Source organism: Beta vulgaris, chromosome 6, assembly GCF_026745355.1.
Source record: "Beta vulgaris subsp. vulgaris cultivar EL10 chromosome 6, EL10.2, whole genome shotgun sequence".
In the NCBI taxonomy this organism is placed as follows: Eukaryota; Viridiplantae; Streptophyta; class Magnoliopsida; order Caryophyllales; family Amaranthaceae; genus Beta; species Beta vulgaris.
The window spans coordinates 50295342-50367430 of NC_079207.1; the positions used below are offsets into that span (position 1 = coordinate 50295342).

Sequence of the window (72089 nt, forward strand, 5' to 3'; positions counted from 1 at the left end):
GATTAGAGCTATCAGGAGATTGGAAGAAGTCCTTCAGCAGCTCATTCTCGCAGCTAAATCTATTGGAGAAACCGAGCTTGAATCTAAGTTTGAAGACGCTGTCTCCACGATTAAGAGGGATATTGTCTTTGCTGCATCGCTATACTTATAATTGCTCTCTGGATCACATTTCTTGTCTTCTTTTCCTTGTTGATGCAAGATTTTTGAAAGTTCTTGCTCAAGGCAAATAACTGCAACAATTGACCTGAGTTCTGATACCAGAGACACAGAAAAGCAGCCCTTGTTTATTACGGAATGTGGCCTATTTGTGCGGCAAACTGCAGTCTCAGAGCTTAGGGCGGAATTCATCTGGGAACAAGCAACCGTGACATTCTTTTGAGTTAAACACAGCTCCAAGTGATGCAGTTATTTTGTGTGTATGCTCTTTAACCCATTGTTGATTTGAGAAGTGGTTAATGCTTTTGTATGCTTAAAAATAGTGTTTTGCTTATTTATTAGAGGAAATTGTAGCGTACGCGATATTTAATAAAATCAATTTTGTTCACCTAGTATACTTTACATTATACGATTTCTGTGATACCTAGATATACACTCCCCTTGATATACGTATATTCTAATCACAAAATTTGATTAAAAAACTTTGTATAATTGTATCCTGTCCTGTTTCTTGTTTCCCTTTTTCGTTTTCTTGATTGATCATGCACACCGTAGCTTATACCTATCTCTCTCATTTTCTCCTTGTTCTTTGTGCTTATATCTATCTTTCAGCAACTTAAATGGGAAGAAATTTAGTTTAACAAGTGCTCGAGACGTAGGAATAGGATCCAATACGAAGGAGAATTTGTGATAACAAACATTGTATATATGGGTTTTGAAATTGGAATCACTTCTACTTGTTTTTATTAGTTGCGATATTTGTCGTTTGGAAGTCAAAATATATATAGTTATAGTAGCATACAATTAAAGATATTTAAAGGAGAACGTGACAAAAGATATACTTGCAACTAATACATAATGGAGAAAGCATGATTATGTGAATGTTGGTAAGGTTGTTTGATTCAGGTAACTAGATTTAAGAGCAAACACTAAATTCTAATTTGTAAACACTTAGTCAAAAGATACTAATATCTTTGTTCATTAATGGGAGACAATATTTGATTGGTGTTCAACAATTGAGTAAAAAGTTAAACCGTTGTTATTTGAAAGTCTGTTGAAAGGCATCTAATATCATGAGGTAATATGGCAAATTTCAAAGTTCAACTTACTAAATCAATTAAATGACCTATTATCATGGGACGACTTAAATAGTGTGGTGACCTATTCGTTTGTTTGAAGGAATAAGGAGTGGGATAGAGGTAGAGTATCCCTTATTATGTTGTATCTTTTGTTTTGTTTGAGGGAAAATAAATTATCCCACATAATAGGAATGTGGATAAAAGTGTAAAATGTTACTTTATCCTTTAAATCATATACCTAAGGCGTGGGGGGGGGGGAGATATAAGAATGAGAAATGAGTAATTTGTAGAAAAGGACACAATTTTCGTTTCTTTTTAATCTACACACTTTTTTTTGTCTAGTTTTTTTTAATCTACACACTATTAGAGCATCTTCAATGGTTTCATATAAGGACATGCTTGCATTTTTTGCTAAATATGTAGCTATAGCTTAACCATTAGAGAGAAGAAAATAAACCTGCTTGCAAGCAAGTGTAGCCCAAACAAGTAGAGTAGTTTGAAAAAATAAGAGGGTACACGTCCAATTATGATATGCCATGTGGAAACTTTTATTTGTTTCTATGTTTTAAAAAAACGATAAGCGAAAAAGTGACGTAGCTTACCATTGGGAGACATTGTAGCTAGCAAACTAGACCTGTCAAATTTGGTCTTGATCCGAAAATCCGATTCGTGGTTCGATCTGGGTCCGAACCTCGGTCCGAAACCGAAATGATCCGGTGCGGTCCGAATCCAATCTGAAATAATCTTGATTCGAAACTTATTCGAAATCCGAATGATCCGATATGATCTTACCCGATCCAAAATCAATCCGATCCAAAGGTAACCAGGTCTCAAAGCAATAAGAAATTATTGGCTTTCATTAGGCTTTGGTTCGAAGTACCCGAAATTGACCTGTTTTTTTTAAAAAAAAAAAAAATTATCGCAAGTACTCTTTGGCACAAGTTCTAACTATGCAAATTAGCTATGTACCTTTAGACCCGAAGAAATGTTGGGGGTAAGAATCGAACCCCTGACCCCAAGGGCCAAAGGAGAGCGCTCTACCCACTTTAGCTAACTTCTATCCTTGGTTTAATACACTTCTATGAGTAATAATAACAAATAGTGCAGGAAAGTATGATAAATCATAAAAATTATTAACATCAATATGTGGAAAACGTTTAACAACATCGAAGAATACTTCTAGAAACCTTAATAATTGGTCTCACAAACGCTCTATAAGGAGTAAATTGTAAAACAAGAATGTTCTTCTCCCCTGTTGTTTCAGACCTAGACAGCCATATCATACAACTCCTTGCATAATAAACTACCCAATCCAAAATGATAGTTTACATCACCTAGCTAAACTACAAGAAAAGGGGAAAAAAGCAGAGAAGAATTTATATACCGTATATAGTATTCCTTATTCATAGTCACGGACAGACTTCTTATGATGATTCATGTTACAAGAAGGCTTTATTGTTGTTGTTGTTGATGTAGTTGTTTGTACTATTCCTTATTCCTACTATTCCCATAGATCATCTGAACTTCAAAGCACCCAGATAAAAGCAGTGAGATAATTTACATACTCTCAACAACTCTTCTTTTCCATGATTTGATGAGCAAGAGCCTTGTGATCAGAGACACTAGAGTCATTACGAAACGCGACATGCTCAGATATATTTAAGCAGGGAAAGAAGCAGCGAAAAAGTAAACCACCTACATCAAAGACACATCCAAACAATCCTCTTGCAGAAGCACCTTTTTCTCTTCTTGGCGACTGCGAGTACTGCTGCAATGCTGAGCTAGTCAGCGATTGCGAGTACTGCAATGTTGAGCTAGTTGGCGAGTATTGCTGCAATGCTGAGCTACTCGGCGACAGTAGCGAGTACTGCTGCAATTCAGAGCTACTCGGCGACAGTAGCGAGTACTGCTGCAATGCTGAGCTACTCGGCGATTGCGAGTACTGCTGCAATGCTGAGCTACTCGGCGATGGCGAATGCTGCTGCGATGCTGAGCTACAGCTAGTAGTATCAGCGGCAGTACTGAAAACTAATTCCTGGGATATATGGATACAGTGATCACCCAATTGCTGTTCATTATTATTGATGCAGGGACTTGAAAATGGGTTGATCCAGTTGGAGTCATCTGAAATGTCATCCAGCTGTGGTTCAAGCCAGGGAGGTAATGGCGGGGCGGAGGGCTCTGCTGGTTGGCAAAAGTGGCATTGACAGCCTTCTTCTTGTAGTGGCGTTGGTGGTCGAGGAGGCGCTGGGCGAGCGGGGGGAGGAGGAGGATAATATGAAGATTGGAAATCATATTCAGAAGTTAGTTTGTAATAATGATAATTATCCTTCATCTTCCTCTTTTTTGTTGACCAGAACTTGAGCTTCTTCATTGCTTTCACCAGCTTCATTTTTTTTTTTACATAAACTTGTTGAAGATTGTTCTGAAAAATTTGTCTATATTTTTGGTGTTGATTTTGGATTATGAAGAATTTCTGTTTTCCACAATTGATTTTGTTATTTGTGATTTTTTTAGTTGGAAAAAGGTTGCAAGGGGCATTCGTTTGAATTTTGAGAATGAGGGAAGCAAACTTTTTCAAGCTTCCTGACCGTTGAGGTTTTTCAACTTTCGGGTGGCTCATGGCCCCACCCCCGAGCGTGTTATGGCCCAACCACTATGGGTCTTGAACGGTTTATTTACTTAGGCGACATTTAGACCTTTTTGCCAAAGGAAAAAATGGAAAAGAATAATTTAAATTATTTGCGATCTTCTTAAATTAGTCCCAAATGATTTATTTCAATATAATCTCAACTGTAAGGGATATCTTCTCAAAATGGTTCATAACCTTATTTAACCGGTTGGGAAAGTCATATGGTCTAAGTGTTCTTCACTGATAGGTCTAAATTTTTTTATTTAGTTGAATTTTAAGCAAAATAAAAGAAGAAAAAAAATATCCAACTACCTCCGCAGCGACCAAAAATCCAACCACCCACGAAGCTTACCAGCCCGCCACCAGAAAAACCCAACGGCGAAGAATCAAACGGCTAGCCTGAAACCTTGAAAACCTGATGACCAAGCTGCAAAGCTAAGTTGCACAACTGCAAAGTCGAGTTGGAAAGATCTGAATCTTCTTTTATTCCGAGAAAAGGATAAGGATGCTCCTAGTGATAGTGAAGAAAATTTAAATGTTTCCTTTGTGCATGAATTGTTTCAACTCAAATGACCCCCCCCCCCCCCCAATTTTGTTGCTTTTGAGAGTAAGGCAAACACTCTAAATAGATCAAATTACTGCATGCTTTTAATCTTTTGGCTGATGATGTAGAAGAACTGCATAGAAAGTTTGTTACACTTTAGACTGCCCAGCTAATTGTTTCCCTGTAGGTCCTTGTGCTGAAGTTAGTAAAATGATTGATGAATATGAAGGAAAAATTTGTGAATTGTGCACTGAAATTGATGAATTGAATAAAGGAAAGCCTAAAATGGTTGTCAACATGCCAAATGACTCCATGGTTTCAAAGCTTAAATTTGAATAAAGGGAAGCATAAAATTTTTGTCAACATGTCACATGACTCCATGGTTTCAAAACTTAAGTTTGATCTTGAGAAAATAACAAAAGATTTCAAAGCTATAAATGAGAAAAATGCTTTTCTAGTAAAAATCTTGAAACCAAGGACAAGAGCTTCAAAAATTGTCAAAGGCATGTAGACAATATTTTGTCTGCAAGGGATACTTAGAAATCATCTTAACTCCATGGAAGGTAACAGTGGTACGGCTAGTCTTGGTTATTCCAGAATGAGAACCAGGACCAACTAGCACCTTAGGTGAACCACATAGATCGAGAAATTCAAAAGAGGTAAGCATGTTGTTGCAAAGAACATGCATGTGTGTTATCATTAAATTGTGGTATAAATAGACATAAAATTTTCAATTGTCCAGCTAGGACAAAGAGTGTAGAGAGATATAAAAAGCATGATAAGCAGGTATTGGTGAGGAAGGACTAGTAAGAGTTTGGGTTTCTAAATCTAATGTCTGATTGTTTCTTGCAGGCTAAAGTGTGAGGTAGTAACATTTGGTATTTGGACAGTGAATGCTCAAGACACATGTTCGGAGATAAGAAGCAATTTGTCTCACTCACAGCCTATAATGGTGGTAGTATTACATTTGGAGACAACAATGAAGGTTCTATTGTTGCATTGGCACAGGTAAAGTTGGTAAGTTACTTTCAAAAGCTATTGAGGATTTGTATTATGTTGATGGCTTGAAACATATTATATTGAGCATTTTCCAACTATGTGATAAAGGCAATCGATTTGAGTTTCAAGTTGACCTTTGTCACATAGTTAATTCACAAATATGTGAACTTGTCTGTGAGGAGACTAGGAAATATGATATTTATATCACCTTATTGGATAAAATTTTGGTGAACAATTCCATTTGTTTGAGAGTTGTTTCTTGAATAAAATCAATGGGTTTGGCATAAGAGGTTTTGCCATGCTAGCTTGACACTTTTGAATAAGCTTAGATCCTGTGACTTAATGATTGGACTTCCAAATATTAAATATGATATTGACATAGTTTGTTTAGAATATGCCAAAGGAAAACATGTAAAATCCTCTTGTAAGCCAAAAAGAGTCGTGAGTACTAGCAGACCTTTCGAACTTGTACTTATTGATTCATGTGGTCCTTTGCGGGTGCAAAGTCGAAATGGTCACATGTTTTTATGTGTTATAGTTGATGATTTTTCTAGGTTTACTTGGGTCATCTTTTTGCATTGAAAATATGAGACATTGAACGAGTTTGTTGCACTAGTGAATCATCAGATGGTTCCGGTAAGATCTGTTCATGGCATTGTGTTTGATAATCCGAGTTTTATTGATTTTTGTAGAGAGCATGGAGTGAGTCATAACTTCTTGGCCCCTAGGACACCACAACAAAATGGTATCATGGAAAGAAATCATAGAACATGAGAGGAGATGGAGAGGATGATGCTTATTGAAAGTGGTCTCCCTAAGAGTTTTTTGGGAGAAGATGTGAACATTGCATGCTATATTTTAATCGTTCTCTCATTAGACCTAAATTGAATAAGACCTTATATGAACTCCTAAAGGGTAGAGAGCAATATCACACATTTTTGTATCTTTAGAAGTGATAAGTTCGACCCTAGGAGTGATGAAGCAATCTTTCTCTAATGCTCTCCTCAAAGTAAAGCATACAAGGTGTTCAATAACAAGACCTTTGTGATTTTTGATGAGTTTAACATGTCTTCTAAGATTGCGTATATGGAGAAAGTAGATATCATTAGAATGCTCGAGTTTACTGAAGTACGACTAGCTAATTCTTCTCAGGATCCAGATGAGGAAATAAGTCCACTTGTTGATCCACCAAATGCTGATGGTATAGGATCTGATTTAGAACGAGAAGAAATCAATGAGCATTTTTCTGAGGGGGAACCAGATGTTGTTGGTTCCACAAAGTGCAATAGGTAAACACCTCAGCGGAACCATTGTGCAAGTTTGTGGTAAGCCTTATGAGGGATTGGTAAGTAATGAGCAAGGATCCATTTTGGAACCCAACACATCTGTAAGATCTAACTTACATGTTACTAGAGCGCAAGCTGGTTCCAGTTATGTAGAATTAAGAGCACAAAATGACCCAGTTTCAAAAAGTTTTAGATAGCAATCTTTTCGTCCCTCTGATCAAATCATTAGTGATATCAATAAGGGAATTCAAACAAAAAGAGTTGTTTATGAAAAGTTTTGTGCTTTCTTTTCTTTCTTGTCTAGCATTGAACCAACGGACTATAAGATGGCTTTGAACAATCTAGATCGGGCTTTTGGCTATGCAAGATGAACTGAATCAATTTAAAAGGAACTAGGTATGGCATCTTGAGTCAAGACCACTATATAGGTCAACTACTAGATGTGTATTCAAAAATATATTGGACGATCTTGGTACAATAATAGTCAAAATGAAGCAAGGCTTGTGGTGCAAGGTTAAAATCAACAAGAAAGCATTGACCATGATGAGACTTTTGCACCTGTTGCTATATTACCGGCTATTAGGATACTTATTGCTCACATAAATATGAAATTATTATAGATGGACGTGAAAACAACATTTGTGAATGGCTATTTCAAGGAGGAGGTATATATTGACAACCACCTAGTTTTGCTGATACTGTTTTCCTACTATGTCTCCAAACTTGATAAAGCTTTTTATGGTGTCAAACAAACTCCAAGAGCTTGGTATGAGAGATTGTCAAAGATTTTAACGGAAAATTATTACAAGAGGAGAACATTTGACAAAACATTGTTTATAAAAACCAGGGGGGAACACTTGCTAGTAGTTTAAATTTTTGTTGATGACATCATATTTAGAGCGGCTAATAAGTTGTATGTGATGAGTTCACTAATCTTATGCAGAGTGAGTTTGAAATGAGCATGATGGGAGAACTAGGATTCTTTCTTGGTCTACAGATTAGCTAAACAATTAATGGAATCATGATTCACCACCAACAGTATCTCAAAAACTTATAAAGAAGTATGGATTGGAGAATAGCAAAGCTTATAACACTCTTGTTTCCACTTCTGCGAAATTAGATGCTGATCTAAAAGGGAAGAATGTAGAAGCTTAATTTTATAGAGGGATGATCAATTCCTTCTTGTACCTAACAACAAGTAGACTAAGTATTGTATTCTGTGTAGGATTGTGTGCAAGATTTCAAAGCAATCCTAAGGAATCTCATCTAAAGGCTGTTAAAAGAATTCTTAGGTATTTGGTGGGAACATGACTTGTGCTTGTGGTACCCTAAAGGCACTACTATTGAGCTGGAAGGATACACAAATACAGATTATGCTAGTTTCCTTGTTGACAGGAAAAGCACATCATATATGGCTCACTTCTTAGGCTCATGCTTGATCTCATGGGGATCTAGAAAGAAAAATTTAGTGGCCTTATCTGATAGCACCTAACAAAAATAAATAACCTAACTAACCTCCTAATTATGTAGTAGGGTAAGTCAGGGTCGATCCCACAAAGAGAAAGTTGTTCTATGATTAGTCCTTAAATAATGGTAAGACTAAAGGAGATTAATATCAATGATCGCCGAATCAACTATACTAATCAATATATAAATAAAAGACTCTATAGTTAAGTATCCCCACTAGCACGAAGTAATACAAAATAATTCCTACCCCAGACCAATCAATTAAATGTTCACATGGAAAAGTCCACCCTATAAAGTACCATAACCTCTCCCAAGTATCTATGGCTTCTCTAATATGCATTCAAGCCTACTCCCGTGGAATCATGCAAATTAAAGACATAAAACGCAGCACTTTAACTTCCTAACAATTCATTCTACCTACTCTCGTGGAGAACTTCATGTCCTTAATTAAAATACTCAAATCCGTCAAAACCCAACTCCCGTTGTGATCAAGACAATGGAATTAGAACAATACTAGTTATCCCTAATCTAGTATTGGAATATGCACAATCAATTAAGCAAGAGCAATTAACAATTAATATGAGAATTTAAAGAAACAATCATGAATTAAATCATACTAGGGTTCAACTCAACCATAGATAAAAGGAACTACTCAAGCATAATTGAAATAAATAAACAAACTAGAGAACAATAGTTAAAGTTCATAATAGAAAACAAAGAGAAAAGAAGAAGAAAATGAGTACTTGAATTAATGGAAGAAAGGTAGAGTCTTGGAGAACAATAAAGATCTACAAGTTTCTCTCTCTAACTTCTCTCTAGAAACCCTAAAAAAGTGTTTACAATCGACTCTCTCCCGTCATTAAACAAAAAAAAAAATTATAACTTCCTAAAATAATATAACCGACTTCGCAAAAGCGCGTCATGAAGCAGAACAACACGGACGTGTCAATAATGACACAGACGTGTTGACTTGTAACCATAAAATGTAATATACGGAAATAAGCTGCTGCCTTGAAGAAATCAGAGTGACACGGACGTGTCAAATATGACACGGACGTGTCAAATATGACACGGACGTGTTGCCCTGTAATCGTCAGATTTCTCAACTCAACTTCGAACAGCTATAACTTTTGATACTTAGCTCCCTTTAGCGCATGTAATATATCGTTGGAAAGATATTCAAGTCTAGTTTCCAACCCAATTGGAATCATCTTATTACCATTTTTCTATCAAAAGTTATGAGTATAATGGTGCAAAGGTGTCATATTTCACACAAGTACATGAAGTCCTTTGTATCTTCTTCATTTTGAGCATGTGATATATTGTTTTGATGGTAATAAAAGTGCCTTAATAATCATGTCCTTAAAAAGGAGTCTAAAGTATCTAAAATTACATCAAAAATACCAAACAACCCGTAAAAGCATTGTAGCTTATAAAAGTGGACCTAAATATGCATAAATGCGATGTAAATGCTCTAATGCTATATGAAAATGCACCCTAATATGCAACTAAATGATGTTAGAATATGCACTTATCATTATCCATAGCAGAATCGAAAGACATTGCAACAACAACTTAGGTTTCTAGCTGTTGTGGATACTGAACTAGCTGAAAGATTTTGGTGTTGTCTATGAGAGTGCCCCTATAATGTGTGACAACAATAGTGCTATCAATATTTCAAAATTCCTATTCAGCATTCTAAAACCAAGCACATTGAGATCAGACATCATTTTCCTAAAGATAATGTTGAAAAAGGCTTGGTTGAATTATTGTTTTGCAAAAGTGAAGATCAAATTGCTGATATCTTCACAAAACCTTTGTGTAGAGAGTCTTTTTGCAAGTTAAAACTCGTATTAGGGTTAATTAAGTTTATGTCAAGGTCATCTTAGGAGTAATTAGGTTTAGGTATTTTGGCTTTAGTTGTTTCCGCCAAATGGTTAGATTAGTACTCTTTGATGTGAAATTGCTTACATATATCTTTGCTTAATCCTTTAGATTTTCATGCCAATACACTATACATCTCCCTAGATTAGAAAGAATCGTGGTTGAATGAAGGTGAAATCATGCTAATTTGCCTGAACTAGGTGTAGGTGTTTCTTGTATGAATTCAGCGAATGTACATATACGTTTTTGAGAAGTTGACTATTTCCAAAAATTAAGCGAGTATCATAATGTATGCAAGTTAAGATATTATTGAAGACAAATAATCGTGTCTCCTCATGTAAGGATCCAATGATGACACATACCACGATCTTAATTGGTCCTATCCAAGGGCAGAGCAGTATGAAAAGTCATTCCAAAACTATTTCGAAAAGTTTTAAAGTCCTATTTTAAATTCTAATTAGTCATTCCTAATAGTTAATTGCATTTTGATCCCAATCATATGAAAAGCCCAATTAATTATTTAATAATAATTATTACATTATTTTAGTAAATGAATATTTTCAAAGATAGTTCCATGATTAAAATCGGATTTTATCTCGTAAAATCAGTTTTACGGAGTTAAAAGATAAAAGAAATAATCTTTAAAACGCGTTTTTAGAAAAGCTGACAGAGCTGGTAAAGGTGTGTCAAAAGTCAGCCTGGTTGGCTTGGCGCACCATTGTCCGCTTATGACTCATAAGTAGCACAAACAATATAATCAACCAAAAATCATACACTTTCATTTTTATCTTAGGATCAGATAAGGTGATCAATAACTTAACAACTCAAGATTAATTTCAACTTTAATTCATAACCTTCCTTTATTTGTTGAACCTAGCCAACAACCAACCAACCTTTCAAAGGTATATATATATAGGGCAAGATCACATGATGCTTCTTACATGTCAAATGAGAATGAATTTCAACCACACGATTGGATTAGAGTTACAACACTTGTTCATTAGAGTTATACCCCCTAAAAAAATTTGAGCCCAAAATTTTTATTTTTTTTATTTTTTTTTGTTTTCTCTAATATTTTTTTTTGGAGTTACATCACTTTTTGGTTAGAGTTACATCACTTATTCTCATATGTAAGTATACATATGTATATATATACATATGTATATATATACATATGTACATATGTATATATATATATATGTATATATATATATAGATGTATATATATATATATAATATAAATAAATATATTATATATATATATAATATATAATATATATAATTAATATATATATATATATATATATATATATATATGTATGTATATTAATCCCTCATATAAATTAATACAATAAAGTTACCAAATTCCATATGCTTACATCAATCTTCCATACAAACATAATATAAAGATCATAATCAACAAGTTTCATACAGCGGCATAAAACATGCAAATCCAACTTAATAGTAATCACACATGAACTCAAAATAGTTCCCTATACATGATATTACATAATTCTCATACTTAGAATCATGATATATAGTAATCCAATCAACACATAGGTATGTACGTACCTTGTGTAGACAAATAGAAATCCCATCTTCACAATCTTAAAAGTCGCCTAAAACAACCAATATAAATCTACAATCAAACCTTTATGAATTTACAACAATAATAAAATACTTTAAACCATTCTTAAAAGTGTATAAGAACCTTTCCCATCATTAAAAATTAAATATTAAAGCCTCATAGTATAGTACGACTATATACTAGTTGTCAAACACTCTCAAAACTCATGTTTTAAAATCATAATTCTCCATCAACAATAACCTTTTCAAATTTCCAGCAACATATTATATATTAAAACTCTTTTTAAACATGCTTAAACATATTTAGAATCAGAAGAATAATCAATCTCGTAAACTCACTAGGGGAAAAATAAGGAAGGGCTGCGCTGGAAGGGCTGCGTTTTTAAAGAAAATCGCAGCCCTTTTAGTGAAGGGTTGTGGTTTTTAAAAAAACGCAGACCTACAAGCCATAAAGGGCTGCGTTTTTTAAAAAACGCAGTCCTTTATGGGCTTTTTTTAAAAACAATTTTTAAAAAAGCAGGTTCATTCTCCTCTCCCTCATTCTCTCTCCTCTCTCACGTCCTTCCTTCTCCCTTCTCTCTCACCCTCCTTTACTCTTCAAATGTTGGCCCATTTTTTCTCTCTCTCTCTCCTCTTCTCTTCAAATTCTAACCTAAAAATACTGGCTCTTCGGTGGCCCATTTTTTCTCTCTCTTCTCGTCTTCTCCTCTTCTCTCTCTCCGTTCGTCTCAATCTTCACGGCTCAATCTTCTATTCTTCTTTTCAATCTTCACGGCTCTTCCGTGGAGATTTTAGTTCTTTTCAATTCGTCTTTTATCTCTCTCTTAAACAAACAAAAACATTCGTTCGTTGTTCGTTCCTTCTCCGTTCGTTGTTCGTTCCTTCTCCGTTCGTCGTTCTCAAAGTTTCACGTCCTCGTCCGTCTCTGTTGTTCCTCGTCGTTCTAAAAATACCGGCTCTTCGTTGCTCGTCCGTCGTTCCTTCTCTATTGGTCGAACTCCGCTTAAGCAACACAACAACAACAAGCACGATAGCAACAACTTTAGATCTATAATTTTAGGGTTTTTTTTTTATTTTCGTTTATTTTTCATTTTTTGTTCATTTTTAGATTAGTTTATTTTTGTAGGGTTTTTTTTTTCATTTTCATTAATGTTCAGATTTGTTCATTTTGAGATTAGTTCATTTTCAAATCTATAATTTTAGGGTTATTTTTTTCATTTTTTGTTCATTTTTGTTTATTTTTTTCATTTTTTGTTCATTTTTAGATTAGTTTTTTTAGGGTTATTTTTTTTCATTTTCGTTAATGTTCAGACCTGTTCATTTTCAGATCTATAATTTTAAGGTTATTTTTTTCATTTTTTGTTCATTTTAGTTTAATTTTTTTGTTCATTTTTTGTCAACCATCCCAAGTATATATGAGCTTGGATTCAGTTTAGTTTTCATTATTCTTCTAGCTATAATCTTTGTTTGTGCAAGATTAGCAGATATTATTGTATCATGAAACTATAAAACTCATAATTTTTAGCAGGCAAAAAAAAAATTATTTTTTAATTTATTTGGGTCAAAAGGGCTGCAGTTATGGTCAAAACCGCAACCCTTTGTACAAAGAAGGGCTGTGTTTGAGGCCCAAAATCGCAGCCCTTCCATATTGGAAGGGCTGCGTTTTTGGGCCTCAACTGCAGCCTTTTGTTGTGAAGGGCTGCGGTTTAAAAACGCTGCCCTTCACTTTTAGTGAAGAGCTGCTACGGAAAGGGCTGCTAGCAAAAAACACATCCCTTAGGGCTGTTTTAACCGCAACCCTTCCGTCTTTTTCCACTAGTGACTATAATATACTACTATGACTTTCCAACTCATAACCCTAAAAATCCATACTTTAATATTTGAAATTGTTAGGGCTGGTGGTAATACCAGTGGCTATGTTTTGTGGTACTAAGATTTTTCTATTAGTTGTTCTTTTTGTGGAAGTGATGACCATAGTATTGAGAAGTGCTCACTATTATATCCTCCTCAAAAAGAGGTTACATTTAGGTTACTTAAGAATTCTAAAAAGAAATGGTTGGCAGAATCCTTTGAAAATGCTTCAAGGCAAGCTAAGTATCTCACCACAGCTTAGCAAGCTAATGTAGTAGAGGCAAAGCCTGAGCATGTTCCTCGAAATTCTTATATTCCTGGTATTGGGTTTGGTGTTGTTTAGAATTCTTCTCGAAAGAAGTTTCATCCTAAAGTGTTTTATGGTGTGAGAACTAATCCTATTCAGAAAGGTATTGTGATCAATGATGGTGATCAAGTTGGTGTTGGGAAAGTTGCTACTTTGAGTCTGCCTAAGAATAATGAGAAAATTAAAGCTTTATTGATGTATGATGATGTTGGAGTGGAGTCCTTTGATGATGAGCCTAATTGCAAGGCTTTAACTCCCTCCTCTGATCCCTCCTTTGACCCTCGTGTCAAGTATGGGGTTGCTGAGAAGTGCAATGTTTCTGAAACTGAGTCTGGACTATTGCCTCTCCCTCCTCCCCCTGCCAATGATGAATTTATATCTCCTGTCCCCCTGAGAGTAGTGTATCCAGCAGATCTGTTTGGTGGGAATTATAAGGATGATGCTCCCAAAGAGGATGACCTACTTGCAATTGATGACACCTTTTCTGGTGTTAAAGAAGGTACATATATAATTGATGAGTTGCAGGATGATCATGATGCTATGCTAGAAGGTTATTTGTCTCAACCTGAAGGCATCAATGATTAAGCAAATTAAGGGAATGGATGTTGAAGAGGCTAGCCTTGTGAAACAAGTTTATTCTTCTAGTTCAGCCAAGAGGAGAAAGGGATGCAGGGAGGATGATTCTGCCTCATCTGGCCTTAAGAGGGACAGGGTCTTGTCATGCCTTGTCTACCATTTGCAAGTTTTTTTGTGAATGAATGTAAGTTTTTGGATCATTAGGGGTTACAAGAAGTTTCTTACAATGGAAGAAATTAAAGATTTTTTTTAAATGTAATAATATGCATATCATGGTTGTGTGTGAAACCAAAGTACAATCCTCTCCCTTTGAAGGGAGTGTAAGGCATTGTGGTTTCACTTCTTTTGATTATGTCCCTACTATTGGTATGGCATATGGTTTATGGTGTTTATGGAAGGATAGCCCTTCTAATCCTTTTATTTTGAAGGTTGTTCATGAATCTAGTAGGTTTATGGCCTGCTCTGTTGAAGTGTTATCTATGAATTGTTCCTTTATTGCTATTTTTGTATATGCACCTAATTATGGTTTAAAAACAAGATTTTTGGGAGGAACTGATTATTTATTTAAGTTCTCTAAATTTGCATTTCTTGATTATGGGAGATTTTAATGAGTTGAGTACGAGTAACGATAAATTAGGAGGATGTCAATTTAGTTTTTCTCGTCTTAACAATATGAATCGTCTGTTTGTATTAGTTGAATGCATAGAATTGCCTTTTGAAGGAAACTCTTTTACTTGTCATAAAAAACCGCATGGACCTAATAATTAATATTCTTGAAAGATTAGATAGAGGTGTAGTTAGTTTGGATTGGTTAAATTTGTTTCCCTCTTTGAAAGTTAAGCATCATAATTTTACTTCTTCAAATCATTGTCCAATCTCATTATCTTTAAAGCTAAGCCAAGCTAGGAAGGCCGCTCGCTCCATTTCGTTTTAATAAATTATGGACCAGAAGAAATGTTTTTGATTACTTAGTTAAAAAGACTTGGAGTACTCATATCCAAGGATCTCATATGCTTTGCTTCACTCATAAATGTAAACTCTTAAAAGAAAAAGCTAAAGTTTGGTCTACTACAAGGTTTGAGAATATTTTTCGACAACTCAGAGTAGTTGAGGAAAAATTAAAATAAATTCAAGAGCATTTTATTGTAGAAGGTGATTCCTAATATCTTATTGATTCGCAAAAAAAATTTCTATCTAAGCAAAATAAGCTTTTACTCTTTCAAGACATGCACTGGAAAATAAAAGCAAAATCTAATCATTTAATACTTAGCAATGCAAATACAAGTTAGTATTATGTATGTGTTAGAAAGAATCATAATCTGATTAACTCAATTTCAGGATGAGCAAAGTAATGTTATTAAGCACCTTTCGAGAATTGAGGAGTGTATTACTAATGCATTTCGACAGCGTTTCTTGCAGAGTACATCTTGTTCTATTAGCCATCAGGAAGATTTTGATCTTTTAGAAAGGATAATTTCAGAGGAAGATAATGATTTTCTTCATAAACAGGTCACTTTTGAGGAAGTTAAGGCAACCACTTTTGATTTAGCACTTGACAAATCCCCTGGACTGGATGGTTTTCCTCCTTTCTTTTTTCAAAAGTATTGGTCTCTAGTAAGAAGATCGCTATTTAGAGCTATAAGGGCCTTTCTCCACTCAAGAAATCTCCTAATTGTAACTCTTATTCTAAAGATTGATAACCCCTCAAATCCTAACCATTTTAGGCCCATTATTAGTCTTTATTCTACTATTTATAAGATTATCTCTAAGATGATGGCGACTAGACTAAATGAGGTGTTGGGTAAAATTATCCACCCTCTCCAAGGGGCTTTTGTCCCCGAAAGATTAATCCAGGACAATATTTTAATAGCTCATGAAGTTTTCACTCTTTTAAAAATAAAAAAGGAAGGGAGGGATGGATTGCTATTAAATTAGATATGAAAAAAGCATATGATAGATTAGAATGAAACTATACTTTTAAGGTTTTTGAAATGTTTGGTTTTAGCGATAAATGGATTAATTGGCTAAGGCAATGTATTACTACTGTCTCGTTTTCAGTACTTATAAATGGGATCCTTGGAAAAACTTTTACCCCATCCCGGGTAATTAGACAAGGGGATCCTTTATCTCCCTATATGTTCATTTTTTGTGCAAAAATTTTAACTCGTAAATTCTACCAAGCAAGCCTTTATAGTTCAAGAGATATAGGGGTTAAACTAGGCCATTCTAGAGTTAAGGTTCCCTTTCTTATCTTTGCAGATGACACTATAGAGCCACGGAAGATAGTTGCCATACCATAAAGGATATTCTGGATAAATATTGTTCTATGTCTGGTCAGTTAGTCAATTTCCATAAATCCGCATTTCAATGTACGCAGAATGTGGATGGATTTGTTTCTAAGGGTTTTGCTAGTATCCTCCAGATGGAAGAGACTCTTGTGTTAGGTAAATATTTAGGTTGTCCTATTATATGCACTAAAGTTACTAATCACACTTTTGTGGATATTCAAGAAAAAGTAACTTCCCAATTGTCTAAATGAAAGGCTAATTCTCTTTCTCAAGCAGGACGAACTATTCTCATACAGTCGAATTTAGCAACAAAAGCCAATTTTCAAATGCATACTTTCTCTTTGCCGCCTTTAATATTATCTTCATTAGATAAGAGTTATAGAAATGTTTTTTGGAATAAACCTTCGGATGCTAAAACCCCCAATTTGATATGTTGGGATAAGATTTGTCAACCAAAGAAATTTGGGGGTATGGGGCTCGAAAAGCTAAGATTAATAAAGTAGCCCTCCAATTCAAACTTCTTTGGAAAATCCTTTCTTCCCCTGATAATCTTTGGGTTAGTTTTGTTAAAAAAAATCTCTAAAAGGGGACAATTTGTTCAATTACAAGCTAAAAACTAATGTTTCTTGGCAATGGCGTAAACTTATGAATTTACGAAATAGTTTCGAAAAAGGAGTACAATGGAATTTAGGGGATGGCCAATATGTTTCTTTCTGGTTTGATCATTGGGTTTATGAATTTCCTTTAGCAGACAGATGTCAGGTGGTGGAGGGGTCTGAAGGAGTTTTAGTTAACAATTTTATCTCTCAGGATCGTCAATGGAATTTAAATTCATTATCCAGTTGGTGCCGCAGGATATTTTAAATGATATTAAACCTCCCAAGTAATTTTATGAAGGATAATTTGTTCTGGGGTCCTTCTCCTGATGGAAACTATATGGTGAAATCAGGGGTTAATCTGCTTCAGGGGTTGCGCTTTCAAGCTCATGGCCATCCGATCTTTACTTGGCTCTGGAAACTTAAAGTCCCCCCAAAGATTAAATTTTTCATGTGGAGACTTTGTCACAATGGTCTCCCAACTAAGAAACATTTAGAACTTAGTCATGTCTTTCTGCCCCTAGACCGTGTCTTTTGTAATGCCCAATCAGAGGATGCTGCTCACATTTTTTCTCGTTGTCCCTTGGTCAGAGATGTGTTTGCAGACCTTTCCAAAAGGATAAATCTGCCAAGCCCGGACATTATTAGTGAAAATGTGTCGTCTATCGAGTTCTTAGAGGCTCTTAAAAAGAAGTTCTCTATGGTAGAAATAGAAATGTTTGTCATCTCTTGGTGGTTTATTTGGTACAACAGAAATGGAGTGATATTTCGAGAAGAGGCATGTTCTACAGTTAAGATCAGTAGTATGATTTGTGCATATTTGGATAACATTAGCAAAATAGGTCTGCCTAGTTTATAGTTGGAGGAGAGGTGTCTTTTTCCGGTAAAAGGAAGGCTGCCTTTTCTATATCAAAGAAAATAAGTAGAGAGTTGATTGTTTGGACTCCTCCAGAGCTTAGGGACTGTGAAGATTAATTTTGATGGGTCTAAACTCTCTAATGGCCAGGCAATAACGTTTGGATTTATCATTAGAGATGAGACTGGTTCTCTGAAGTTATGTGGTGCCGGTGCTCTTAGTAGGTCTGAGTCGATTTTAGTTGCTGAAACCAGAGGTCTTCGGGAAGGGATTAGGGGGGCGCTCTTGTTAGGTGTTAAGAAAGTTATTCTTGAAGGGGATAACTTGGCCGCCATCCAAGCTATTAAAATATTTGGAAAATCCCACGAACAATTAATGCTTCCGTTTAAGAAGCAGGTGAAGATCTTAAAAGGTTTGAAGAAGCTAAGTTAAGATCCATCATATTTATTGGGAAGCTAATGCTGCTGCCGACTGGTTGGCTCACAGGGGCCACTCTACGACTAATCTCACCTATTGGTTTGAAATTCCTGATTTCCCCTTCTCTGTAATCATCCGCAAGGATGCTTTAGGGTGGCCAACTAGGTGGAAACCTCGCTAGTTTCTCTTTCCCTTTTTTTTTTTAAAAAAAAATGAAGCATTTGCTTATCCTGATTGGCACACTCGTAATGAAATTGTATTTTTCCAAAAGTTTTCGATCTCCCTTCATGGGAGCACAACCCCCTTCCCTCGCCCCTCTTCCATACATGTAATCCCCCACAATTTTAAAGAAATTTTATAAATATATTTAAGTATTTATATAGCTGTATTTAAATCCAAATGAGTTTGGGAAAATGATTTGACTTTTAAAGGGGGTTAACTATTTTAAAAGTCAAATGAAATTATTTTTCATAGCTTAATAAAATTAGAAACATTTTAATTAAGCATGTTTTAATAAAGGTTTTGAATATTAAAGTATATTGAAAAGGAAGTTTAATGGAATCGAAAATTCAAAAAGGGATAAAAAGGGAAAGAGTCATTTGATGACTAAAGTCTTAAAGTGTCCATCTTATTAGTCATCAAGCTTATAAACATAATCTCTTTTCCTAAGCCCATAAAGAGAAGTCTTTATATAAATATCCTAAAAACCCAAATTATTTCACCCTACACATTATTTCTCTCTCAATCTCACGTCATTCTCTCTCCTCACTCCTTCGACCTTTCTCTCTCCTCCTTGTTCGTGCGTAATTCTTGAATTCTCTCCCAAGGTTCGTTTCTTCTTCTTCAAGTTCGTTTCTTGTTCAACAAGAAACGTCACAAATCCTTCACAAATACCGAAAGCCGCTGCTGCTGTGTGCTGACGCGTGTGGACTGACCGGCGCTGCCACTTTCCTCCATTGTTGTCGGTTGTTTTCTTTCTTCCTTCCTAAGATTCCATTAAAAGACTAGTTTTTATGTTATTTTATTATTATTTATCATGTTTGCTAATTAAATTACTGTTTTATATACACATATATTTTCGGTCATCATGATTTTTTTATAATAAATTTCAGATTTATTATGTTGAGTTAATTTTTTTACTTTTAATCATGGAAATAAGAGTTTTTAGGGTTTTTAATTTCTAAAAACTAAAGTTATATATTATAAAGTATGAGATTTATTTAGTACGTAATTTCAAATACGTTATATATGTTTTGAGGATGGTTATTAAATTTTATAGGTGCTGTAATTTCATAAAAGAATGATTTATGGAGTTTTTAAAGATTTTTAATTGCTAGAATAGTAGTACTATACTAGGAATTAAAAATAACGTAAGTTTGATACCTGAAAACGATTTTTAAACGTGTTTTAAGGGGGTTTTGATCGTTTTAAAGCTGCTGTAATTTTTGGTTCAAGTTATTAATTTTCGTTACTTTATTTTCTAGGCGGAGATTACGTTGTAGGAGACTTTTAACGATTTAAAAGTGGCCTACAGGCTAGTATATACAAGGTACGTAGATTATTTGCGTGTTATGTGGTTTAGAAGCATGTTCTAAGAGTATTTTAATATTAGTATCATGTATAGGAACCTATTTGTTTATATATGTGAATGCTGGAATTTATTTTACATGTTATATGCCTGTGTGCAACATGTGATCGAAAAGTGATTATGTTATCAGATTATAAATGTTTGTATGGAATGATTGATGCAAGCATGTTAAATTAGTTTATTTATTAATTCGTGTACGAATTAATATAAGTTAAAGTGAATCATGTATTACATGTATTCTTTGAGTATTATTTATTATCTTAGGAGGACTGTGGATCTTGTTTGGTAAGTTACAAGTTATACCTATATAAAGGTAAAGTTTATTGTTGGTTAGGTTCAACAAGTAAGTAAAGAATAAAAAGGAATTAAGTAGTCTTGGATTGTAAGTTGTGATCACTTGTTAATCCAAAGATAAAAGAAGTTCTATTATGAATGTTTGATTATAAATTATGTGTTACTGTCTGTAAGTGTCAACACAAGTAATAACATGTAAATAACGTAAAGTGTAACGAGAATAAGTTATAGACTTTAGACTGGTGCACGTCTAGAGTTGGACACTAAGGGTTGGAGTACATGGTTGTAGCCCATGGCTTTTCTAGGAATGGATTGATCACCATCCCTCTTTCAGTTCAAAGGTTCCTCGATATCGCAGTCATTTATGGAATACGTGTAGCTCCGTATTTCCTATTATAGTTAAGTCAACTCGTCCAATAACTATTCCATTTAAAGGAAGAAATAATGTTTAGAGTCTAGTTCAGTAGAAGTTGTCTGCAAACTATTATATGCTTATATTATTATTTATCCCTGCAAGTTATTTATGTAGTATCATTTTTAGGATTATTTATGTCTGATATGTAGTACTCAGCTTTGCTGATTACGTGCTTGTTTGTGTGTGATCATGGCTTTGCCTATTGATCCTGTGATGATCCTTCTGGTGAGCAGAGTCAATATTGCATTGACATTACAGGTTCGCAGATGCATCTCATTGGGAATCTGGAATGGAGAGACTATTTATATATCTAGCGTAGTTAAGTTGTTTTCGTAGGAACATGTTATTTCAGATATTTGTTTATTTAAGTTGGTGTGTTTTATTTTCAGACATTTGTCATTTATTTAATAAGTTTTAATAAAGTTGGTTTTTAGTAAATTGTTTTCCACTGCAAAATTCTGAGTAAGCCGATACGTTATCACACGGGCGATAATTGGGTAATTCTCTAAGGTTTTTTTATAAAAGTATTTTCTAGAAAAGAGAGAATTATCGGGGTGTTACAATACATCATTCTAGTTGCTTGGGAGCCACCTCCCATCAACTCCTTCAAACTTAATTTTGATGGTTCCATCAGAAATTCCTTAGCTTCAACATGTAATACCACTCGCAATCACTTCGAAGACCTCATCCATGATCACGCCTTCAACCTTGAGCATTATCATTGAAGCTTTTGCTTTACATTTTAAGGGTTACTCCTTATTACGCATCATGACATTAAAAACATTGTCATTCAAGGAGATAACCATATGGTCATAAGGTAGTCAAAGATATTTGGACTCCTCCATAACAGATAGCTAATATCACGAAGCTTCTACCAAACAAGTTCGATAGTTAGCAACTCACACACATCTTCACAGAAGCAAATTGAGTGGTCGATCAGATAGCTAATGTTGCTCATTTAGTTAACTCTTCCTTCATAGTTGCACCTTGTACTATCTATTTACTTTCCTATATTCTCGTAAACGCAGATGAAGAGTTCTTATCAAGTGGAGCATCTCCGAATATTATTATTTTAAAAAAATTCAAACCAATTACACATGAGTCGAGATTGGCTTAGTTTATTTGGCGGATATTCCACTTAATAACCTCAAGATTAGGGGGTTTGGAATTCGAATATCATCAAATGAGGGACATCTAGAAAAGAATTTCTTTATCATTCCCCGTCCTTCTCAGTACTTGGGCCACTAAGTCGTGCCAGTTGCTATGACAGCATAGAGTTATTCTTCTTAATAAATATAAAAAAAAATATACAGATTGAATCGTAAAAGACGAGGCAAGAGCTACACTACTGTATTCAATCATACATTCATCCACCGTTAAATTCACAAAAAATCGAATTTCAAAAAAAAAAAAAAAAAAAAAAATTCAGAAGAAATCGAATCAAAGTGGAGCAGCAAACTTGGCGCCTTTCAAAGTTTCAATTAAAATAGCTGGTGAGCCAAAGAAGAAGAACAACTCTCTCCAATTTTGCAATTTGCAATTTGCAATCTGCAAAAATACTCTGAGTTTAAACCCTAAAATCAGTACAATATCACAGCAACAACAAAAGTAAGAGAAGAGAAAGAGAGAAAATGATGCTGAGAACACCACCTCCGAAGAAACCAAGACCCGATTCCCCCGGCCGCCTTGTTATCTACGAGGATCCTCCGTCGTCGTCGTCGTTGCCACAATCTTCTCCTCACCCCTCCGATCATCTTCTTTGCACTTACCAATGTCGTCAAATGGTACATTTTTCCTCTTTCTTTTCTTATACTACTTCCTCCGTGATTTTCATATACTAACACTTGTCATTCTATATATACATGGACAAAAAGGAAGTTGATAATAGTTTGAATTAGAAACATGCTTTTTGTTTTCCAAGTTTTGGTGTATGTAAATTCTAGATAATATTGTTTCCTAAGTTTTTCATGGCAGTATGAGAAATGCGTGTTTAATAAAGGGATATTTTTCTTTTTGATTGTAACTGTTGAATATGGGCTTATACTTTTGATACTGTAATAATCATATCAATATCATTGTGTCATCTTGCAGGTGAAAGCAGACCTTTTGGACAATTATGCTAGTATGGAGAACTCAGTTACTGAATATCAGTCCAAATTAGAGACATTGAACGAGAACCTTCTGAAAGCAGGTAGTTCATCTAAACAAATGACTAACGTTGTTTAAGTTTGTAGCAGACAGCAGTGCCGTGTTTCCCCTTTCCCACGCTTAATATGTGTGAGTCCATGTATTGGTCACTTTATATAAGAGGAGCTTCACTTCACATTAAAATTGGTGTTTTCCCTCTAAATTCCTTTTTATTATTAATCCAGGGAGATCTTTTTCAGCTGTTTGTATGCTTGCTTATGAAATTGATGTTAGCAGCTAACAGTGGAGACGAAGTTGATAAAAGGGCCTTTCATTGTATTTCAGAATCTGACGGGAAGAGATACCGAGATCAATTTCTTTATGCTGAGCAGGAGCTTGCTGCTGCCAGAGGACGTGAGGAGGCACTGCAGGGAAAGATCTTGAAGGAGGTCAAGGAATATCAAGAGCAACTGAAGAAACAAATGCAACTATGCAATGAACTTGAGGTGACTAATGGTTTGGTTTTTGGGTTTGAGTTCTAATTCTAATGTGTGTATTCTTTAAATTTACTTTCTTAAGATGATTTAATCTATACGCTACAAAAACTTTTTGCGTTGTAGTCTTATTTGGTTTTGGGGTTCGTGCATCAGGGTAAGCTCAAAAAGGAAGAAAGCCTGCGCAAGAGTTCAGAATCATCTGCGGCTGCTGCTGAAGAGAAAGCGAATCTTCTAGAGCAGAAACTAAAGCAGCTTTCAGACAGCACAGAGAGGGAAAAGAAGAATCTAAAAGATGAACTCAAGCATTTGAAAGGAGATTCAAAGCTTTCAATTTCTAGGTTAAGGGCTGATGTGCGTAGAAGTAGTTAATTAATTTTATTCCTACAAAATTCATATTGTATATTTGTCCGTTTCTTCCTAATTTATTTTGTTTATTTAATTGCAGCTTGAAAGAGCACAATGCCAAGCTTGTAATGCTGAAAAGGAGTCTGAACTATTAAAGGAGAAGGTTGAAGACATAAGCAAACAGCTCGATAAGGTTGTAGCTTTTCTTTATATATCTAATTCTCCATGTCATGCCATAAATGTCATTCTAGCTCTGAAAGGGCACAAATTTTATTGCCGGGTTGCTTTTTTTTTTTGTTATTATGGTGGTGCTTTGATCGGAGAGGAGGGATAGGCTTTTTTGTGATCTAGAATTTCCAGTGGCTTCTACACAAATCAGGTAGTGTTCTCAGTTAGGCACGTTCTCAAGGGTTATACTGCATCATGTCCTTTCTAAATCTGAAGCGTTGAAAGGGCACAAATTTTATTGCCGGGTTGCTTTTTTTTTGTTATTATGGTGGTGCTTTGATCGGAGAGGAGTGATAGGCTTTTTTGTGATCTAGAATTTCCAGTGGCTTCTACACAAATCAGGTAGTGTTCTCAGTTAGGCACGTTCTCAAGGGTTATACTGCATCATGTCCTTTCTAAATCTGAAGCGTTGAAAGGGCACACATTTTATTGCCGGGTTGCTTTTTTTTTGTTATTATGGTGGTGCTTTGATCGGAGAGGAGTGATAGGCTTTTTTGTGATCTAGAATTTCCAGTGGCTTCTACAAATCAGGTAGTGCTCTCAGTTAGGCACGTTCTCAAGGGTTATACTGCATCATGTCCTTTCTAAATCTGAAGCGTGGTTGGAGCTCTATTTTTGTCTCTCTCTCTCTGCCAAAATTTGGTGGATATACGGCCCCACTTTGTAAATTCCAATCATCTTATCATAGAATTTCTTTTTTTTATCCATAAACTAAAGAAAACATTTTACAGACTTCTGAAAGTCCAATAACCATTATTCTCTTTCTTAACTTGGTTGAGGTTCAACAAAAGGTGAAGTTTATGTACAAACTGTTGCTATGAAACACTTAATTTGTAGATCATTTACAGAAATCAGGATCAAAGTGTTGAAATCAGGATTGTTTCTCTCTTTTTTTTTTTTTTTTTGGGGGGGGGGGTGTGTGTGTGGAGGGGTTATTTCTTACTATTTCTTATTAAAGATTAGAACTTGACAGTTGACAGTAAATTGGCTGTCTTAGAAAATAGTTATACCACTTGTCAATATATTGTTTTTGAAAAAATATTGAGATTATGCCTGATTTTTTCCTTTCTATGTATTTTCTCCCATGGTGTAAGTTTTCTATGTTATCGATTATTTTGTTTTAATGATTTTCACAGCAGTATCAATGGTGACGAGGCTCTTTTTTCTCTTCTTAGCTTTGTGCTTATACTATGTTGTGTGCTTTGCAGTGTTTGTATGAGAAGAATGAAATGGAAAAGGAAGTAACAGGTCTTGTGTGTCCAAAAGGGGATAATGCCCCTTCTCAGAATGATGTCTTAGTGAAGCATTTGCAGGAGGAGCTGAAGAACTATGTAAGTGTAGTTCATTTTTGCTTTTATGGTGTGTATAGGATGTCAAAAACCTGTGATTTTCTTGGAACAGAAGAATTTGGGCCTTGGGTAGGGGTGGGAAGGGGCAGCACCTGTGGGGTAGACGAGGCCGTTGGTTGATGTGCTACCTAAATTTACTCATTAAGACTTAGCTCATCCTTGTGCTTTATTTAGAAAAGAAGTTAATTTTATATGCATCAACAACCTTTCAGGAACAAGGAGTTTAAGAGTTCTTAGGCCTTTTGTCACTCTTGCTATAATTAAATGGTTATTCATTTTCCTTACAGTGAAAGATTGACTAGAGATGACCTTCAAAGTTGCCTTTTTGGTTGTTTTGCATTTTGAGTTGATGAGTGTCATTCTGTCATGGCTATCAGGTCTGTCAGTCTTAGTAAAGGAATTAGTGGGTAAGGAGAAATAATATTGGAACAGCTAATTGGTAATTTTGATGGGACTTTTTTACGAGTAATACCTTTGAATAATCAAGTAAGTGGAGCTCTCTAATTAAATTTCGTATTTCCCGCAGGAAGTCCACCCTTTGTGTAATTTCTTTTTTCTTCACCAGTCACCAGTGAAATTCTTTTTTATTTAAGACAACAGCTAATGGCTGGAGGTCTTACAGGATGTTGTGGTGTTTGACTGTTTGTACTTGTAGCATCTTTCTGGTTTGTGCAACTGAGTTCTTTAGTTTCATATGATGCCCAATGTGATTGCACGCTTTCTTGTATTTTTTTCTTTTTTTGTCTTTTTAAAAGTTTTATAAGGACATGATCTTGTTCCACATACTTTGTTTTTCTCACTTTTTCTGCACTATTTTTTTTTCTTATCTGAATTGATGGGGAATCGTTTAAGATGGTTTGGACATGTAAGACAGAGACCAAGTGATGCCCCGGTTAGAAGGAGGCTGGAAGGGTGGCAAAGTGATAGGGTTGTAAGGGGTAGGAGAAGACCTAAGGAAACTTGGATGAAGGTGATTGAGAATGATACGAGTCTACTCGAGATTGAGGAAAATATGTCGTTGGATAGGGCAAAGTGGAGGGCAAGAATATATGTTGATGACTTGACTTGATTTTATACATCTTCCCTTTTGACCCCTCTTAGTATACTTCTTGCATTTTACAGACCTTTTTCATTGATCATTTGTTACATATTCCCTTTCTTAAGGTTTTCTCTAACCTTTTCATTTGTTTTCCCTTAAAAGCTGTTTTTTCTCTCTTCTATATGATATTTTCAAATGTACTTATTTTATTTATCTATCCTCACATTTTTGTTTTTAACTTTTCTTACTTCTCCTACCCCTTTTGTCATATTAATTTCACTTTCTCCCTCTTCCTTGTTTATTCTTTTTAATGTCCCGCTCTTTTCTTGTTTCATTGGTCACGGTGACGATTTCATTAACAGGGGGAAAAGTAACCGTAACTTTTCTAAACAGAGTAATGTTTTTGAATTGTGATGTCACTCAAGTTTAACTTTACACTTAAAGCAAGAGAATTTAGTAATTCTGTCGGCTACAATTTCTGTCTTGGTTGTATTGGTTTTGGACAAGTTCTCTCGTGGAGGATAGAAAGTTGAGGCTTTAGGCAATGATCCTATTGCTCGCTTTTTCTGTGCTTACTTATGCCTGGTTTGTGTTAACATGTTTGCGATGATTCTCATGAGATCTTTTATTTCTTGGTTCTTTCCATGTTAAGGAGTCTGAAGTGCGTGAGGCAAGAAAGTTGAAATCATCTCATGAGAACATCGAGCTGTTGAAAGAGAAGTTCATCGAAGAAAAAGGGCGCCGGGAAAGGGTTGAAGCTGAGCTTGTTAAGTTACAAGAGATCCAGCTATGTATGAAAGTACTGGAGGATGAGTTGTCTTCTTGGAAGAAAGTCACAAAAGACATTCCTGGTGTTGAATCTTCTGATGATATTCCCCTGAAGTTTGTTGCTATGCAGAAGTATGTGCTTTAATTTTCTTAACAATTTGGCTTTTCTATCTGCTTGTTGGCTACAGAATTAATGGAGTCAGAAGCATGCATTCATATAAGCCATAGTACACATTTTTTGAATAGAAAACAAGGTCTTTTCCTGCTAAGTGGGAGAAAGTTCTCATTAATGCATTAATCATTATTCAATGTTCACTAGTGAAGGAAAACCCACGTTCGTGTTCGGAGTGCAAACTAATATGCTTGGAAAATAAGAAACTTGCTACGTTCAAATCCTGTAGAGAATATGAAGCTTAGAACATTTGATAGTTGTCATTTTGATAATTTACTATGCTTTGAGTAAGGATAAATAGTGGACTATACATAAAACACCTATGAACTTTAGGGTTACCAGAGAAAACTTAGTGATGTTTGCATGATGGATGGCCTGTCTAGGCAATGAAGATTCTTTGTTTACCTATTTGATTTGCTTGTAATATAGTCTTGAAGTGATGCGTCTTTGGTTTCAGATTGGGAAGTATATGAGTGGGTTACCTTTTATAACGCAATGTTATATTAGGATCTGACGATTTTGATGATATGCAAGAGGATACAACAAAAATAACAAAGCCTTAGTCCCAAAATGATTCGTGGTCGACTACACTCCCAAAATGATTCGGGATCGACTACACACTGTTGTAAGGATTCGTCTAGATGACAAATGGAACAAGAAAATTAAATGAATAAGCTAAAGAGAGTGAACAAAGAAAAAGGAGAAACTAAGGGAAGTAAGTCGGGAGAAAACATAAGGAACAAGAAATGAAGGGTGCAAAGTGAAAACCGAAATGTGAGGATATAAAATGAAATTTGAGAACGTCTTATAAAAGAGGGCTGAAAAGAGATGTCAAGAGAACAAACTCTTTCCGAAGAAAAACAGTCACAAGGTTTGGGAGAACCTTAAGAAAGAGTATTGATAAAGGATGCTCAAGGGAGAAAAAGTTTGCAAAACAATAGGAGTGAAGTAAAAGGAATCAAAAGGTATAACATATAGAGTCAAATTCATTCCATCAGCAGAGATTATCTCCCTCCACTTTGTCTCATTCAATGCCATATGTTCCTCAATCCCGGCTAGACTCATATCTATTTCAATACCCTCATCCAACTTTTCTTACACATTCCCCTATCTCTCACAATCCCATCATTATGCCACTCTTCAACTCTCCTAATCGGTGCATCACCCTGTTTCCGTCTTTTATGTCCAGATTATCTTAGGCGATTTTCCTTCACATATATACGTGCATCCAACGTAGCATATGCAAGATAAATGTAGCAATATTTCGTGGCCCAAAATTACGTGCCATAAGACAATGCAGGCCAAGTTACCGTGCGCTAGAAATTTCCCTTCAATCTTTGGGGCATGCCAAGATCACATAGACATTCCTTGGCGTTCTTCCACTTCAATCAACCTGCTTTGATTCTGTGAGCCGCTTGTCTATCCAATTCTCCAGCCTTTTGAAATTTGATAATATATCCTAGATACTGAAAGAACTGTCAACCTTGGACAATTCTCCCATCTAATATGATATGCAAGAGGATGCTACTTGTAAAATGTAAGTCAGGTCTGGCCACTGGATTTGTGAAGTTTCTGGAGTGTATTGTTTCTTTGTTACTAATGATAAGTAAAGAAATGCTATTATGAAATTCATGTTACCCTACATCTAACAAGGGACTGATGCACTCTCAAGTAAAGGATTTACCATAGCTGTTTTAGGCACCAGCAACAATTCGTGAAAATGGGCCTCTTATTGATCTGTCCACTTGTGCTAATCACTATGCTACATTTTCTATTGCTGTCATGCTTACTGTTTTTTATTTACAATACAGGGAAGTGATTGACAGCATGGCAAAGCTGGGAGAGGCAAATGCACGCTTGAAACAACTAGAGGTAGCCCTTGAGAGTGCTGTGCTTGATAAGAAAAATGCAGAATCAGAAACAGCATTAGCCAAGGAGAAGGAACAATCCTTGAAATTAGAAATCAAGGAACTCGAAGCAAAAGTAGGTATAAGTATTACTGCAATTGTTTTTGGCTTTTCCCCTTAAAATTACATTAATTCCCATACTAATGTAGAATAGATGTAGACTGTTATAGTTGCTTGGCTGTTCAGATGATTAGACACTGCATTTTTATGGGAGTTTGACATATTTCTGTTAGCCTATTTTTGAGGTTGGAATTTGGCTAGGTTGATTGGTCTATTCATGTAGAGCTGCAGGTGTTCTAAAATATGAAAGATAATTTCAAGCAAGATTATGGGTTATAGTCTTATAGCTCCTATTTAGAATTAGATACATATATGATATAGTATCTGGTGAATGTACTTTGAATATTGTTGTTTTTTGTGCAGCTTGTGTTCTAAGCAGTTTGTGTTCTCTGCCATTGCATTTAAAAAGTAAAAGAGATAGTAAGTGTAACTAGAGCTGACTTTAGAAGTTACTGCAGACAGTAGTATGAATAATCAAAATTCAAAGCTATCAAAGCATGATCATAAAGGTAGAGTTATTAACTATGATTATCATTAGATAAAATCAAATTCAGTTGTATGCAGCTTTCTTCGGGGTCTTTTGATGTTATTTATGTGTCAAAAATCTACAAAATGCAGTGGTGCTAGAGAACTGCCAATTGAAGATTGTGGTATTCTTCTGAGATAATTTTTAGAACTGAATAAAAAACGTTCCACCAGATTCTAGACGTGATGAGGAAACAATTTGATTTTGCTTGAGGTTGTTGCTCACTAGCTTCACTTTTCTGGAGTTGAGACTCATAAATGCACTGTTGTTTTCAGCTATTGAGGGCACAATAAGGCTAAATAAAGAATGGGAAGTTCTACTTATTTCTGTAAGGGAAATAATATGTATCAAAAAACAAAGTGCAATGTAGATGGGATATCCTTGTTAATATTCTGTATTCCCAGATTAGTCAATCAACATTATCCTTCTTCAACTCTAAGTTCTGTCCAGATTTTCAGTTCTTAACCTACGTTGCTCGGACTCTTCATTTCACCTTAAGTACCCGTGTCGGGTCCTCGACACTCGGACATGGGTGGGACACTTGCTCACCAACTTCACATTTGTGCTTGGTTTAGTTTTATCATTTGTTTTCGCCGGTTTCGTTTTTTCGTGTTATGTAGCCTTCTGTCTCTCATCACTTTTTCATTTTCTTTTAAAATAATATAGCTATCATCGGTTATTGAAGAAAGAGATCAATTAAAAACTGCTTCTAATGATTCAAACCAGCAGACAAATGCAGAACCCAATAATGAAGCTGTCAGAAGAACCTTAATTCAGGTTGTTTCAGTTTCCTCATTTGTTTCTTTCTACTTAATACTTACATTGTTCTATAATGATTAGATATGTTGTATTGTAAACTGTAGGGGCTTGAATCATCTCTTGTCCAGAAAGACTGTTACATCAAGGAATTGGAAAGCAATCTCAGTGAACAGAAGGCTGCCAATGATCGGCATCATAATGAAATGAGAATGTTGAATGAGAAGCTAAATACTGAAGCAAGAAGAATAAAGTCCCTGGAGAGAGAGGGGGACCGGCTTCGTTCTGAGATTGCTTTATTGGAGTCTAAAGTATGTATGCTATATTAAGAAAAATATGCCTTCTCTATCCTCAGGGAAATCAATCAAGTTCATTTTTGAGAATACTAATGGGTGTCTTATCTCTGGATGATGTTATTGGGAGGAGCCCCTTTCCAAGCATGATCTTCTGTGCTCTATAAAATGAGAAAGTGTCAATGGATGAAAAGAATCATTAAATGTAGAGGAGTGGTATAAGAAAAGAAAGAAATGAAATAAGCTAATGAATTGCATCCATCATAGAGGAACTCATGTAAACGGGGAACTTTTGCTGTGTTTGGCGCTTAGCCTACCCGTTGTAACATATTTGTTTTTATAACAATGAAAAAATAATTAGAAGTTATTAAAGGGTGTAGTAATGAGTAATCGCATGCTTTCTATTTTTAAGACCTTTTTATTCAAAAATATCAAATCATTTTAGATGAACTATTTATATCTTAAAACCAATTATAATTATTTATGAGTTAAAATAAACCACTTGTGCAGATTCAATACTAAGAAATTTTGCTCTGGATATCAAATCCTTATATTGGTTAGTTATAATAGTGAAAAGTTGTACAATTCTTTGTGCAGAAGATGGTCTGAAGAGGCCTTATATTCTGTAGTCATCTGAATACATTTTGTAGATCATGTTCTCGTGAAAGTCATTGGCTAGTGTGCTGTCTGCCAAGTGCTATTCAGTAATCACTGCTGTCAATTTTGAGTGTGTAAAATTTTGAACCTTTCTTCACTGCATATATCTTCTGGAAACAGTTGGCTGTCCCAGAATGTTTCTCAACTCTAGCTTCCTCTTTGGGACTTCTTAGTGTTAATTTTTTTTTTCTTTTCTGCATGGGAGGGGATTATGTCGATGCTTTCAGATTTTATTATCTGACCAGTACTTCCAGGCATTCCGGCTTCCCACTTTATGTGCTTGAAACTGTTGTTCTTAGTAAATTCTAATTTCCTTTCCTTGAGTCAGATTTAGAGGGACCTGGGACAAGAGTTGCATGTCTGAAGAGTCTTGGGTAGGAGCCACCTTTACTATCACTTTGTTGTGTCTTGTCTTACTGTCACTTCATAATGCTCATATTATGGAAGTTTCAATAAAGTGGATGTTCTCTTTGTAGAATTTCCATGTTTTAAAGCAGTCTGTTAGATTGGGGTATGGAGCTTCTTAAGCATGTTTAACTTGCTAGAACCTAGAGGCCTTTCTTTCGTTTATCCCCAAAATGGAGTGTCTTTCTTGGTGCCAATTCTCTTGTAGCTCCTTTTGTAAACACTTGTTGAAATTTTCGCATCCTTCATTCAATTCTATTATAAAAATGTGTTGTGATGAAAAGGCTAAGGCTTTGCATGAATGGCTTGACTGGGAAGGCTCAAGAGTAATATAAAATCTCTAGAGTTAGATGCTAGACATATTTTTCTTCTTAGATCTTTGTCTTGTTATTGATAGTTAGATAGAACATCATTGATTGTTGTGGTGTTGTTTGGCTATGTCCATCTTCTGTTTGAGATTGTGCTGATGAAGAGTGTGTCCACTATCTATATTGAGGATGTGCATATGCTGGTTGAGTCGTCGAGGAAGTACTAAATGGAGGATGTTTCTTTGGTGATCACTAATCAGCATGCTTGGAGAATATGCAGGTTTTGTGGCTAGAAAACAATGATGGAAAATTTGAAGTGTTATATGTTGTGGGTGGTTATGGATAAATTGTTTTCCAGTAGTGGATGGTTATTAGGTGGGGTAGTTGCTAGGTAACATGGCATGCACATTGTTGAGTCTTGAATGCGACTATTTTTCACTTTGTGCATGGGACCACAATCATGATCACGAAAAATGCTGTTCAGTGGCGTTAAGATATTTATAGGCACCACTAACTCGTGCTGATTTGCTTGTATTTTTCTTGGCAAGATCAATACTTAACTAAAATGCTCCTGCAGCACTACGTGGCTCATGCATAGCTTGGTTGACTTTGAAATCTTAACTATTTTTTTCATATGGGCGTTGGAGTTGAGTTTGGGGGAGGGGGGTTCCGGTTATGTATATGCTATGACCTAGATGTGCTCTATTGCCTTTCATTTTTAAGGTAACGTCAAAACATTGTACACACTTTCTTTTGTGATGTGAAGGATCCCCTATGTAACTTCGAATCTTCACCCCAAATTTCATCCAGACACTTTAGATACCTTGAACCACTTATTTGTATAGAAGACAGTCTAAAAGAGAAAATTACGCGATACATACTCAAAATAGGCTTGATGTAGGAACTGGTGCAGAAAGTAGAAACAGTTCAACTTGAAATATGTGTATATGTATATGTAATGTGAAAAGCACACGCAAAAAGGCCTTTTGAATTCAAAACTATGTTTCGCGATACAGTGTCCTGGCACCTGTCTCAAATGTTCGGACAGTGTCGCTGTTTCTGAAAGTATAAGCACGAAGTGTTCGACACTTTTATATGTACTGTTGCCCGATCTGCAACCTGTCCAAGTAACATAGGCTAGCTTACAAGTGGAAACTGGTCTTTTCTTGTCATTGTCTAAAAAATCATTCTTTCAGACCAAAAGCTCAATTATTCTGTTACTGTATGCATGATAAGGTAAGGGTGTTTGAGGATGACCGTTTGAGTTGGTAAGGGATGGGCGGATAAGTGGACATGTTTGCTTTGGACAATTGACAGAACAAGAAGAAACTATGATGTCAAGAACTTGTGCCTGCTTGTACGATGATTGTTTCTTGTGGAAGAATGTTATTGATTCTCCTGTTTTTCTTCTCTGCAGTTAGGACATGGCGATTTTTCGGCTTCTAACACAAAAGTTCTGCGAATGGTGAATGCTTTGGGGGTTGAAAGTGAGGCTAGGGAAACTATAGAAGCCTTACAGTGTGAACTTCAGAAGGCCAATGAGAAACTTAAGGTCGTAGAAGAATTAAAGAAACAGTCAGGTGCGGACTTTTAAGCTGCATCATGATATTTATATTGCTTCATGCCTTTTCATGTGTCACTCAATTTTTGATGTTTTTGGAGTAGACTTTTTTAATTTTTTTTAACCTTATTCCATCTTACCTTCTGTTGTCCTTACAGTTTCTGCATTCACTTTGATTGGTAGCTAAGTTACCTAAGGATATGAATGTTTAAATTTCGAACGCGTTTCATTCTTTCTATCTGAAATATGACGCGAAGAAGAATCAACTATAAATTTGCTATTTGTCATTTAATTTCTGATTTTTTTGGAGTAGACTTATGAATGCATTTCAATCTCTTCTGAAATATGAGGCAAAGAAGAAAATCGATTATATATGTGTATGTCTACCAAACAAGTATGCGCCTTCAGGCCTTTTCTCAATGGTTAGTTAACTTGTCAATCAACTAGTAATGTTATATTGCTTTTAACCTCATGTAGTTTTGCCCTGTTATGACTTGAAATGTGTGAGTTTAGTCTTAACATACCATGCAATACTCTAGTATAATGCCTCTAATTAGGCTTCTGTTACTCGGGATGGAGGTCAGGGTTAGAGGTACAAACAATTTGCAAATCGCCGGACTTCTATTGCACAAAAAGTTAAAACTAATGGAGGCTTTCATTAGATAGTTGATGTAGTCAAGTATAATCACAAGTTAAGGATGGTTTAGCGAGATAGTTGATTTAGTCAATTGCTTTCCAAAGTCGAGAAATCACCATTAGAGACTTTCAAATTTGTTGAAAATGGATTTCTTAAGTCTCCTGCTGCTTTTGGGTTCTTTTTGGATCTTGATCATCCGCAAGAAAATATCTATTGGGATGCTGCAGAAATCACGGTTTCATAGCATTCAGAAGCTTAGTTGAGTTGCAGAATTCACAAAGCCTTTCATTGAGTGTGTTGTTGGCTTGTCGCCCAAGTGTGTGTTTGAGACTAGCTCCTTGGAATAGCTTTAGTTTTTTAAGTTTTGACATAGTGCAGTCTTGCAGAGCACTAGTAGACCCATATTCTGGTGTTTGAATACGAGCTTTGTGGAAAAAGTTTGGTCTGGTTGGTCCATTGGATTTTGAGAGAACCAATGCTTGTGTGGAGCAAGTACGCTTGATTGTTTGCTCAACCTGTTTTCTTAGAAGAAAGAAAGACTATTTGTCAGCTAAGAATTGGCTGGTTTCAGGAATTGACATTCTGCTTATTTTACAGCTGATGCAGGGCAGCTAGTAGACTCATATATTTCAGGTAAAATAGTGCAGTTGAAAGAGCAAATAGCAACACTTGAAAAACGTGAGGAAAGGTCAGATTTGATGACTGACCTGCTAAAGTCATACTTTTTGCCAATATGCCACGTGTATACTCACATTTAAATTAATGTCGCACCAGGTACAAGACTGTATTTGCTGATCGAATTTCAGTGTTCAGGAGGGCATGCTGTGAACTTTTTGGTTATAAGGTAACTTAATTTTAGTCTTATTCTTGTCTCATTATACGTGTAATACTTCCTCCGTTTCTAAATAAGTGCAACATTTGCATAGTGTTTACTATTCACAGTTTAAACTTTAATTAGCTTTGGTGATTTACATTTTAGGAAAAACATAGTCATGTGGGATCTTGTTAGATTCGTCTGAATGTGAATTTTTTTAATATCAACTTTTTATAATTTTTACTTATTGAAAATTGAAGATATTAATGGTTAAAATAATGCATTGGCAAACGTGTAAACAAGAAATGTTGCACTTATTTAGAAACGGAGGAAGTATTTGTTTGCATGTTAAGAAAATTCTGAACTGGTATTTCGACCTCTGAAACTGAAACTATGAAATATCTTGGAGAAATTACACATCTAAATGGCCAATTTCGAAGGATTGTGATGGTATTAGAGGCTGAAGATCTTTCATCTATTAGTGCTATCAATTCAACAATTAATTTGCATTCAAGTGGTTCAAGTCACCATCATTATCCTTGGTGGATAATGTTTGTAATTGCCTAAAGCAATTTCTCTACTTTCATGTTTTGCTTTGTTGAAGCGATGTCTTCTTATCTAGATAGGCCTAATCCTTATATTTATAATATGCTGTATTGACTAATATGCTTGATTGAGAATTTATGTAAGATTCCTGTAAAAGGTTTAATGAAGGCCTAATTATGTCAAATAAACATTGTTGCTTTATTTTGAAATTAAATGTTGAACATGAAGGGATAGATTTATGTCACCACACGCAGAATTGTTCCTTTATACACTCTCAGTTCTTAAGAACTTCCTCGTTTGATTTATACAAGTGCCACAGAGAAAGGAAAAACCTCATAAATTTGAGGAGAGATGTAATAGATTGGACGAACATAGTAATCTGATCTATATCAAATTTGACCCTGATTGAACTCAAGCTGGGAATTGATTTGACCTGACTTAAATTTCATTTCTAACAACTCATTTGCTACCTCTATTCGTAGTTCCATAAACCGTGTCTCCTGGGTGTATTTTGTAGCCTTAGATGTGGTTAAATAAAGTTGTACAGGTTGTGTGCGAAAAGTGAACAAGCATAAAGCAATTTGATATAATCGAATAGGCGTTCAAAACCAGTTAAAGCTTTAAGTACGGAAAGTTTTTGACCTGTAGATCAAAGATGATTAAGTTTCTGTGAAGCGGAGGAAGCAATTTGAGGACATGAAAGCTTGAAATCGGATGTTGACGATGGATCAAAGACATGCACAATCCCGAGCAAGTTCATGGAAACAAAACAATTTTCAAACTTCATAATTTTTTCATCAAGAGTGGAATAGGCAGAAGTTTTGCTGCAATTTGAGGTCAAATAGGAATATATATTCATCTTTGTCCAGGGTGTACTTGTTGTGAAAGGTAATGTGTAGTTCACAAAACAAGGAGTAATTTTTTAAGGCTCTTTTTAGTGGTTGGGTTGGCGATAATGAAATTGAAGAGGGTATCTGTCCTTTCAATGGTATTTACTTTAACCTTATCTAGAGTAGCAACTACCCACTGTAACATTCTCACAACCTTGACTCATTCTCAAAGCCTTGACTCATTCTTCTATGTGCACAGATGCAATTGGGATAACGTTTGTGCAACACATCAGCCTCATAACAGAAAACTAATTACTTACAAGAGGAGGGGTAAGAAGGGTATTCTACCAGGATCTCTCAAATGACAGTTAGTTAATCAGAAGGGCCACTTGGCAGGAGGAGAGAGGACAAGGACAGTTGTGACAGAGGATTATTCCCACTACTACGTGTACTGGGTCTGGGCAATGATTGCTAGGGAAGGGTAGTGGATAGAAGGAGGCGTATAAATAGTAGGAAGGAGAGAGAAGAGGGAATGCAGAAAATTACTTGTCTAGTTTGTAGTGTAAGGGAGAGCCTCACCTCTCGAATGTGAGTCTAGTTGTGTAAAAGTGTTGATCTTTGATCCATTTCAATACAACATATCTTTACCTTTTGCCTAATAACTATTCTGTGTTGAGTATTTGAGCTGGTTTACAGCAGTTGGTATTAGAGCAAGGTGACTATCCATGGCTCCTACACAAATACAGAGGGTGGAACAATTAGAACAGGACTTTGTGGGACTTCATGCCTCCATGAATGAGGTGATGCTGAACCAGCAAACCATGGGAGAGAAGTTATCTGGTGAGATGGCGCAGATGAGCTTACGTTTGGAGGGAAGGATAGATCGAGATCGAGAGAATCACGATCTAGCAATGACGCAGTTGAGGGAGGAACAACTGAGGTTTATGGCAGAAATGAAGGAGTTATTGTCTAACCCTAGAACACCTGGCCAGGATTCGTCAGCCACCTTCAGTGTTCGACAACCCCAAAACTTGCAAACCCACAATAACCCTCCAGCCCAACCGGGTTTTCAACCACCGCCATATCACCACCCCATCCAACCACCCGATCAGCCCACTGTTCAACCACAAAATTTCAACCACCCAAATATTCTGTTTAACCCACCCTTTGTTACCGGTCAACGGGAGGAAAACTTTCTTCAGCCACAACCATATACAACCCATACACCGACACCCACTCATGGAAATTGGAGGTTTAAGAAGTTAGATCTACCCCTTTTTGACGGCGTGAATCCGGACGGATGGATTTTAAGAGCAGAAAGGTATTTCCGTTTTTACCGGCTTGAAGAGGCGGAGAAGGTAGAAGCGGCGGTGGTGGCGTTGGAGGGTGATGCCCTGTTGTGGTTTCAATGGGAGAATGGGAGAAGGGAGATTTCAAGATGGGAGGAGTTCAAAGGGCTGATACTTCGGCAGTTTCGACCAGCCGCGGCCGGAAGCCTCCACGAGCAGTAGCTCGCGCATGAACAGGACGGCAGTGTGGTGGAGTATAGGCGAAGGTTCATTGAACTAATGGCTCCTTTGGAGGGCATACCGGAAGAAATAGCCAAAGGGCAGTTTATAAACAAGTTGAACGGAGATATTCGGGCTGAGGTAAGACTCCTAAACCCATCAACCCTAGACATGGCCATGGACATGGCAGTTAAGGCCGAAGACAAACTAAAATGGGCCGGCCCAAGAAAAATAACCCTAACCCAGAACCGCCCTCCAAATTCCCACCTAACCCATTATACCTACCCTCAACCCACCCCCTCAAGTTACAGGCCCAACACCCAAACTTACAACAAACCCAACACCCAGACTTACAACCCATCTCAAAGTGGATCCAACAGCATTCCCAGATCTACAGCCTCGTCCCAAAACTTTGTTTCCAGAAACTTCCCGACCACGAACCTCACACGAGGCAGTGGCGAGACCCGGAGGTTGAGCGAAAGGGAGATGCAACAAAACGAGAAAAAGGGCTGTGTTTTCGCTGCGATGAGAAGTGGAATGTTGGGCATCGGTGTCGCCGGAGGGAGCTCAATGTGTTAGTGAGCGCGGAGGAGGATGATGAAGAAATGGAGGCAGTGTTAGGGGACACGGAGGTGGAAGAAGTGAGGGAGGGCGACACCACTGAGAACCAGCCGGAAATTTCTCTAAACTCCGTGTTGGGAATCAATACACCCAAAACAATGAAAATGAGGGGGCAGATCAAGGGTCAGGCAGTGGTGGTGATGGTGGACCCGGGGGCCAACCACAATTTTCTATCCAAAGCCACCATTGAGAAGCTGGGCATCCCCATTACCCCCACCAAAGGGTTCGGAGTAACGCTCGGGACCGGGGAAGCCATACACGGCCAAGGTGAGTGCAAGGCAGTGGTATTACAATTGCAAGGAATCGAAATTGTGGAAGATTACTTACCCCTTGAATTGGGGAACTCCGATTTAATCCTGGGTATTCAGTGGCTGGAAAAACTTGGCACCATGACCAACAATTGGAGGACTCAAACACTGAGATTTAATATGGGAAAAGAGGTGGTAACGTTAAAGGGGGAACCCTCACTGGGCAGGACTCTAATCTCACTAAAAAACATGGTGAGGACTCTAGCAAAGGAGGGAGGGGGATATTTGGTGGAACTAAACCGGCTGGAAGGAGGCGGCAGAACACGTCAACCAGAAATTCCTGGGTTCTTACGGCAGGTCATAGAGGAAAACAGAGGGGTGTTTGCAGAATTGAGTGGGCTGCCACCATTTCGGGGCCACGAGCACACCATAACTCTCAAGGAAGGGTGTGATCCGGTGAGCGTTCGCCCATACCGGTATCCTCAAATCCAAAAAAATGAGATTGAGCACCTCATTGAAGACATGCTGAAGGCTGGCCTCATTAGACCATCCAGCAGCCCCTTTTCGAGCCCCGTGCTCTTGGTCAAAAAGAAAGATGGAAGTTGGCGATTTTGCGTAGATTATAGAGCCTTGAACAAATCCACCGTTCCCCACAAATACCCCATTCCCATTATTGATGAGTTACTTGATGAACTGAAAGGAGCAACGGTGTTCACAAAGCTTGATTTGAAATCGGGCTATCACCAAATCCGGATGCGGGAAGGAGATGAGCATAAAACCGCTTTCCGTACTCATCAGGGGCATTATGAGTTCATGGTGATGCCCTTCGGCCTCACCAATGCCCCGGCCACTTTTCAGTCACTTATGAATGATATCTTCAAACCCTATTTGCGCAAGTTCGTGTTGGTTTTCTTTGACGACATCTTGATCTACAGCCCCACCCAAGAAGCCCACAAACATCATCTATACACCGTCCTCCAAACCTTGAACCACCACAAGCTTCTAGCTAACCTCCCAAAGTGTGATTTTAGCAAGGCAGAAATTGCTTATCTTGGCCACACCATATCTGCTACGGGAGTAGCCGTGGATATGGAGAAAATCAGAGCCATGACAGCATGGCCATTACCCCAGAACATTAAGGAGTTGCGCGGGTTCCTCGGCCTCACAGGTTACTATAGGAAGTTCGTGGCAGGCTACGCCAAAATAGCTCACCCTCTCACCCAACTCCTCAAAAAAGACAGCTTCAATTGGTTCCCAGAGGCCACTCTCGCGTTTGATGACCTCAAACGAGCAATGACTACCGTGCCTATATTAGCCCTCCCTGATTTTTCGAAGGTGTTCACTGTGGAAACCGATGCTTGCAGCTACGGACTTGGGGCTGTGTTATCCCAAGAGAATCATCCAATTGCTTATTTCAGTCAGACCTTGGGCCCAAGGGCCAAACTTAAGTCCATATACGAAAAAGAGCTCATGGCAATTGTAATGGCTGTGCTTAAATGGAGACACTATCTGTTGGGGCGGAGATTCGTTATCAAGACGGATCAACAGAGTCTTAAATTCTTGATGGAGCAGCGGGAGATCGGTCCAGAGTACCAACGTTGGGTAAGTAAACTTATGGGCTTTACATTTGATATTAGCTATCGGTCTGGCATAACTAATACAGTAGCTGATGCTTTGTCGAGAAAACTGAATATTGAGGGAGAGTGCAATACTATGAGCACCACTTGCAAGTTTGCGTGGGATCAATGGCTCCCACAGATCAAACAAGATCCGTTTGTGCAGCAAATTACCCGAGATATTCAGGCAGGGAAACCAGTACCTAAGGGGTATACAGTGCACCAGGACCAATTGTTGTACAAGGGCAGGTTAGTAGTGCCTGCAAAATCCCCCCTCATAGCTCTGTTGTTGAGGGAGTACCATGATAGTCCTGCTGGAGGACACTCTGGAGATTTAAAGACTTACCAACGACTTGCCACGGAGTGGTTTTGGCCGGGGATGAGGAGGGCCATATGGAGGTATGTCCAGGCTTGTAGCATCTGTCAACAAAATAAATATTCTTTCCTTAGTCCAGGAGGATTACTCCAGCCATTACCCATACCCGAACAGGTGTGGGAGGAAATCAGCTTAGATTTCGTGGAAGGGCTGCCACCTTCCCAGGGGAAGGACACTGTACTCGTGGTGGTTGATAGACTCACCAAGTACGCGCACTTCATTGGTTTGAAACACCCCTTTACAGCCCCGACAGTGGCAGAGCTTTTCTCAAAAGAGATTATTCGGTTGCATGGCACTCCCACAAGCATTGTCTCAGACAGAGACAAGGTCTTTCTCAGCTTATTTTGGAAAGAAATTTTCAAGTTACAGGGGACATCTCTTCATTACAGTACGGCTTACCACCCTCAGTCGGATGGACAAACTGAGGTGGTAAACAAATGTCTAGAGTCTTATCTGCGTTGCTTCATCAATGGCAAACCACGGGCTTGGCACAAGTGGCTCCATTGGGCTGAATATTGGTACAATACCAGCATTCATTCAGCAACATCTTGCACACCTTTCAAGGCTCTTTATGGGAGAGACCCACCCCAGATCACTAAGTATAACAGAGGCCAAACTCCGGTGTCGACGGTGGAGGAGCAACTCATTGAGAGAGATGCAATCCTGGATGATCTCAAGGCTTACCTACTGAAATCACAGCATAAGATGAAGCTATATGAGGATGGAAAAAAGCGGGATGTGAACTTCGAAGTGGATGACATGGTGTATCTTAAACTCCAGCCATACCGACAGAATTCTCTGGCCAAACGCACTAACGATAAGTTGGCAGCACGTTACTATGGGCCTTTTCAAATTCTGCAGAAGGTGGGCAAGGTAGCCTACAAACTTCAATTGCCTGAAGAGAGTCGAATACATCCGGTATTCCACATATCTCAACTGAAGCTAGCTATTGGTACTAACACAGCCCATCCCAGCATATCTCCTCAACTGTCACCTGACTTGGTGATGGAAACTGAGCCAGAGGAGTTGCTAGGCATCAGGTCACGAACCACCACAGCCTCCCACCCCTCTGAAGTGCTGATTAAATGGAAGCATCTGCCATCCTATGAAGCTACTTGGGAAGACTTTGTAGCCATGGCAAACAGATTTCCTAGCTTTCACCTTGAGGACAAGGTGGCTCTTTGGGGGCCGGGTAATGCAACACATCAGCCTCATAACAGAAAACTAATTACTTACAAGAGGAGGGGTAAGAAGGGTATTATACCAGGATCTCTCAAATGACAGTTAGTTAATCAGAAGGGCCACTTGGCAGGAGGAGAGAGGACAAGGACAGTTGTGACAGAGGATTATTCCCACTACTACGTGTACTGGGTCTGGGCAATGATTGCTAGGGAAGGGTAGTGGATAGAAGGAGGCGTATAAATAGTAGGAAGGAGAGAGAAGAGGGAATGCAGAAAATTACTTGTCTAGTTTGTAGTGTAATGGGAGAGCCTCACCTCTCGAATGTGAGTCTAGTTGTGTAAAAGTGTTGATCTTTGATCCATTTCAATACAACATATCTTTACCTTTTGCCTAATAACTATTCTGTGTTGAGTATTTGAGCTGGTTTACAGCAGTTTGTGACCTTGATTGGGCAGGATCAACGAGACTTCTGAATTAGTGAATAAGAAACATGAGAAGTTCAAGGTTAATGGATACTTGGATATCATCTGTAGGTGTACCATGAAGGTTTTGTGATTGGTGTCATGGAAGATGTTGGTCTTTACGAACCACCATTCACGGAATAAAGTACTCGGCATATCATCATGCGGGACTGTAAAACCGGTGCTCGCGGGAGGCAACCCGTCCTCTTTTATTTGGTTTTATCCCAGATTTCTTCTGTTTTTATTATTTTTTTGCCTAATTAAGCTAATATCGTCTTCAGTATGTTATGCGTAAACATTGAGCATTAGAGCATGAGCACAGAAGGTACCCACAATTTCATGATTTAGGTATTGCCATGGATCTCGCTCTTAGGTGGATTAATAAGAAAGGCTGGGATTATCAAGATTTAATGGGCCCAAACCCAACCCAAATCACTACCGCCCAGCTAGAATCTAGATCCCATTCCACTCCTGTCTTTAATCTTCCTTGTAATTCGAGCTCTATTCCTTTTCTCTATTTGAGCGCCTTAATTGACATGCCACCTATTCCTTCCTGCATTCACTGCTTCCTTGTAGATTGACCATTGGGAAACATTCGCTGGGACCACTGACAAAGAATTGCAGCAAAAGTGGGGATGGATTTTGGTTGAGTTGAATGTTATGGAAGGGCATGGAGCCCAAAATGTATCTCTGACTTCTTACAAACTGCCTCCAGCCAATTTGAGCGCCATCTTTCAAGCTCACCACAGTTTGTATTTTATGCTAGCTAGCCTGCTTCTCCCAAGGTACCATGAGCATCCAGTTTTATTCAAGGAGGGCGTTGATCCTGTCACTAGATCTAGAGATTCAGACAAATGAGATTGAGACCCTCGTGACTAACATATTGCAAGCTGGCTTTATCGGGGTGTTCAGTAGCCCATTCTCTAGCCCAATTTTATTAGTGAAAAAGAAATATGAATCCCGGAGATTTTGTGAAGAAGTGCAAAAAGGAAAAACATAACTCGTTTATCCAAGAAATATTTTGTAGGTTTTGCATTAAGGTTTGTTTTCATGCACATTCTTGTTCAGATTTTCATCGAGCATAATCATTCTTCTTTGAGTTCTGCATATATTTACTCATAAGTGATCTGCCAGATTGTAATGGATGATCAACAACGTCCAAATGGGATTCCTATAACCCGCTTTACACTACAATCTATCTATGCGCAAAGTGATGATGAGAAGCTAGAGTTCGAATATGAGTCCGGCAACACAAACATTTTGGTAAGGCACAGTATTTTCTGGGCTTTAATAGCTCTATAACATGAAGATTGCTGTGTGAATTATTCATGCAGCCAATGCATACTGGAGCATCTGGATTGTTATGCTTCTTAAATTCTTCGTTGATGCAATTGTTGGTCTGAACTCAAAACTGTGTATGGTGACTTGACATAATATACTTTCTTAATCTTCTATGCTTTTCTGTACACCATATGACGTCCTTTTATTGGATTGGTCAGTGATCATGGTCAGCAAAATTATAGGTTATTCTTACATAATATGCTTTTCTGCCCACTCATGGATCAAATTAACTCTCAAGTTTAAGGTAACACTTCTTAGTCTAGGGCTGTGCAGTATCATATATTGGATCCAATATGCAAACTTGGATCAGCAGAAAATGGTCCGAATCTTATAAAGCCGGATGCCTGGAATTTCGGATTGGGTATTAGAATCTGATGCTGCTTGATGTTTCTGATCCAAAATTCCTATGCCATTTATAGTTTTATTACTTTGCCAACATTGACTCAAAAAAAAAAAAGAAAAAAAATTTGAAAAGAGAAAAAACACACTGGCTCATTGTAAATACTCAAGTGTGTTCATTGTAGTTTTGTAGTCCTAAACTCCCAAGTCCTAACCCATATTAAGTTACATAAACATCCTAAAACAACTTGGAACGTGTTCAACAAATGAATCATTTGTCCTTAATGAAATTTATGCTAAAAGAGATTCAAATAACACTATTTAACACTTGTACCATGTTATGCCCACCATCCTAAGAGTAAATGTAAAACATTGAACTTCTAACTTCTAACAAAGTAGTAAAATGATGAAACAATGAAATTTATGGCACAACTCTTTTGTAAGCCAAGTGACACAGCATAGAGATTTGTTTCTTAGGTTGAAGAACTTGATGTTTCTTTATGTAAACTTTCCATGCTTGCCACCCAGCCACCCTCATTGCAAGAACTTGAAATTTGATTAGTAGTTGCTCTTTTCTGAGATGTGATTGAGCATAGAGTCAGAAGGGAAGTAAGCTGTTCAAGTTAACATAGATCACTTTTCTCTCATCAAATTGTCACTGATACAATTCCTGTTACTTTGGCAATATAAAAAGTATATGAAGCGCAATGAAAGTTGGATATAGTGCATTCAGAAATGCTCATAACTAACAAACGTACATGAAGTGAAGCCCTTGTGATATGTAGTAAAGACCTGCTTAAAAAGAATAAAAAATGTTTAATTCTGCTGTTTTACTGTATTATGTAAGACTTTGATCTTCATAAATTGCGAACTCTTCTCTCTATCACAAAGTCTGTTTCAAGCTCATGCTAGTGTGCTACACAAAACTGTAATGCTTGGATCTTGCAGGTAAATAATTATGCAAAGCAGTCTGACATATCACAACAGGTTGGTGATGTGAATCTCATGTTAAGTTTGAGGCAGTTTTAGGTTTTCTTGTCATCATTTTTCCCTTAGTTTTGAGACAGGATTTGCTCATTTTGTAGGTCGAGATTTTTATTCGTAAGCTGAACTCGATTCCAGCTTTTACAGCCAACTTGACTGTAGAATCTTTCAATAGGCGCACCCTTTCCTAATGTAAGTTATTTCTCTAATTATTATACTGTTGTCAAATGTGAGTTATTTCTCAATCTATTATACTGTTGTCTGTTATAAGCTCATCATATTTTCTTTTCTGTCTCTCTTTTATATCTTCTCTCAGAAAAGATTATTGCAGTCATGGACAGTAAGATTCTAGATCTTTATAGTTGCTATTGTATTGCGGAGTTCTGCAGCTACTATTGGTCGATAAGGTCAGACGTCCAACTTTGGACAAAGGAGCAGGATCACACATCCGAGCTATTTGCAGCAGTTTGTTGAGCAATTCTGTACAATTTCAAATATGTTTTGTATTGCTCCTGCTAGGTAATCTTATGTAAAGGAGGAGATGTTGCATGTATTCGACAGATATGGTAGTTATACCATTATGCCCCCAAGACTTGTGCAGCAGATGGGAAAATCGCCTGCTGTAATTGTTGCTACTTACCTTTGTCAGTCTTAAGCTTACTGATCGGCTTGAGGCCTATTAATGGCCTCAGGTGGTCCAAATCTGTAACCTGTTGCCACAATGTACTCTGTAGGTTTTTTATTGGATAAATAGGAGATATATTCATCAAGGAAAAAAATAATAGAGAAGCACATGTCTAAACTAAAATTTGGTCTCATGGTCTCCTACTCAAAGTTGTTTCTGGAGGTGCCGAGAATTAAAAAGGAGATCAATTTTCTCTGTACTTTCTCTCCCCCATATTTATGTCTAATTTAAAGAACTAACGGGGTAAATTATGGCAGCCAGCCAATGTTAATGTCATACCATAGATCTTCTATACCTCCCTGAACAGATTCTCAAACTGAAAAGACTTTCTTTGAGGAAGATAGTGGTCACCCCTCAAAGAAAAAAAGGAACATAGTGGTCACGCAACGCAATAATTAGTATTGTCGAACATGATTCGTCATTCGTTATCTTTGACTAGGGGTCAAAGTTCGGTGTACGGTTTGAATTAGGGCCTAATCCAATATGATCCGAATAAAATTTGAATTTTAATTTTTCGATTCGAATCCAAACCAATTAGAGTTTGAATCCGATACAATCCAATCCGAATTTTGTACTATAGTTTGGATTCGAGCCGAAAATCCGATTTTTTAAAACTTAGTTTTTCGATGAAATAAATTAAGCACAACAACAACCTAGTAGATTTAGGAAATGAGGAATTAAGTGTTGCTAGGATTTTAGGGGAAGGGTTGAATTGCTATGCCTACTGGGGGTATAGACTAGGCTTTTTTTTTTATAATTTTTTTTTCAGTGAAGCACAATCCAGATATATAATACAAGGCATATTACTATTTGGTTATATTGGATTTTTGGATCCAATTACCTTCAATCCAATCCGATCCGAAAATCCAAATATTCAAAAAATTTCATTCCGAATCCAATCCGAACATAGTTTGAATCCGATTCGAATTACTAATTCGGATTGGATTGGATTGGATTGGATGTTGGATCTTATCCGAATAACTTTCACCCCTATCTTCGACAATGTATGGGGCTTTTTGTTACAAACTAATTTTTTTCCCCAACTTGGATGCAAGATTAAAGGGTTGTTTTTGAGCCTACAAGAAAATGAGTATAAAAGCTATGAGAACTGAGAAGCAAGTTATGCTTTCCTGATATCACATTTGATAGGTTCATTTACATGGACATGGATATTGATTGCAGAATGGCTCAAAAATATTTCCAGGTTATCATGCACTTTGTCCAATGCCAATAAATCTTCTTGTTGTTTGCATTAAGTTCAGTTATAATCTGAAACTGCACATTATTGTTGGGGATACAATTTTTTTTACAGTCAAATTAATTAAGAGACCAAAATTTGAAATGGTGGAAAGGTGTAACCACCCTTTGCATGACATAATAAATTATTATCATAGTTTGAACTTGATAGTGGCTTACTTTGAATTCGAGCTGAAAGGGAGATGACCACATTTTCACTTAACTCAATAGAAATAATGACTTAATTTGAAGTCCTTTAAAATTAGAAATATTACACAATTAAATTGTCTGAATCGAACTCAATTTCACTTGAGCGGAATGAACTTAATTCATCTCAAACTTTACATAAACTGACTTTGATATGATTTAGACTTGGCCATAAACAAAATTTTCCCATCTCAAACTTCGTTCGACCAATAATGCCTCAACGTAATTCTTGCCAAAACCCTATATCTCGAGTTAGCCACGCCTAAGATAATCCAAACTTGATTTGACCTGATTTAAACTTAACCTGATAAATGTCTCGAGTTAGCCACGCCTAAGATAATCTACTTAAAACTGAATATGAATAGATAATAATACACGGCAACATAATATGACCCGATCCAAACACAACTTGATCTAAGACTATCTGACCCGAACACAACCACACTCGCACAGTCGCATGGGCAATTCTACTCAATAGTACACTGTCAACCAAATCATAAAAGACCACTAATTTCATTCTACACAAATTAACTGCTGCTGTGCACATTTTCGCACAACCAACTAATGCTGATGAGCTCTATAATTATCTGTTTACCAGGTAGCACTGAACTTATTGGGTCACTAAAAACGTGTGGTTGCTCTGGCAGCTTTATACTAGAATCACCTAAAGTTTTTCAAATTAAGGGCCTGTTCTCTTCGGCATAAAACAGCTGAACTGAACTGAATTGAACTGAACTGAACTGAACTGAATTGAACTGATCTGAACTGAACTGAACTGATCTGAACTGAACTGAATTGAACTGAACTGAACTGAAATGAATAGTGATATGTGAGAGTAAAAGTATTGTCAAGAGCTGAACTGAACTGAACTGAACTGGTCTGAACTGAACTGAACTGATCTGAACTGAACTGAATTGAACTGAACTGAACTGAAAATAAGCTGGGGAGAACAGGCCCTAAGTGACTACAATATTCATAAGTTTATGAGAGGAGAGAAACAATATGATTTTATTAATGTGTCTTCAATAATGAACGATGACCACAATATATATAGGAGTACATTGGAACTCCTATCTAGTTATCTTATTGGAAATAAATCATAAAATAATATTTCCCTAAGATAATTAATATCGTAACTACTAATATATCCTACAGATATTTATCATATCTTTAGTATCCTAATACATCTCTAACACTAATACGAACGTTGCGATTGGAGAAACAAAAAAAATCAAGTCAAATCAAACTAAATAGATATATTGTTCGGAACGCCATTCTTTTCGAACCCGCCAAATTTTTCTTCTTTTTGATGAGAACGCCAATTCTTTTCGAACTCACCAAATATTTCAATAAATCGGGAACGCCATTCTTCTCGAACCCGTAATTTTCTTTTTCTTGAAGATGAAAACCTCAATCTTTTCGAATCCATCAATCGTCAGTCAAACAGGGACGCTATTCTTTTCGAACCTGCAAATAAATTATTATTTTTTTTCTTGATGAGAACGCCATTCTTTTCGATCTCACCAAGTATTTCAGCAAAACGGGAACGTCATTCTTTTCGAACCCATTAAGTATACGAGGGACGCCATTCTTTTCGAATCTCTTATCACATATATATCAATCCACGGAAAACATCGTTCTCTTTCTATCATTTTTCTTCTATTTCCCTCCCGCGATTCAAGACCTCTCTTTGAATCGTCTATTTTTCAATCGTCTATTTTTCAATTTTATGTTTGATCCCCTATCCACGACATAGGGAGAGCCAATTTTTTTTTTTTTTTTTTTTTTAAAATAAAGCCAATAGTACATTAGCTTTCTTCTGCGCAACCTAGAACCAACTGTTAACACACTTCGTAATTCACCGCATGATGCAATATGATCATGCATCACCATCATCATCCATTCACATAATATATTAATGACGCTGCTGTTGAAATCTATCTAACCTATTTTGAGCCATAGGTTTAATCATTGCTAAACAAAAAGCTTCCGTAAAAATTTTTTTTTTTTCGGGTAAAGGTTTATAAATCCCACCGGTGGGTTTAAGTTTTAAACCCACCGGCAGGGAGGAAAGGTTTGTAGATGATCTCAAGATCTACCTGCTCTTGATACCATGACAAGTTTATGAGAGGAGAGAAACAATATGATTTTATTAAGGTGTCTTCAATAATGAACGATAACTACAATATATATAGGAGTACATCGGAACTCCTATCTAGTTATCTTATTGGAAATAAATCATAAGATAATATTTCCCTAAGATAATTAATATCCTAACTACTAATATATCCTACATATATATTTATCATATCTTTAGTATCCTAATATATCTCTAACAAATATGCACGATAATGAAGGAAAAAGAGAGAAACTGGAAGTAACATCCTCCCCCCTTCCCCTCTCTGACCTTCATCGTAGGTGGACATTTGTGTCAAATATTTTCATACAATATTTCCACCATATGATAATGATATGTTGAATTGTCTACTATGGATGAAGCTGGTAAGGGGGGGTGTAATATAATGAGGCCATGTAGCTAAAAAGAAATAAGCCAACTTAGACCAATTAAGTGCTACTTTTTTTTTTGAGAGGAAATAAGAGTCACTTGAAATTGAGGCACCGCAACATCCCCTTTATCATATGTTACTTAATGCCGACAACCTTTTTAGCTTGTGTTTCAACTTTTCTTGCCTTTTTTTTTTTGTAAACAGACAACAAATTCCATACTCATGAATCATGATCCCTTTTCCTTCGTACAGTGCCTTACACTATCCTTGAAAATGGGTCATTGCTAGGATTGTTAGCTTGTCTGATAGTGGTGTATTCACAAGTAATACACAACGTGGAATATATACCAAAAAAAAACCAATAATAAAAAGCACACAAAAAGATTTAACGTTTGGGAATGATTGACTAGAACTTTCAGCAATGTGTGTAGTAGGATGACATGTTGGAGATTTAGAGTAGTATAGAGTTTAGTTTATTTCATGATATGTATTGTTTGAAGTTACTTGGTTAAGGTGTGGTTGCTTGAAACAATATATGGAATACTATGCTATGTAATGAAGAACAATGAACCTCTCTTCCTGCCTCGTACTTGCTCTCAAAAGTCTCGCAAGCATTGCTCGTCGCACGCACAAGCAGGGGCTGGAGAGGTTGACTGGTCGCGACTTGCGACCTACGTTGTACTCCGCGATGCTGGACGTTCGCAAGCAGGAAGGGAGGGAGAACTGGTCGCGACTCGCGGCCTGGGTCGCACCTCGCGACGCTGCCCAGGTCGCGACTCGCGACACTGATCTCGAGTCGCGAATATCCTTCTGTTTTTCTTGCGTTTTTGCGTGGCTTTGCGAATTGACGGTTTGTCAATATATTGTTTCGGTTTCTAAGAAACAATGGGCACGTATATATATGAGACATGCATGTCATATGATGAAGTATAATGAGAAAACTACTTCTTCTCTCTTGCATACAAACTCAAAAGATAAATCTAAGAGAATCATCATCTTCACAAATTCTCACAAATTCATTCTAATTGATAGTGTTCATAGTAAGCGTGACCACTATTGTTTTCTTCTTTGTATCTCGAAGGTGAATTCCGTGATACCCGTGCTTTACGAATAGGGTCGGAATATTACTTTTGGGAAAGTGATCCACGCCTAGAAGATTGTTCATCTTGTGATCCTTGTTTCATTTCGTAAATTATTCTAACAATCCAAAAGTAATATTTTCTTCAAGATGACTACAATTCGTGAAATGTCTGCAAATTTTCACAAACTTGAAAGTTCGAAGGTGTTGGATTTAGAAGATGGCAAAAGAAGATGCATTTTCTTTCACTTCGTTAAATGTGGCATATGTTTTGAGCACTCCCAAACCCGAGGAAGTAGATGATGAAACTGTGGAAGAAATTCGAAGGAGAAACAAATGGGAAATGATGACTATATATGTCGTGGCCACATCCTTAACGGTATGTCCGATGCTTTGTTTGATATTTATCAATTTGTTGAATCCGCTAAAAGTCTTTGGAATGAACTAGAAAGTAAATACATGGCCGAAGATGCTTCTAGTAAGAAGTTTCTTGTTAGTAATTTCAATGCCTTTAAAATGGTAGACACTAGGCCGGTAATGGAGCAATTCCATGAAATTCAAAGAATTTTAGGAAGTTTTAAGCAACACAACATTGATATGGATGAGACCTTTGTTGTTTCCTCAATAATTGACAAATTACCACCCGGTTGGAAAGATGTTAGAAATTCTCTTAAGCATAAGAAAGATGATATGAATGTTGAACAATTGGGTGCTCATCTTCGGATTGAAGAGGCATCCGGGTCCAAGATGGACAAAAGGATGTTAATCCTAATCCTTCTACCGTTAACATGGTGGAGGATGGTAAGTCAAAGGAGTCTTCTAATCCTAAGAAGAGGGCTAACAATTTCACCAAAGGCAACAATTGGAAGAAGCCTAAGTTTGGTGGAGGTGCTCAACGTGGTTGTTGGGAATGTGGCAAGCCCGGTCATTTTAAGAAGGATTGCACCATTTGGAAAAAGAAGATGAACAAAAAGAATGGTGGGAATGGCGAGTCAAGCCAAACCCATGCCAAGCAAGGTATGAGTACACAAGTTTCACTTAATTCAAATCTGAATTTTGTGTGTATGATTTCTGAAATCTTTTGTGTACAGGATGATTGTTCATGGTGGATCGATTCGGGAGCATCAAGACATGTATGCAAGGAGCGATCTCTATTTAAGACTTTCAAGAGGTTGAAAATGGAGAAGTTCTTTACATGGGCAATGATTCTACGGCTAAAGTTCTAGGTGAGGACAAGTAGAATTAGTGTTTAGTTCCGGAAAGCCTCTTATTTTAAGAGATGTATTGTATGCTCCGAACTTAGGAGAAATTTAGTCTCCGGTGCTACCTTGAATCGATTAGGATTTAAAATGGTGTTTGAAGCTGATAAATTCATATTATCTAAGGGTGGAACATTTGTAGGACTTGGTTATCTTTGTAATAGTATGTTTAAACTTAGTATTTCAAATGCTTTGAAAGATACTTTGTTTGTTGTTAATGACAATTCTTCTCTATGGCATAATCGACTTGGTCATGTTAATTATAAGAAGTTATGTTCAATGTCTAAACATGATTTAATTCCTTCTTTTGATCCAAGTATAGAGAAGTGTAGAACATGCATGTTAACAAAGATAACTAGAAAATCCTTTCCAAACAATGTGGAAAAGGATACTTCTTTGCTTGATTTGGTGCATAGTGATTTATGTGATTTCCATAGCACTCCTTCCTTAGGGAACAAGAAATACATGATAACTTTTATAGATGATTACTCTCGATTTTGTTATGTATACTTGTTGTTTACTAAGGATGAAGCCCTTGATAAGTTTAAGATCTATAAAAACGAAGTTGAATTGCAACTAAGTGACAAACTTAAAAGATTTAGAACCGATAGGGGTGGTGAATTCTATGACCCAAGTTATTTTCAATCAACTGGCATTATACATGAAACCACAGCGGCGTATACACCACAACAAAATGGTATAGCCGAAAGAAAGAATCGAACTTTGCAAGAAATGGTAAATTCGATGTTATCCTATTCAGGTTTAAGTGATGGTTTTTGGGGTGAAGCTATGTTAACAGCTTGTCATATTTTAAACCGAGTTCCAATGAAAAAGAACGAGGTTACCCCATATGAACTTTGGTATAAAAGAAAACCAAACTTGAGTTATCTCAAAGTTTGGGGATGTCGGGCCATTGTAAAAGTGCCGGAACCCAAACGTAAAAAGTTGGGTGAAAGGGGAGTTGAGTGCATCTTTATAGGGTATGCTCTTCATAGCAAAGCCTATAGGTTCTATGTTATAGAACAAAATGACTTTTGGTCAATTCACACTATTGTGGAGTCAAGAGATGCAATATTTGATGAAAATAGATATTCATCAATTCCTAGACCAAAGGACATTACTCCTAATACCAATGTTCATGAAGTTGATCAATCAAACATGGATCAAGGAGTTGAACTTGATCAAACTAACATTGATCAAGAAGTTGATGAACAAGCTCTTGATGAGAATGTTGCATCAACATCATCACAACCTAGGAGAAGCAAAAGGGCGAGAAAAGAGAAATCTTTTGGCCCAGATTTTCATGTATACTTGGTTGAAGGATCAAGGAGTTCCATAGTGACTAAGTTTCCATATATATTTAATGTGGAAAAGATCCTTTAACGTTTAATGAGGCTATGAGGTCTCAAGATGCCGCTTTTTGGAAAGAGGCAATTGATGATGAGATGGATTCCATCATGGGAAATAACACTTGGGTTCTAGCTGATTTACCTCCTAAGTGTAAACCAATTGGGTGTAAATGGATTTTCAAAAAGAAAATGAAAGTAGATGGGACTATTGATAAGTTCAAAGCCCGTCTTGTAGCTCAAGGTTTTTCACAAAAACCGGGCATTGATTATTTTGATACATATGCACCAGTTGCTAGAATCTCCACTATAAGGTTATTAATAGCTCTTGCGGCTATTCATAAGCTTGTGATCCATCAAATGGATGTTAAGACGCTTTCTTAATGGAGAACTAGAAGAAGAGGTTTACATGCGACAACCGGAAGGGTTTGTTGTGAAAGGTCAAGAGCACAAAGTGTGCAAGTTAATTAGATCTTTGTATGGGCTAAAACAAGCACCAAAGCAATGGCATCAAAAGTTTGATGAGGTTGTGTTGTCTAATGGATTCAAGTTGAATAATTCAGACAAGTGTGTGTATAGCAAATTTGATGACAACGGTAATGGTGTCATGATTTGCTTATATGTAGATGACATGTTGATTTTTGGAACGGATTTGTCACAAGTTGAATGGACAAAATCCTTTCTATCTTCACAATTCTCCATGAAAGATTTGGGAGAGGCGAATGTCATCTTAGGTATAAGAATTAAGAGAGACAATGGAAAATTGACTTGTCACAATCTCATTACATTGAGAAAGTGCTCAAGAAATTTAATGTTAGTGATTGCTCTCTTGTTTCAACTCCTATGGACCCAAGTGAAAAATTGTTACCAAATGATGGTAATGTGTCTCAACTTGAGTATGCGAGGGTTATAGGATGTTTGATGTATGCTATGACGAGTACTAGGCCGGATATCGCATTTGCGGTAGGGAAATTAAGTAGATATACTAGTAATCCTAGTATGGAACATTGGCAAGCTATTCGTTGAGTGTTAAAGTATTTGAGGAAAACCATGGATTATGGTTTGTCCTACAGTGGATATCCTTCAGTTTTAGAAGGGTATTCGGATGCGAGTTGGATCTCTAATAGAGAAGATCATTCCTCCACAAGTGGATGGGTATTCCTCCTTGGGGGAGGTGCAATATCTTGGGCATCCAAGAAACAAACTTGCATTGCAGATTCATCAATGACTTCTGAGTTTATAGCTCTGTCATCGGCAAGCAAAGAAGCCGAGTGGTTAAGGAATCTCATGTTTGAGATACCTTTGTTGCAAAAGCCAATATCACCTATTGCTATACATTGTGATAGTGATGCAGCTTGGCAAGAGCTTATAGTCAAGTGTATAATGGCAAGTCAAGACACATTGGTGTGAGACATAGTATGTCCAAGGACTTATCAAAGATAGTGCCATTACTGTTGACTATGTAAGAACTACGTATAATCTAGCAGATTGTTTCACAAAGGCGCTAGCTAGAGATACGGTAAAGAGGATGGCAATCGGTTTAGGATTGGTGCCTTTTGGAAATCACAAGTGAGGAAATCTTAACTTAACGCCCAATAAGACGTTGGGTCTTGAGTTCAATAAGATTAATTTCCTTATTTGATGATTGAAAGAACTTATATAATCATCCAAGGTAAAGTTCTTTAAATCTGTGATGTTTAAGAGGTTGTTTAATCTTAATAGGTCTCTTGACATTGTGCTTTATCACAGGAGCATGTTTTCTAAGAGATCTACCTATGTAAGTGCGAAGTTTGGCCGCTTCAAGGAGCTAGTGAGGCATAGCTTTGATGCACTTATGAATTGATATGGACACATGGCGAGTTAGTGTCAAGTATATATTGAAAATGAGTAGTTAATCTTGTGTGTATAATATCTTCAAGTTTTCATTATGTGTTGCTAATGGTTCAATCGTTTATCGACACCATTTGGATACGAATGCTTGGAATGTGTATTATACTAAGTGGAAGTTCAAGTCTTTGTACACTTTCATTTATGCATAAGATTGTTTTGTGATGATGATGTTTATGCATAACTATTATATATACTCTAAATGGGGGAGGATTGTTGGAGATTTAGAGTATAGAGTTTAGTTTATTTCATGATATATATTGTTTGAAGTTACTTGGTTAAGGTGTGGTTGCTTGAAACAATATATGGAATACTATGCTATGTAATGAAGAACAATGAACCTCTCTTCCTGCCTCGTACTTGCTCTCAAAAGTCTCGCAAGCATTGCTCGTCGCACGCACAAGCAGGGGCTGGAGAGGTTGACTGGTCGCGACTCGCAGCCTACGTTGTACTCCGCGATGCTGGACGTTCGCAAGCAGGAAGGGAGGGAGAACTGGTCGCGACTCGCGGCTTGGGTCGCACCTCGCGGCCTGGGTCGCACCTCGCGACGTTGCCCAGGTCGCGACTCGCGACACTGATCTCGAGTCGCGAATCTCCTTCTGTTTTTCTTGCGTTTTTGCGTGGCTTTGCGAATTGACGGTTTGTCAATATATTGTTTCGGTTTCTAAGAAACAATGGGGCACTAGTATATATATGAGACATGCATGTCATATGATGAAGTATAATGAGAAAACTACTTCTTCTCTCTTGCATACAAACTCAAAAGATAAATCTAAGAGAATCATCATCTTCACAAATTCTCACAAATTCATTCTCAATTGATAGTGTTCATAGTAAGCGTGACCACTATTGTTTTCTTCTTTGTATCTCGAAGGTGAATTCCGTGATACCCGTGCTTTACGAATAGGGTCGGAATATTACTTTTGGGAAAGTGATCCATGCCTAGAAGATTGTTCATCTTGTGATCCTTGTTTCATTTCGTAAATTATTCTAACATGACATACAATTCTTTAGTCTATTAAAAGGATTATACCTCACAATTTTAAGGTTATTTTTATAAAAGAAAAAACTTTAAGTTGTAGGATCAATTTTCATTGAAAACATTTCGGCAATGAAAATTTTCCTTATTCTTTTCTCCTACTCCTAAGATAATCTACCTATTAAGTTGAATAGAATTGAACTATAAAAAAATTAGAGTATAATATAAAACTTCTTACCATCTGTACAATAAATTAAAAAGTAACTAATACATCCTAGAATTGTAGATTTCCACATCAAGTGCCTAATATCTCGGCTAGCTCTCGCACATTAGCAATTAGAGGAGCGAAAAACCAAAGAAATTAGTCAACTTTGTTCTTGTATGGTTGAAAAAGTGGCAGAGTGTAATTTGTCAGCAAAGGAGTCAGCTAAAGTGCAACCCCACAGAATGTTTAGAATGAAAGAGAAAAGGAGAAATTTTTGTTATTTGATTTGCTAACTGTGGGAAGAAATGTAGAGGAGATTTTTGCTGTTGGAGCTTTTAAATCTAATAGGGGGAGACTAAGTGGAAACAAGGCTTTCTAAATCAAGAGTGGAACCCATTAACACAAAACTTAAAAGTTGGTAGGGGCCTTCCCTTCCCCTTTCCGCTCCCTTCTTCCTTTCATTCCTTTTGTTGTTTTTTTTTTTTCCTGATTGAAGACACCAATGCCTATGAAGTTTGGTAGCAAGTTGACTTGTATTGATAATCTATTATAAAATTATGGATTTAGCATATGCACTAAAAGGAGATATCTCATTATATGCACGAGTAATGGGTGAAATAGAAAAATTAGAGGTTCTAAGATTTGTACCCATTTGGTTCATGTTGAGGAGATAAAAGTTGAGACGACTTGATATTCTATTGAAATCTTGTAGATTATCAATAGATTTTGGTTTATGTTTATAACGTCTTTGAATAAGTAAGTTAAACCGGCACGTCCTATTATTATGTAAGTTGACTTATCATTGAACTTTTGAATATGAACAACAAACAACTAGCTATCTTATATTATGGGATTATAGTTTATTGAATAACAGAGCACGTTATATTGTAGAGAATTAAATAATCTCTCTTGAGTTGTATCTCTCTACTGTACGTAAATATACAACCTAATATAATATATATTGGGCTTAATAATAACTTAAATACAACAATCCAAGTATAAAAGTTTAAGGCCTAATTTATATTATAAAGATGGTCTAAATACTGCCTTCAAGTTGGAGCATGCAATTCACATAAGCCCAACTTGCTAAAGAGATAATTAAATTGCCGTAGGCCAAGAGTTTAAGTGAAGATGTATGCTAATTGCAAATTTTTAGGAATATGATTGAGGCTAATGGTTCCATCATGTATAACATCCGGCAAGAAGTGACAACCCACTTCAATATGCTTTGTACGCTCATAAAAACTGGATTTGTGCTAGATACAAAGCTGATTGACTATCACAATATAAATTCATAGCTCTGAGGTGTTGAACACCGAGACTAACCAACTAACCTTCAAGCCACTTAAGCTCACATGTAAGTGCCGCCATAGAACGATACTCTGCTTCGGCTGAAGAACGTGACACAATCACTTGTTTCTTGGTCTTTCATGAAACAGGGGAATGACCAAGAAACACCAACCAAACCGATAAAGAATGCCGATTAAGAGGGAAACTAGCCCAATCCGAGTCACACTAACTAGAAAGATGTAATCACAATATAAGCGAAGAAGAATACCTTGACCCGAATATCCCTTCAAGTAGCGAACCATATGTAAAATATCATCCCAATGATCATATAGTGGCTCATGAAGAAATTGTGACAATATATTGCAAAGAATATGCTAAATCTGGCCGAGTAAAGGCATGATAAATAAGACAGCCGACTAACCGTCGATATTGATACACATTCTCCAATGAAGGACTAGTCGAGCGCGCTAACTGATGATTATGCTCCATTGGAAAATGAGCCAGTTTGGACCCAAATAATTCAGCCTCTAAAATAATGTTAAGACTGTATTTACGGTGACAAAGATAAATGCCCTCTTGATTACATGCGACTTTAATGCCCAAAAAATATATCAACACATTAAGGTCCTTCATATGAAAACAAGAACTCAAATATTTTTAAAAGCAACAAGATTGCAGCTACACTTACAACATTTACACATAGGTAGTGGGTGGTATGTAGCAAGATTATTCCAAATGGGCTACGATAAACTAAAATAATCAACTATTGACATCGTCGTTGACTGCTTATATTCTTCCAAAGCAGCTTTATTTTGTTATTTTCTTGGACCATTATCAACATCAAAGCGGCGCTTCAACATATGCCACAAGGGATTCACCTAGTCGAAATAGGGTATGGTATGCTTGACCGATACATTAATCGTATTTAAGAGCCATTGAACGAGCATGGCTTGGATACACCACCAAACAAGCGACTTCTTTTCCTCTACCGGCTTCTCGAGAGAAGCATCAAGAAAACCATACTTACATTTCGCCATAAGATAAAGACGAACTGAGCGTGACCATTCATCATAGTTATTTCCACAAAAAACAGTGGGTGTGATAATATTACTTGGGTTATCACTAGAACTGAGATAACATGGGTTTCTAGGATCAACTTTGAGACCATTTGTTGTATAATATGAGCACTATAAGAGGGGGGGGGGATGAATTATAGTGAGATAGTAAGTTATACTTTTTGCGGAATTAAAAGTTAACTTAGGAACACACAATAGGAACACGAGAGATTTTAGCGAGGAAAAACTTCCTCGGCCCAATAGGAAGAAACAACCTCGACCACAATGGATTTTAACTCAAAATTTCCACTATAATAGGCCAAAATAACTGTATTTACAATCCTATTACTTTTCTCTCGAGCCACAACTTAAGTTACTAAACGCAAGTTCCCAATGACAGTTCCCACAACTGTTGCTCCTCTCAAACTTCACTAGAAGTTACTTTCTCTTTCTCTTTCTCTTGCTTCACTCAAAGCTTCTCACACTTACAAGAGTTCACTCAAACCCTTTACCCAAAAATACAATTTGTAATGCAATGGAAGAGTAATAACTCGAATACAGTATGTATGGATTCTCTTAGGAATGACACAGACTCTTTAGACAACTAAGAATATTTAGCTAAGCTAGACACATAATGTTCTAAGGTTTAGGCGCCTATTTATAGACAATTTAGACAAGACATAAACTTATCCACTACTTAATCCATTATCCCATGATGTCCATGATTCTAATTAATTAATTAGTTTATTTTAAATATTCCTTGAGAAGTAATTAATCCACTTCTTCCACTACTTAACTTAAAACTAAGAAGCAGTAAGTATTACGTGGTTTTAGATACTTGGGGAATAATTAAACTATTTAAATTAATTAACACTTGGGAAATAATTAACTAAGCCCACTAACCACTAACTACAAACGTGTAGCAGTAGTTTTAGGCGTGATAACTGATTTCTTAGGGAGTAAATAAAATATTTACTTTAAATAGTTTTTAGGAAAATATCTATAAAAATAAGTTGATTAAAACAAAAATCATTTTTATATTTAAGAAGAAAATCTTTTTAAAATCGGAAACTATATTTAAATTTGAAAACAAAATCTTTTAGTTTAATTAAAATATAAAAAATAAGATTAAAAACCGTTTGATATTTATCTTAATAAAATCAGAAAATCAATTTAAATCTTTTCCTAACAAACTAATAATAAACTCCCTAAAATAGTGGATCTAGTAAAAACTAACCTAAAACTTTTAACTAACCTGTTAGGCGCACAATTAATGTTATGCGCACTACTTAGAAGTTATTTAGGTGTTCCTAAAACTGTCTATAAGTCTGTTCCTTAACCTTATTCATAACTGTGCCATTGTCTGTTCCTTTCATGGGAACATAACCAAGTTCCGTTTGAGAATTCACCACAAACTAAATTAAGCTTTCACTCAACCTTAACATGAAGATATTAAATACACCCTAATGTATTATAATCTTCACTCCAATCTTGATACTTCATCACTCGAACATCTTCACTTCAATCTTTGATTAATTCTCCATTTTAATCTTCAATCAAGTATTCTCTTTGCTCGAGAATGAATTACCTAGCAATAACATAAATAAAATACAATATGTCTTTTGTGGTTAAGTCATATTCAAAACTCAAGGGTCAACACCATTGATTGGAATATCATCTCCAATTGCCATGGACGAGGTCAAGAAAGTCGTAACCTAGCCGTCAAGGCCTAATACCATATTGGGCATCTGTCAAGCAACTTGATAAGGGGCCTCTATTTGATGTTCATTCCCAATGAAGATTACTATTATGTACCTTACCTGTGTATTACTCTAATTCTAAGGACATTCACATGTGAGGGGGAGTGTTGAATCCTACGTTTGTTGTGCACATGTGAGCTATCCAACATTGGAGAAAGAGGAGAGAAAGTATCACAATATATACTAGAGGAGTTAGTCCTACAATTGCCAATTGGTTTTTAGTATGGAACCTCCTTTGGGCTTCTATGTGGAACAAACTCTCTTCCTCCTCGTTGGATTTTCCAAGCCCATTTTCACTTATATCAAATTTATCCTTGGTCTTAGAGAAAACGATCTCGGCCCATTGTTGTTCCCATGTAGGGAGGGCCCAGTAAGTTGAAAATTGTTTGGAACATGTAGCCTAAATAGTAGTGTTTAATTTGTCCCATGTAGGGGTGTTATTGCAAATGGGTTCACATATAAGGGGGGAGCAGCCCTTCACTTAGTAGGGCTGGGCTTTTAGGAAAAGCGCAACCCTTCTTACCTACAGAAGGGCTGTGCTTTTCTTCAAAAGCGCAACCCTTCTGCTATGTAGGGCTGCGCTTTTTAAAAAAAGCGCAGCCTTTCACTAGTAGGGCTGCGCTTTTAGGAAAAGCGCAACCCTTCCTGCGCAGCCCTTTCTTTTTTTTCCCCTAGTGGAGTGTTAAAGTGTTAAATCACATGTACATGTGAGCTTATTTCTTGGTCTTCCATGAAATAGGGGAATGACAAAGAAACACCAACCAATCCGATAAAGAACGCGGAGTAAGAAGGCAACTAAACCAATCTAAGTCACACCAACCAGAAAGATGTAAGTCACAATCTGAATGAAGAAGAATACCTTGACTCAAACATCCCCTAAAGTAGTGAACCACATGTAGAGCATCATCCCAATGATCATATCGTGGCTCAGGAAGAAATTGTGACAGTATATGCACAAAATATGCTAAATCAGGTCGAGTAAAGGCAAGATAAATAAGACGGCCGACTAATCGTCGGTATTGCTCCACATTCTCTAACAAAGGGCTAGTCGAGCGCACTAACTGATGATTATGCTCCATTAGCAATTTAGCCCTTTTGATCCAATTAATCCAGCCCTTGAAATAAATGTCAAGAGTTTTACGCTGACAAACGTAAATGCCCTCTTGATTACATGCAACTTCAATGCCTAAAAAGTATTTCAACACACCAAGGTCGTTCATATGAAAACAAGTACAAATTTTTTTTAAACGAATTTCATGAGGTAACCCTGCAATTCCAAAAATTAAGCGGGTACCCCGTAAGTTTGCATATAATGAAACAAACACCCTCAAGAATTAATTGGTGTTGATTCTTTTAACTTAAATGATCTAGACAAACTTGAACCCTAACCTAATTTGCCTATTAAATCACATTATGCCAAAAATGTCCTTTTATAGTGATATGAATCCCTTTTTTCATGCGGTCAAAATAGTTTTAATAACGACCTAAGCACCTATTAGAAATATTTCTCTGCTATTAGAAGACTTTATTGGACATAATACGAAATACTAAGGAAATTAGGATAGGGATCAACTGATTTTGGGTCATTAAAGTTAATATAATCAACACCAGTAAGTTATTGAGGGTGTTTGGTACATTATATGCAAAGTTAAAGGATACCTGGTAAATTTTTGAAACCTTAGGGGTACCTCATGAATTTCGTAAAACCTCAGGGGTACCTGGTGAAAAACTTGTATTTTAAAAGCAACAAGATTGCATTTACACTTACTGCATTTACACATAGGTTATTTTATGTAACAAGATCATCCAAAAAGTGCTGAAATAAACCAAAACATTCGGCTATTGACATCATCTTTGACTACTTACATTCTTCCAAAGATGCTTTGATTTGTTGTTTTCGTGGACCATTACCGACATTAAGCGGCGCTTCAACATATCCCATAAGGGCTTAACCTGGTCAAAATATGGTATGGTCTTCTTGACCGATACATCAATTGTATTTAGGAGCCATTGAACGAGCACGACTTGAAGACACCACTAAACAAGCAACTTCTTTTCCTCCACCGGCTTCGAGAGAACCATCAAGAAAACCATACTTACATCTCTCCATAAGAGAAAGACGAACCGAGCGCGACCATATCATAGTTATTTCCACCAAAAACATTAGAGAAGTAGCATGAATATCATCAACATTAGAGTCTCATTACAACAAATATACGAGGAAATATGATCATGTATAAAAGGTTCACTAGTGGGAACATTAAATCATCAATGAAATTAATGCCAAAACTAGAGGAATCATGACAATTTACATAAAAACCGGAATCACAAGTGTCCCTAGCTAACCACATAAAAAAATTCCAAGCTTCATCCAAAGATGTCACAAGTCACCGTTAAACATATTTTCAACAACTCCTCTAGTACGCTCATTTAGTCCCCAATAAGTAATCTCACAAGCTTCCCCAATATTATAGATATGAAACTTTATAAACTCCCCAAGCCTATAAGTATTCCAAAATGGATTCGTTGTCATATTGAGGAAAAGAAGTACTTACCATTTTTTGAGAATTTTTTTTTTTAAAAAAAAGAAAAAAAAGAAAAGAATATGCATAAATAGCCTAGACTCATCTAACCAACACGAATTAATGCAAGGCGCAACACCGACAACGACGCCAAAATTTGAGGCTCTTGCTGTAAGCACGTTTAAGATACCTAAACTAATTAATATATGGGAAGTAAGGGTCGAATCCACAACGACTAAGGGAAACACTAATAAGTGTCGATTTATGATAAGCTAAGTCAAGTCTATGTTTTTTCTTTGAAGATTTATAATTGAAAAGACAATAAGAAAAATAACATTGGGAAGGGGCATCTATCAATTAACTCATTCATAAACCAAGCAATCACAATGAGAATAAATAATGAGGATCAATTAATGGAAATTATTCATCCATTTATACTCTAATTACTCTCTCGAGCTAGCTAGATTAGCCTAGTATCTTACCGAAAACCTATTCTCATAGCTAAGGCATTCACTAAGCATGTCCATAAACATGCTGAATATAAACAAGAAACTAAGTCCCCTAGGCTAGGTGTCACTATTCTCACGGTCCTTCAAGCCTAATAATCGATTTATGGCAACCCCTTAACTTCATCGCTCGATCCTTCACCAAGGGTACCTAAATTACGCTCCTATGATGGCCAAATACACAAAAATTTATAAAAAAAGCCAAATCAATAACCAACATTATCCCAAGTCAAAATCCAATGTTGGATTTAGGGGTTGATCAACTCATCAATGACTTTAAACCCTTCCCAAACAAATAAGTACTCAGAAATCATGAAAAATTATAAATTAAAAGACATTAATAACTATTAACATGAATTAAAACAATAATATAGGATGAACAAGTAAATAGCGTGAGAATGACATGAAAGAAAGAAAATAAAGTAATAAAATATGAGAGAGAGTAAGAAAATCTCATATAAGTTGCAAGGAGCCTCCAAATCATCAAGTTTCCTTGTTAGATTCTTCAAATTCCAAACTTTCAACAAGTTTGTCTCACTTTTCTCTCTAGAAAATGAGATTTTTTCTCTTAGGGTTCTAAGAATTTCAAATATCACATTATTATCTATCATGTAAATTAGCTTAACCTAAAACAAGTGGAGTTTCTCTTATATAGCCTGAAAATAACTAAGTAAAATTACAAGAAAACCCCCGTACACAAGAGAATAAAGAGAAGAAAGTTTTGCAGAAAAACCCAGTGACCCGGGCTGGTCGGACCATCAGGACTGAAAATTCAGTTTTCTGTAGATCGACCCGGCGGGTCAGTTGACCCCAACGCTCGGGTCATTTTTCAGTTTTGTCAGTTCATTTTCAAACAACCATATCTCACTCGTTTTTCATCAGAATTGAGCTTGTGACTACTTGTTGGAAAGATATTGAGCTACGCTTTCATATCTAACTTTAATAGCATGAAAATGTTTTGTGTGCTGAAAGTTTTAGCCATCTGAAGTTGACTCTTGTGCACAAACCCTTCCAAAACTTCTTATATTTGCCCCCATGAACTCGGTTATGCTTCCTCGACCTTACTCTTCAATCTTAATATCTAGGAGTGCACAAGTGTCCTTTATGCATGCTCGTCAGTCATGAAATGAAACAAAGCGCCCAAAGAAAGTGTATACATGACAGGCTAAAGTCGTATCACCTAACCAAAAATAACCTAAGGTCGACTAACTAATAGTCAGGGAAGTCAGGATCGAATCCACAAGGAGAAAGTTATATTATTATATCTGAACTCTAATATTATACTAACAAAATCAGATGAAAATGGCTGTGCTACTAAACTAAGCAAATAACAGAACTAAATAAGAAGGTATAAATCGATTAATAAAGCACTAGAATTATGGATCACTATGCATACAATTCTGGAAATCAGGGACGAATAACAACCACCTAATAGGTCAAACTGTCTAGGGCACATGTAATTTCTCTCGAACATTACCTCCCTCAAAGATCACCCAGTCGCTCTCGCATGGTCACGCTCTCGCATGATCAAGGGTCACTTTTCCTAATGATTGAAAGCTTATACGGTATCTCTCCTCTCGAAGTAGATTCAGTATTGCAATAATAGAAATATAGGCCTAACTTATAAATCTAGCATGAAGATTCAACCATAGGAAATAATTGAAATACAAGGCAATCAAACTAATCTACCAATCCCTCATTGGATACATAGATCCCCCAGTTATAGAAATAAAACTACTCACCCATCATTATGAAAACAATAACAAAATTAATATAAATACTCATACTTTGAAACATTGCAAATAAATAAGAAAAGAATCTTATTTACAATAGAGGAAGTAATAAAGAAAGATTACCAAATTATATTAAACTTGTGAATAAGAAAAAGGTTCAATCTTGAATTGAAATAAAAAAGCACTAAATTAGGGTTCTTGAAACACTCTCTACAGAAAACTAATAATAAAAGCCAGTCTTCTAGAAATTCTAATTTTGCTATTTATACAAGTCCTAAAACCCATAGGAAAAAGTATCAAAAATCAGTCCGAGATTCATTAAAAAGCGCGTGGCGATTCATCGCCCGATTGGGCCAAGCTTGCCCGACCCAGTTGGGCTCCAAAATATAGAAAGCAGCTCAAAATCACAGGCGCCTGATGAAATCGGGCTGACCTTCCCGATGTCATCGGGCCGCTTAAAAACTCAAAGATGCGTAGCAGGTCTGCCATGGGCGCCCGATGTTGTTGGGCCAAACCTCCCGATCGGGCATCAACAGCGAATTACGACCGGGCTTCATCTCCCGATCGGGCCCGCAACAAAAGTCATTGTCTCGCTTCTGCGCCCAATCGGGATGTGCCACCCGATTTTGTCAGGCCATACATCAGTTTACTCGTTTCTTGGCGCAAGAGCCAAATATTTGGCTCTTCTTTTGCTCAGGGTTCTAGAAATCGTCCTCGGTATCTTGGGACTCAGCGTCCAACCTATCCAATCCAATGTAGCGGTCATACAACAAATAGAACGTAGGGAATAGTTCCCTAAAACCTGCAATGCAACACAAAACAGCAAACCACAACTAGATGTTCCCTAAAACCTGCAATGCAACACAAAACAGCAAACCACAACTAGATGGAGAGAGTTAGTACAAAATGGCTCCTAAGAGCACCACAATCATCACTTTTAGCTTATAAGTAGGGGGAGAAACTGTATATAAAATCATAATATCAAACTCCCCCAAGGTAAACCTTTGCTTGTCCCTAAGCAATGCACAACATGAATATGAATAGAATTGCTTCACCCCTAAAAATATGAAATTCAAACTCAATCATTTTCAACTCAAAACCCTTCAAGCAAGCAAAATTCAAGTTCAGTTGCTCATATCACTTTGACCACCAATCACTTAAGGAAATTGTCAGACATAACTGCCCTACATAACTCGCACATCTTGAAAAGGGATTCACCAAGGTATCACTCCTCTCAATTTTTGTGGCGAGCATAAAGTGTGCCCGATCACTCATCAAGCCAACCATAATATCCCTTCCCACTCACACTCTCATGTGTTTAGAAAAGGTATAATATCGCTCATCCTAATCAAGTCGACTCGAATAACAAACTTGAACTTCAACTTTGGCACATTGACTCTGTATCATTCTAATAAACATTCAAACACGTGCTCAAAAGGTCTTTCTCAGGGTTATAATGGGGCTCGGGTAAAGGTACGGGAAAAATATTTGAGGAATGTGGTGGAAAATCCCAGAATAGGGGAGCAAATAACACTAGTAGAACTAGATGTGGTAAAAACAACTCCCATGACCTCAATCACATGCCCAAAATAATGACCAACTTAAAATTTTTCGAACCAACCAACAATTGTCTCCTTCAATATAGTTTTCAATAAAATGTATTTTTTTTTCTTTTCGTGAATCATAATTTCTTGAAACTTAACGAATGGAAATCATGGAGACTTTTCATTTGTTATTTTTCTTTCCTTTTCTCTTCTTTCACTTCACTTCACTTTGTGTCAACAAAATACTATTTTCCAATCAACCCGCAAAATCGACCACACAATATAATATTAACCTAACAAATGCTCCCCCAAGCTAGGCTTAGGAAAATAAACACTGAAAAGGCTCAAGGCGTGTAATGTGGTTTAATATAGATCCAAAAAGTCTTTAAGCTCAGCGGGGATAGGAAGGAAAAAATTATTCTTTTAATAACTCTCAGGCTAAAAAAAAATCAAACAAATGAACGCCTCTATCACAGCACATGTCCAAAGTCATCAGAAATCAACGAGTACAATGCCAAAGTCAAGATAAGAATGAGACGAGGAACTAACACAAGGATAATCCGGACATAAATATACATCTGAAGGCTAGAATGAATCCTTACAATGTAACCAATTCAAGCATGCAGTTAAAGTAGGCGCTTTATCAATAAAATCTACTCAAGACCAATGCAATTAGAGATCACATCACAACATCCCAATCACAAATGCCCAACCATCCAGTATAATGAGTTAAATCATTTATCAAAGCAAAGTCCGGAGCACAGGGAAGCAATTAAACTATTCATGTTTAACTCGTACTTTTGGTTTTTTTTTCCAGCAATATTTCATTTTTTTGTTTGTTTTTAAAGCAAGTAAACTAACTTAACTAGCCCAAAGAAAACAATAAAACTAATCTATCTAAAAAACAGTAACCGTGAGAGTAATACTTACATAATTCCTCCACCAAGTTGAGCTTGGCAATGACCGCATTGCAACAAGGGGAAAGAGTGACATGGATATCAGTCATCCATGAAATTATCCTCACCATCGTCATCCTCACCTCCGTCATCCTCACCGCCTTGACTACAGGATCCCGGCTGACTGTTACTCGGGTTCCAAGTGTACCAAGATGGGTGTGCATCATGCTCACCAATCCGATGAAGGCGGCACTTCTCGTCATACATCGAATACAAAACCAGGGGCTGATCATTGGCTCATGTATCGACACGCTGACTGAGCCTCTGTAGAAATGCACCATTGGCATCAACCTGCTGGATGATGCCCTGGATGGCTGTTGTGTTGGCCGTAATGCCAGTCTCCATCCGCTGGAGCATGCTCATCATCTCCTGAAAATCAAAAGAGGGAGGAACAACAAAATATGGGGGAGGGGGAGCATCAAAAGTAGAGGGGAGATCCTTGATATGGGCTGAGCGACGGTGATACGCTTTGGTATCGGGAGGATAGGGGTAGGAAAGTCAGAACCGACAATAGAAAGGTGGTAATGAGGTTGGCCAGGTTTGATTTTCGCTAAGGGATTGGGTAGTTTGATGGAAAGCATCCCGTTGATGCGCCACTGGTAGGCATCCCCACCCCGATCTAACCAGTGGAGGCGACTTAGGTAGGCATAGTCAATTAATTTAGGTCCTAGGGCCGGCTGGTAACGAGTCTCATCGAAACCGAAAATTGCTCGGGCAAAAAGAGTAACTAACCCCCCATTCACTATCGGACGAGAGGTCAATGTGCCATCGGCGCTCTGCTTTGGGTAGGTGGTGGCGATACGCTTCATTTGGAGCGCAACATGATGGGGTATGTTATAGTGAAAGCGCGCGGGGTGCCTCGATACATGTAACTGCCTTTCAAGTAATGTTCATCCCCCCGAATTAGTTGGCCTTCTACCCGCCCAAACAACGTTTTTGACATAAATCGGACCCAAATTTTGAAGATGGATTGGTGCATATATATTTAGCATGACAATGTTGGAGGGTGAAATCATGGTCGTCACCCGTAACGGCGTAGTAGACATCGCGGTGCTGGTGATCGGGGGGATGCCCAATCTACCCCTGATTTAGGACACAGAGTATTCTAGCAAACTCCGCGAGGGTTAGTGTGAAATCCTAATTAAGGAGCCTATATGTCACATGTGATATCGGTCCATTTCCAGGTTTGGTGACCATTAGACAACTATAAAACTCATAGAAAAGCACAGGAAACGTGTTAACATGTATAGGAAAAAAGGATTCCATCCCAATTATTTTCATAAAGTCCCTAAATTCAGAGGAAATGCCTAAGTTACTTAAGAACTCAAAGTCAAGAAAAGTAGTGGGACTCACCTCGCGCCCCTTTAGGCACTAAAGTCGTTCCCGCTGTTCTTCGGTGGAGAAAATAACATCCGGGAAGGTGTTGTCCCGGGGCATGACCGGTGGTGGTGGTGGTGGTGGTTGTTGTGAACTGGTGCCAGTTTTTCGCCGCCTTGTAAACATATTGCTTGAATGTCCAAGAATTGAGAAACTTCAACTCACTCTTTAATGGTGGAAGAGAAAAGAAAGCTTTTACTCACTCACCCTCACTTTAATGGTGGAAGGGATGAAGAAGGAGGTGGAGGTGAGAGATAGAGTGGAAGAAAGTGAAGAGGATGGAGTAAGAATGGGTAGGAATTGATGAAGGAGGTAATTTGTTGAAAATTTGAGGATTTAAGTGGAGTTCTTCAATGGTGGAGGGTGAATTTTTGGGGAAGAAGATGAGAGAATTTGGGGGTTAGGGTTCGGAGGAGAGAGAGTGTGTGAGAGAAAGAGGGTGAAAGAAAGGAGAAAAACCCCTTTAATTAGAGCTGCCATGCCTCGAACCCGATCGGGCGTCGAAGCCTGATAGAATTGGGCGACTTTTCTCTTTGTAAAATCCGTTCAGTTTTTATTACGGGCCCGATCAGGCGAGGGTGCCCGACAGTATCGGGCATTAAAATTTATTTTCCTGCAACCCTGGATCTGGTTATAGGCCTGATCGGGCATGCCTTGCCCGACAGGATCGAGCGTCTATTTTTTCTTCCCGTTTGCAATTTCGGTTGCGGGCCCGATCGGGCGTATTAGCCCGACAACATCGGGCGCTTCGTTTCTTTTGTTTTATGTCGTTCTCAATTCTGACGGAGGTGAAGCCCAATCGGGCGTACCTTTTTTCAGCTGTTCGCTTTTCCTTTGCTGGCTTGATCGGGCGGAGCTGCCCGATGGCGTCGGGCGTTTCCCCAACAAGTGATGGCCTGGATTTTCGTGGGTTTCTCCAATTGATCACCAATCCTGCACACATGTAGCTTGAAAGGGATGATTAGTACCCTCTCACTCTCTCACCAAACTACAAAATTTAGCAAAACTAAGAAAAAAAAAGAAAAAAAAGAAGAAAAGAGAAGGAAAGAAAGAAATCGGGTTGCCTCCCGATTAGCGCTGGTTTATAAAGGTCCCGCACGACCATAATGCTTCATCCCTCAAGCAGAAGGGGATGGGGGTTGAAGGTCTAACTCCTCCACAGATCCAACATGGATTCCTGTATGGTACAACTTCAAACGTTGTCCATTAACTTTGAACTTCTCACCTGTTGCATTCATCACCTCAATAGAACCAAACTTGTTAGTATTAGTGACAGAAAATGGACCAGACCACCTAGAATTTAACTTACCAAACTTGTTAGGCTCTCTTTGTGGAGACACGAACTATCATAGGCATTAAATCTGAGTTCCTCAAGCCCATTGATTTGCAATAGGCGTTTTTCTCCTGCTAATTTAGCACCAAGGTTTAACTCCTTAACAACTCAAAAAGCCGTATACTCTAGTTCGACAGGTAGGTGATATGCTTTACCCTAGACTAGTTTATAAGGAGTGGTACCAATAGGGGTCTTAAAGGCAGTTCTATAAGCCCATAATGTGTCATCTAACTTATCACTCCAATCCATTCTAGATTTGGCTACCACTTTCTGCAAGATATTCTTTATTTCACGATTAGACACTTCTTCTTGTCCACTTGTCTGAGGATGATATGCTAGACCAGTCCTATGGTAGATGCCATATTTCTTGAGTAAGGCTTCAAAGTTTCTTTTGTGAAAATGAGATCCACCATCACTTATGACAACCCTTGGTACCCCAAACCTTGGAAAGATAATCTTTTTTGAACATTTTCATAACAACCTTAGAGTCATTAGTTGGTGATGCAATGGCTTCTACCCACTTAGCCACATAGTCAACATCAACAAGTATGAAATTGTTGCTTGAGGAAGAGGGAAAAGGACCCATAAAATCAATACCCCATACATCAAATAGTTCAACTTCCAAAATGGGGGTTTAAGGCATCTCATGTCTACGGGAAATATTTCCTATTTGTTGGCATGCATCACAAGACGTAACAACAGTACTAGCATCATGAAATAGAGTAGCCAGTAAAAACCAGATTGAAGTACCTTAGCGACTGTTTTGGAGGGCCCAACATGGCCTCCACATGGAAGGGAGTGAAAGTGCTTCAGAATTTCATACACCTCCCACTTTGGGATACATCGCCTGTAGATGGTGTCAGCACAAAGCTTATAAAGAAGAGGATCATCCCAAAAGTACTTCTTGTCATCAAGGAGAAATTTCTTCCTCTGCTGGTAACTCAGTTCTAAGGAAGTTTGTCCACTCACACAGAAGTTGGCGAAGTTCGCATACCACGGGGTGATGGAAGTGACTGCCAAGAGCTTATCATGAGGAAAGGAGTCATCAATGGGGCCTTCTTCCATATCCTCGTACTGCAATCTGGAAAAGTGATCAGCCACTACATTTTCAGCTCCCTTTTTATCTCTGATCTCCAAGTCGAATTCTTGGAGCAGCAAAATTCACCAAATGAGTCTAGGCTTTGCTTCCTTTTTGGCTAGGAGGTACTTCAATTCAGCATGATTAGTATATACAATGACCTTAGACCCCAACTGATAGGTCCTGAACTTGTCTAGTGCATAAACCACACCTAGAAGCTCTT

At 37.2% G+C, this 72089-nt stretch overlaps 2 protein-coding genes and 1 pseudogene across 6 annotated transcripts in view; 2 read left to right on the plus strand and 1 right to left on the minus strand.

The window, feature by feature from the left end:
• Positions 1-551, plus strand: part of LOC104897021 (DExH-box ATP-dependent RNA helicase DExH9) — a 17118-nt gene extending 16567 nt beyond the window's left edge. The window contains exon 14 of the mRNA XM_010683833.4: positions 1-551. This exon is cut by the window's left edge and continues 128 nt beyond it. Coding sequence (XP_010682135.2) covers positions 1-151 — 151 coding nt within the window. The 3' untranslated portion in view covers positions 152-551.
• Positions 552-22119: 21568 nt separating this feature from the next.
• Positions 22120-45515, plus strand: LOC104897020 (mitotic spindle checkpoint protein MAD1). 5 transcript variants are annotated; one of them, XM_048647647.2, is made up of 16 exons: positions 22129-22606; positions 22914-23013; positions 23295-23455; positions 23600-23797; positions 23892-23984; positions 25228-25350; positions 27060-27307; positions 29159-29330; positions 30507-30617; positions 30704-30907; positions 33677-33839; positions 35055-35145; positions 35232-35301; positions 43794-43922; positions 45288-45326; positions 45425-45515. In XM_048647647.2, the coding sequence occupies exons 1-16, from the start codon at positions 22454-22456 to the stop codon at positions 45512-45514; spliced, it is 2145 nt and encodes a 714-aa protein (XP_048503604.1). In that variant the 5' UTR covers positions 22129-22453; the 3' UTR covers position 45515. The 5 variants fall into 5 exon arrangements, 2 of the variants coding, with proteins under 2 accessions (XP_010682134.2, XP_048503604.1); XR_002040280.3 differs by lacking the exons at positions 45288-45326; positions 45425-45515 and adding an exon at positions 43236-43699 and having other exon boundaries at positions 22120-22606; positions 43794-43911; XR_008969924.1 differs by lacking the exons at positions 43794-43922; positions 45288-45326; positions 45425-45515 and adding an exon at positions 34836-34949 and having other exon boundaries at positions 22122-22606; positions 35232-35274.
• A 26434-nt stretch (positions 45516-71949) lies between these two features.
• LOC104897064 (uncharacterized) overlaps positions 71950-72089 on the minus strand; it is a 12712-nt pseudogene continuing 12572 nt past the window's right edge.

Excerpts from the sequence above, each read along its gene's own strand:
- LOC104897020 (XM_048647647.2), top strand. The coding sequence starts at position 22,454 with ATGATGCTGAGAACACCACCTCCGAAGAAACCAAGACCCGATTCCCCC. Across the intron at positions 22,607-22,913 it reads CTTACCAATGTCGTCAAATG|GTGAAAGCAGACCTTTTGGA; the intron begins GTACATTTTTCC and ends GTCATCTTGCAG. Across the intron at positions 33,840-35,054 it reads AGAATTAAAGAAACAGTCAG|CTGATGCAGGGCAGCTAGTA; the intron begins GTGCGGACTTTT and ends CTTATTTTACAG.